The 52643-nt window shown below is 41.1% G+C and overlaps 1 protein-coding gene and 1 long non-coding RNA gene across 3 annotated transcripts; one reads left to right on the top strand and one right to left on the bottom strand.

The window, feature by feature from the left end:
• Positions 1-21375: 21375 nt before the first annotated feature.
• On the top strand, positions 21376-45839 carry LOC126986732 (RAB6A-GEF complex partner protein 2-like). 2 transcript variants are annotated; one of them, XM_050843105.1, is made up of 10 exons: positions 21376-21540; positions 27757-27965; positions 28496-28644; positions 29057-29164; positions 30669-30818; positions 31993-32105; positions 37016-37168; positions 39167-39344; positions 40354-40605; positions 45784-45839. In XM_050843105.1, exons 2-9 carry the CDS (start codon positions 27847-27849, stop codon positions 40575-40577), a joined length of 1194 nt encoding a protein of 397 aa, XP_050699062.1. In that variant the 5' UTR covers positions 21376-21540; positions 27757-27846; the 3' UTR covers positions 40578-40605; positions 45784-45839. The 2 variants fall into 2 exon arrangements, with proteins under 2 accessions (XP_050699062.1, XP_050699063.1); XM_050843106.1 differs by lacking the exon at positions 45784-45839 and having other exon boundaries at positions 21377-21540; positions 28496-28623.
• Positions 40661-51539, bottom strand: LOC126986735 (uncharacterized). The gene is made up of 4 exons (XR_007739921.1): positions 51441-51539; positions 46154-46211; positions 45758-45905; positions 40661-40767 (listed from the first exon to the last, which is right to left on the bottom strand). It is a non-coding gene; the product is annotated as an uncharacterized LOC126986735 (long non-coding RNA).
• Between the last annotated feature and the right edge of the window lie 1104 nt (positions 51540-52643).

The raw sequence follows: 52643 nt of genomic DNA, 5'->3' as shown, positions 1-52643 counted from the left end.
AGCGTAAATGATAAGTAGAGTGGCTAGTGGCTGGCTGTTGCAAATTCTGAGATCTTTTTGGGCCCTTATCAACAACATGTGCCCTTCACCTTCCTCAAGGCGGAGGATGTAAATGTCATATCTATATGCATGCCATTCAGAGATACATATTATTTACCTAAATTTGTGCATTGCAAATATATCATGGAAGTGAATATATTCCAGAATTATTTGCATGCAAATTCCTTACATGAGATGCTGGGAATTATCTAATAGGTCCCAACCTACATTTTGTAACTTTAATAGATGGCTTTGTAACCTTCTTATATTTTTCCCCCAGAACCGGTTGTCAGTGTGGAAAAAAAAGTGGGTGAAGGCTGGCCAAGGGTCCGGATGGTGCACGTCCTGTCTGGCTCTGTGTGTGTAGGATCCGTAAGAGCCAATGTGTAGTATTTTTCTCCCCTCATGGACATAGGTTGCTCAAGTGAATTCTGTTGAAATTGATCTCAATGCAAAACTTTGTTTTGTTAGATGAATGTCTCACCTGTAAAACATGAAACAAAATATTTCACCAAGATAAACAAAATACTTTGTCTTTCCTCTCAGCTACTGCAAAGAACTTAAAAGCGATCTATCCCCTCCATACCACAGTGGCCAGGCTGACATAGCAGCTGGCCAATCTGCACGCAAAAAAAGAGATGTAGCCAGTCAAAAAGATCCATACAGCAGAGCCACATGGCATGTGAGGTGATTGGTCACCCATGCTGCATAGGGATCCCACAGGGAGTGTCGGATCACCACACGGGGGAGTGTTAACAACTTTGTGCGTGGCTAACTTCCATGAAGAGGCCACGCTCTGCTCTCAGGTGGGTGATGACTGCTCTCAACCTTTTCTGCTACTGGCAAAAGAAAAAGAGTGGCTATCCAGAAGATAAGACACTAAGCATCATCAATCCCATACTTCATGAGAGAAGGAAAAATGTTGACACAACTTGATAATATCATGGAGACCCCCCACTCTGCTCATAGCAATTTTGCACCCACTCAAGGGACCACTGACAGCTGGCAGGGTTGGAGTTTATCATTAATTTTCCATCTTCATTATTATGAGCTACCCAGTTTACCACACTCCAGATCATGCACCAGTTGGTGTAAAAAAACATATTTGCTGGCCGGATAGGACATTTTTTTCTTTTGTAAAGTTTAAGAACACTACTCTGCTTCACTTATGATGACCTTGTATATAGATCAGAGACTGGAGTGCTTAAGACGCATGAAATTACTTAACTAGAGTGGTCAAGCAGTAGTGGCAGACAACAACACAAATTGTTACTGGCAGTGCTCAGTAAATAAGATCAATGTGTAATTATTGTTGCTGAGCTATTCAACAAATGTCATCATTATGTGTAGTTGTTTTTGTTGTTTTTCTGCATATTACACTGGTAGGGTTTCTTGGTGGGGCTTGATGGCCAGCCCAGCCTGTTATGGCTCATGCTGTCCCCCGGAGCTCATCTTTGATCCTCGTTTTAGAGAGAATCTACAGTTCGGGTTGATAGGTGGTCTTCAGGACAGTATGTGGATAGTCTTGGGCCACTCAGCAGTGACTGAAAATCCCAGCAGTGGCGGCGTGGCAGGACTCGAACCCACATTCTCTTGGCTGCACTGGGCCGCACTAACCACTCAGCCGTTTTCCCAGGCAGTGGCTAAGTTTCTGTGCAAATCAGCTCTAAAATAGTAATCTATCACCAATCAATTAGAAACTATTTTTAAATTACCATAATCCCACCTAAACCCAATGGATAGTAACCTACCACCATGAAATAATGATGGCAAAACTAAGACCAAGACTGCACCGTGCCAGTAAATAAGCCACTCAGTAGTAACAAACCACCCAGCTCATCTGGTCAACGGTAGAGTAAAGTTACATTTGCATATTTGTTAACATTTTTTACTGCATTGTCCACTGAGCTCAGACCCATGACAGAAAATAACAAAGGCACTGGTAGAACCTTGAATTTTAGCCTCAGGTCATAGATTATGGCAAAGAACATGGTAATAGGGTAGCTGCATGATGTTTTAGTCAGCCACCAACCAAGAAAGTGGTAAGGACAGGAAGGGCATGAGTTTTTTTCTATAAAATATTTTGTAAAATAAAGTGCATCGTATTTGGAGGTGCATCCTGTGTGCCAGCAAATATGGTAATTATTTTCACTATTATTATCAACTACCTGGTAAACTCTGGAACAGCCTTCCTCTGTTTGTACTTGCTGCTTCCTACAATTTGATCACTTTCAAAAAGAGAATGTCAAGACATGAATTTGACACTTTTTAACCTCTCCTACTCAATTTGCAGGGGCAGTGCTCTAGCAGGCTCCTTTATATAAGTTTTTGTTTTGCCCTTAAACTGCATCCTTTGATGTAATAAATTACTGCAATAACTCACACCTCCTTTGACCTACAGGTGTCCTGCTTGAATAACGTGTGTGGGATGATACCCTTTCACAACCCAGATGTTCCAGACCAGTTTATAGATTGTGGACATCACTATTTATTCATGCAGGTAAGTGTTTCCTATTGCATTCAAGTGAGAGTGCTGTTTCACTACTTTGATGTTCCAAGCCATTTTATAGATTATGGCATGATCCTGACTTATTCATGCTGGTAAGTGATCCTTATATAAGCAAAGAAAGTATTAGGAAGTAGTCTCATCTCACAGTCAACTTTGACAAGCCATCCCTTTTCTTTTGTTTGCTGTCAGCCCCCCATGCAGGTATTATAGGTGGAGGTGCCCCACGTGTGTTTGACTGTTAATCCCATTGAAGCCATTTGGCTGCATGGATGTCATACACTTGACTGACAAAATCAGGCTGCAAACATTTACAGCAATACAAACCCTTCAGTCAATTTTACAGTGTTTATTCATGTAATGCAGGCAACCCCCTTTATTTGACCATTTGTTGTTTGACATTTCAAAATTCCTATCCTTTTTCATTGTTTCAATAAGCAATCCCTTTGGTTTCAATGTTTTTTTTCTAAATTATATGTCAGTTATTAAGAAAAGGATCTACCTTGCAAAGAAAAATCAAGATTGGACCTTTGATAAGTGGTGTAGATGCTATTATTCTGATGAAAGCATTTTTTATGTGAGTGTATAACATCTAACAAAGTGTACAGGCCTCCAGGGTCTGATCCCAGTGACCCCCACTACTTTCAGAAAACACAAAACACCCTCAGAATTTGGTGGCTTGAGAATAATCTACTTTCCATGGCCTTGGTAATGTTTTCCCAAAAAACACCCCTGTCACAAAAGACATGTATTTGGAGCTGTTAATGGATCACCTCAAATCATCATTTAAAAAGACTCAAGCGAATATATTCTAGCACGATGAGCACCAACTCATAAGGCTTTAGTAGGTAAAGAATGGCTAGGTAACTGTGAAGTTGACACCATTAAAGACTGGCCTGATAATTCACCAGATATTTTTCCAATAGAGAACTTAGAAGCAGTAATGAAGGCCAAGTTGTAGTGCCATGACACCCCCATACTCTCCAAGCTGGAAGCAGAGTCATGCTATTGTTAGGCAGGATTCTAGTCTTAAAGAGCTGAAAAACAAAGGACTGCAATTAAGTACCAAATTCAGCATGGACTCGGAATTTCTAGTTTTAGTGATTTGACGTGAGGCTATCTCTCAGAAAATTGTGGGTGGATTAATTTTCATGCAAATTGTATATATATAATGTTTTTTTGTTGTTGTTTTTTGTTTTGTTTTTCCCAACACAACCCTGTCAAATAGTTGGGGTTGCCTGCGCTCCATGTCAAATGGGCGGCTCCCAGGGATGAGTCTTACCAAGAGAGAACACACGCAGCCTAACACCTTTAATGACTTTCCTAAAGTGTTTTCCTAAGATACCCTTCTTGTATCCATCCACTAGTATAATACGGGTAAAGTACAAGGAGGGAAAGCAAATTTTTTTTGTTCACTTATTATTGTTTGCTTAAATTAAAGTTGTAGTGGAGTCATAATTTTCCAGCAACCTAATATGCATTATTGCAGTGCACACAAATTGAAAATACTGTGTGATAAATGGGAATATGGTAAGAATTTAAAAACACCTCAGGTAGATTGAGGGAGGGGGATGACATGGTTTATGTTATAGAGGAGCTGCCTTGTGTAATCTGAGCGGCCTCTAGCAGGTGTCTTATGTCCATGTCCTTACTTGCTTATTTAAGATGTAGTTACTTCACAGTCCAAGGATAAAACCATACTGAATACATTTGACTAATGTCACTTGACCCTTATCTATGTTTAAAATAGCTAAACCATTGAGACTACCAAATCTTTACATATTATTAGGAACTGTAGTTACTAAAGGTTGACAAAGTGACTTTCATAATATCTTAAACCTTGTAAACATTTACTAACATTAGCTTCCTTTCAGATTCATCCATTTGAATATCACAATAGTGCTCCAATACCTGTTGATGCGGGACATGGAGAAGCTTGCCGGGCCTGTGCGCATCGGTATCATCTACATCGTATCAGGCATCGCTGGCAACCTGGCCTCTGCCATTTTTGTCCCTTATCGAGCTGAAGTTGGTCCATCTGGCTCTCAGTTTGGACTACTAGCGTGCGTATTTGTGGAATTCATCAACTCATGGCAGATGATAAAGAACCCATGGAAGGTGCTGGCCAAGCTGGTGGCCTGGACATTGACTTTCTTCCTGGTGGGGCTCTTACCGTGGGTGGACAACTATGCCCACATATTTGGCTTCATCTTCGGTTCCTGCTCTCTTATGCACTGCTGCCGCGTAGTCGCTGGTCCATACGACAGACGGAGGAAGGTGTTGCTCATCTGGGTGTGTCTGGTGGCGTGGTGGTGATGCTCACAGCACTTATAATACTCTTCTATGTCACGCCCATATATGAGTGCAAGATCTCGAATACCTTAACTGCATCCCTCTAACTCGGGACTTCTGTGCAGAACAGAACATCAATTTCAACAAGAAGTTGGATATTATGTGAGAGGCTGATACCCCTCATTCAGGCGGCTCTGTTGTCAGTCAACGGTCACCGACGTGCCAACATTTCTAGTAATTTAACCAGTGTAATTATTACTGTGTGTTATACAAGTGATCACCGCTGTTATGGTCATTTTCTAGTTTCATACTCGGGGAACATGGGATACACCACCGCCTATTTTGGCCGCATATGTTACGAGTCTGACCAAAATGGTCAGACAAACAGGTTGGTATTGACAAGTTTTGAACAAGATCCTCATACATGCCTTGAACCACTGTATATATATAAATGCATACATCTACCTTCCAGTATGCCCTGTAGTTGCCTTTTAAATCCATTAAGAACATTGCTATTTTGGCTCTAAAAAAAGTATCTGGAAATCTTTTACTGCATCCCACAATGTCTATTTCATAATAAATTTATGTAGATGGATGGATTAACCAAATCAGCACATGGTAATGTTCCTAGATATATAAGTACTTCTGAGGAGATAAAATATATACAATACTCAGTTATAGTATTTCCTCTCTGATTCAGGAATTAACTTGAAAGTGAAAATTGTATTGATATTCAAATATGTTTACTAGCACTGACAATATATCTTGTTCACAATTAGTGTTGATACCAGCCTGTTGAGAGCCTATTGTGGTATTGTGACATTATTGGTCACCAGAACACAGAGGACTGAAGACACAGACAGTTTTACCAAGAGTCCAGGACCACATTCTGAACTCCACCAGATACCCAGCAACAAGACCTGGTGGGCCTCTCGAGGCACCAACATGTTAGTCTGCAGAAATTTCCAAACCCCTCAAAGACAAACTCAGTGGACTTCCATAATTGTGGTCTGTCTAACAAAATGGAGAGTGAAAGATGCAAAAAATCCTCTTTCTTATACCTGATATTATTATCATTATTATGATTATGATTGTATGTGAAAAGTTAAGTGTAGGTTAGATTACCCACTGATTTTCCCAATAATTGAACCCCATATGCATAGTGTTAAGATAATTGGACACCACTTCCTTATTTCCCTCCTTTTTATAGGTGACCCAGGCAGGGGTAACTCTGAGCCACCGTGTTCTCTCACTCTCCACTCTGGCAAGTGTGACTCAAGGGAGGGTCTCCAGGGGCACAGTCAGTCACTTTCACTTCCATTTATCTCGTCCTGCTCTTGTGTCATCATCACCAGCTTGTGCCGGGTTCTGAGAGGTGTGGGAGGGAGGGAAGTGGGATCTGTCAGCAGGTGTGAAAATATCATAAGGTGATTGTGCCACCAAGTTGCTGGTTGTGTGTTAAAAGGGGTGAAAATTTTGTTATTGTAGAGCAGCAGTGCAGATGGTGATGGCTGAATGCCTTGTTCTGTTTTGGTTACTATTGTAATGGCATGGATGCATGTGCTGCCTGTGGTGCTTAGACTTTCCAGGCATTACTAAATTGAAGTAAAATGTATAAGAGATTACAAGGAAAAACTTTGGTGTGATGAATCTTCTGTTGCTGAAAGGTGTGCATTGTTATTGAAAGTAGCTTTCTTTTGGGGGGATGCATCTGCATAATTCACTTTGTTGTTAATCATAAGCTTACAGCCAAAGTAAGACAATTGAAGTGATTCTTTGTGACAAAATTACACATTCTTAGAATAAGACAAACAAGATTTTTCTTTGTTATTAAATAATAGAGATGGCACAGTACACAGGAAAAATTTGGGTATAAAAATGGTGAAGGGTTTGGTCAGCCACACTGAGATGGTCTCATGTAGTGTGTGGAGCATACAACATAGGCAGAAGAGGTCATTTAGTCATGTAGTGCAGATAGAGTCATGCAGTGCTTGGCAGGGGACTCATGCACATGGTAAAGTGAAAATCACACAGCATATCGGGAGAGAAATATCACTTTCATCATGCTGTATATGTGGAGAGGTCAGTCACACGATCCATGGAGAAATAGTTTGTGGTTTACACTTTACCAGGGGGAATGGTGTGTCAGCCATCAGGTCACATTCCTTGGAGTCAGTAACTAGGTCACACAGTGCAGGGTTGGGAAAGTTGATTTGAGTCACAGCTAACACTTTGAGACATTGGGGGATCACAGGACATGGGAAATATTTCAATAGGCACGTGGTCATACAGGTCATTTATCACCATAAATACACTTACCATCATTTTTTTTACCATATTATGAAATGCACAGTTTATTAATAAGATGGGTGAAGGACACTGGAATGAGCATAGCTTTGTCTGTGTTAATAAAAACATTAAGTTAAAGGTGTTGGTAGCAAGAGACTCCTCCATCAAGGTAACTGACAGCCCCTGGGGAAAGCTGTAGTTGAATGAGAAACCCTCAAGCTGAACCCACAGTGTTGTCAAAGTAAACAACCCACAACTATGTATAATGTTCAGATTAAATAAAAAAAATGGTAAGTGGAATGTGACTGTGTGTACAGTTATATCATGTAGGCAAACAAACTGAATTGCTTAAGAATCTTTTGAGGACAATGAAGAAGAAATAGGCATGTGGATAAGCTGGTCTGCTTTAACCAGGAGCAGCTGGCCTGTAATGTCAGAAGCATCTCATATTGAGGAAATTTGCAGGCTTCTTATTGTCTTCAAAATGTTCTTGGTCACTGAGTCCATACTGCACTTTCTACTTATCACATGGTCATTGTTTTCACCTAAGCATGTTGCCAGTGGCATATAACTGGTATATTGTTGGTAACAATTCATGTAATGCCCCTCTCAAGTATCATGGAGCTACATTGTCACAGATATAAGTAGTTTCATGTGGTCATAACTTCATCATGTAATTTTTTCATCTCGCTTAGATTAATAATTTGTATGAAAAATGTGTTGTTAGGATGATCTCATACAATAATTTACAACTCATTCCATAATGTCTGTTCTGGATATTTGTGTGGGGGAGAGTGCATGAAGTGCGGGCAAAAGGTCACACACGTGGATGAGGTTAACAAATTGGTCAGCTGAGTATGTTAATGGTTGACTAAGGCAGCAGTAAATGACTTTGTGAAGATGATAGAGAAGTTTTCTTTATCAATTTTCTGGTGAGATTCTAAAACGACCTTTATTTAATTACTTTTGCAAGATATGTAGAGGGTCATAAAAACTGCCAACTACTCGTTAGTAAAAATTTGACTTATTCCCCCAAAATTTGGATTATCTAAACTCGTAGCTCAGAGAGATATGACAAAAGCACAGCGGAATAATTAAATGGGAAATAGGTATATATTCCATTTTACAAAATGACAGTGTGTGTGTGTCTGTGTGTTTATATATATATATATATATATATATATATATATATATATATATATATATATATATATATATATACATATATATATATATATATATATATATATATATATATATATATATATATCACATATATATCATCATCATCATAATTTCATCGACGCCTGCTCCTAGGAGCTCCCACCAGGGGATGGCCACGGCAGAAGAGTTTCCAACTTTCTCTATCCAGACACTCCCTCCTTGCCTGCTCAAAGTTTCTCAAAGATTTTTCCCCCCTCTCCCTAATGTACTCTTGCACCCTATCCCTCCATTTCACTGGAGGTCGTCTTTTAGCATTCCCTCCCTCTATCTCACTCACATACACCCTTCTGGTCATCTTACTCTCCTCCATTCGCTCCATGTGGCCAAACCACTTTAAAGTCTGTCGCTTCACTTCTTCCACCACTCCACACTTCTTCCCTTCACCCCTGTGACACATTCCAAAATGCTCATTCAAACTTTCATTACTCATTCCATCCATTCTACTCACACCACAAACACTCCTCAAATAACTCATTTCCACTGCCTGCACTCTAGACCTCTGACTTTCATTCCAGGCCCACATTTCACTTGCATATGTAAGGGTTGGTACTATTTTAGTGAGGAGATTTTCTATTCTCTTTTTCTATTACTCTCTCGGTCCCACACGTCCTCTGCGTGTATCGAAACACACAAGAAATTAATCACAACAAGGAGAGGGTATTCCCCGGCTGCCTGAGATTGAACCCACGACCAGCGTGGACGGAGAGCCACCTCACCGAGTCGGCCAAAGAGTTACCCCACTGGCTAAGTGGGTTATGGGAGGCTCGTTCATCAGGCATAGTTGCCGCACTACACGGCTTTCCCCCCTATGCAGATTAATTTCTGTGTGTTGAGACCTTTAGACAGTGACCCATATTGGTGCACTTTTTCACAGTGTCCCCATAGAGACATACCTTCCCCATTGCTTCCCATTTTCTGTCAACCTCAGAGAGCATGGACCATCACTTCCTGTTATACCCCTTCAGGAAAACTCAATAGAATCACAGGATAGGATGTCCACCGAATGCCACCAGTTTAATGAAGAGATTTTCTATTCTCTTTTTCTATTACTCTCTCGGTCCCACACGTCCTCTGCGTGTATCGAAACGCGAGAAATTAATCACAACAAGGAGAGGGTGTTCCCCGGCTGCCTGGGATTGAACCCACGACCAGCGTGACGGGATAGCCACTCCTTACCGAGTCGGCCAAAGAGGTACCCCCCTGGCCAAGTGGGTTATGGGAGGCTTGTTCATCAGGCATAGTCGCCGCACTACACTATTAATGTATTTCTCAAATCCCTCTTTACCTCCATGCTCACACTTCTGCCATTCATGATTCATCTCAAAGACCCTACCACCCTTTTTCCTTGCAATGCCCTTTCTCTTATCTCCCTCTATACCACCATGCTTACACACAACTGATCCAAGGTACTTAAACTCATTGACCTCCTCCATTTCTTCAACATTCAAAATTATTTTGCATTCTTTTTCACATTCAATTCCCACTATATATGGGCATACAAAATCTACAACCTCCCTTCTACTTCGCTCACAAACCATCACTTTACTTTTGTTGACATTTACTTTTAGCTTTCTCCTTTTACAGACACTATCAAAAACACTGACCAAATTTTGTAAGTCACTATATATATATATATATATATATATATATATATATATATATATATATATATATATATATATATATATATATATATATATATATATATATATATATATATATATATATATATATATATATGTGTGTGTGTGTGTGTGTGTGTGTGTGTGTGTGTGTGTCAATCACCACAGCCACATCAAGTGTTGGACTCTTAATCTCAAGCAGTAACTCTCACGACAAGAGAAAGAGCTCTTTATCGTTGATCTTTCAGTATCACCACACACCCCATCCCCTTGCTCAGAGGGGGGACAGTAACCACTCCTAGTCAACGGAAAGAACTGCCTGAGCGGTGTGTGTGTGTGTGTGTGTATGAATATATTAGTGATGTATCGGATACCTGTTCATCTGGAGCCTCCGCATGTGAAAATGATATCCAGACATTACAATCTGCATCTGTGTTTTCAGACAACAGAAGCTCTGCATCATTATCTGCCTCTATGCTTTCAGATAATAAAGCTCAAGATAATTATCCGCTTCCGCGTCAAAGAACTACCAAGGTTGTGGAGCTCTGCCCAGCCAATATTTCTCCTCTTTTTTTTTCATCATCCCTTTTTTCTTTATTTCTTTTCATCCACATCTCTCCTCTCTGCTCCTCTCAACTACCATTTCTGTTCTCTCTCTCTCTCTCTCTCTCTCTCTCTCTCTCTCTCTCTCTCTCTCTCTCTCTCTCTCTCCCTCTCTCACCCTCTCTCTCTCTCTCTCTCTCTCTCTCTCTCTCTCTCTCTCTCTCTCTCTCTCTCTCTCTCTCTCTCTCTCTCTCTCTCTCTCTCTCTCTCATATGCAAACAGCATATATGTACTTTGTACTATAATTGTGTTAAAAAATAATCCACTTCCGCATCCACAACCACTGACATGGAGGTAAAAATAATCTGCAGTAGTGTCCATCCAAAATTATTAATATCTTAACAGACATGAAAAACAGATATCTGCCTCTGTAGAGCTCTAAATTTGGTATCCGATACATGACTAGTGTGTGTGTGTTATATATATATATATATATATATATATATATATATATATATATATATATATATATATATATATATATATATATATATATATATATATATATATATATATATATATATATATACATATATATATATATATATATATATATATATATATATATATATATATATATATATATATGCTAACATCAGACCTTACTATCATTTCCGATTGGGGCAAGAAGAACTTGGTGTCCTTCAACACCTCAAAATTAAATTTCTCCACCCATCCTCTTTACACAACCTCCCAAACACCTATCCCTTATTCTTCGATAACACTTAGCTGTCACCTTCTTCTACACTAAACATCCTCGGTCTATCCTTAACTCAAAATCTCAACTGGAAACTTCACATCTCGTCTTATAAATCAGCTTCCTCGAGGTTGGACATTCTGTATCGTCTCCGCCAGTTCTTCTCCTCCTCCCAGATGCTATCCATATACAGGGGGCTTGTCCCCCCTCATATGGAGTATGCATCTCTTTGTGTGGGGGGGCTCCTCTCACACAGCTCTCCTAGACAGACTAGAGTCAAAGGTTCTTCACCTCATCAACTCCCCTCCTCATACTGACAGCCTTCTACCTCTTAGATTCCACTGCCATATTGCATCTCTCTATCTTTTATCGATATTTTCATGCTGACTGCTATTCTGAACTTGCTAACTGCATGCCTCCCCCCCCCTCCCGCAGCCCCGCTGCCCACGACTTTCTACTCTAGCTCATCCGTATTCTGTCAAAACCCCTTATGCAGGAGTTAACCATCATCTTCACTCTTTCATCCCTTACACTGGTAAACTCTGGAACAGCCTTCCTTCATCTGTATTTCCTCCTGCCTATAACTTGACCTCTTTCAAGAAGTGTGTGTCAAAACACCTCTCCATCCAAAATTGACGTCACTTGGCCACTCTTTACTTTTGTCTTTGTAGAAGCAGCAATTAGCGTGCTTTTTCTTCCCACACTTTTTGTTGCCCTTGAGCTGCTTCCTTCGTTGTCAATATATATATATATATATATATATATATATATATATATATATATATATATATATATATATATATATATATATATATATATATATATATATATATATATATATATATATATATATATATATATATATATATATATATATATATATATATATATATATATATATATATATATATATATATATATATGTGACTGGGAGCTTTCAGATATATGAATCATGGTCTGAGTGTGGCTAAAGTGCAGTTGTCATGACTTGAAGGGACATGATCTGAGCTACATTCATTGAATCAAGTCTCAGCTACTCAGTGAGAAATTCCAAAATGCACAAATGGCGAATGTTGTTCATTAACATTGCAATAATGCAGTACCAGTCAGTGGATGTAAACTGTTATGTAAGGAATAAACACATGGGGGAGTGAAGTCTGCTGATCATGAAATTTGTTGCATCATTGTGGAAGGTTAAGGTTTTTACTAATTGAGTAAACTCTATTTTGTCTTTTTACAACATAATTCACAGCATCATAACATGGATTAAAACCAAGCAGGGTTTTTATTTTTTTTTTTTGTTTTTTTTTTTTGCTGGTAATTTTTTTTTTAAATACTATATTAATTGTAACAAAAAAAAAAACTCCCTCAATATGTGCAATGCAGTAAACAGTCATACCATTCTCCCATATGGCATGCTGACCAGATTTGTGACTCCTCCAGGTGAGGCCGGAGCTGTTGTAGCATGTAAGAAAGTTGTGTGCGTTTGGCAGAAGACCTGTGACCAGCCCTTGCTCAGTAGTTGACTGAATGCTATATTGTTAACAGTCAACTTGTGGCAAACATAGGGAACTTTCTCTTCTGCTGAGCCTTTTTGATATATACTTGAGTATGTGTTTGTCCCCTTTTATGTTTAGCCAGTGCAGTGAAGAAACTTCCAAATTAACTGTGATTTGTATAGACAAATTTGTTATAGGTCACAGCAACTTTCCTGAGTTCAGTCAATCCACTTTTTTTTTTTTTTTTTTTTTTTTTTTTTTTTTTTTTTGCATGTATGCCTTGATGTTACCATATATTCATCTTTTTTTTATATCTGTTGGGTATTTCAAGACTCCTTCAATTGAATCCATTCTATTTTATAAGAAATGGCAGTTATTATACAAACCATGTACATTATGATCAGTTTGCCCTGTGTACAGGCACCCTGTAGCCCTGGCCCCTTCCTCATTCCTATGTCCATGTTTGCCTTGCCCTCATACCTCATCTTTTGTTGCTGTTCCCTGATCACTCAAGTGTTTTGATTTATACTTGGTGTGCTTTCCCTTATATCTTGTGGGATAACCCATTACTTCTCCAGCTGGAAAGTGAAAATTTATGCCCCATGCTTAGCAGAGGCACCACTATTAATGCTGTGAAGAAAACCTTTCCTGGTGAGGGCAGGAGGTAATTTTTGTTTGCTACAAAGGATATAATTTTCCACTTCCCATCAGTGATAGCTAATGTTAGCCACGGTGAACAACAAGACCATCCTTCACCTGCTATCTGAGGTCTAAATTAGGGCTGGTAAGAGCCTTGAAAATGTTGTATCCTGTACCAAGGGAGAGACTTTCCCTCAGTCTCTGTCATTTGCTGAATGAAAGTTAAAGAATTAGTACATCATTTGTTATCAGATTGGCTTCTTATCATTGCCAATTCTTAAATGATGCTGAATGTCATAATTGTACTTTTGGCACACAATCCAGAATAACAAACTTTCAACAATTAAGTAAACCATTTCCCAGTGAAACAACTCATAACTCCATATCAGAAAGGGTACTACCAGAGTCCACCTAAGAACTGGCCAAGTAAGACAATGATTTTTATCTGGTACCTCATACCCCCCCTCCCCTTTCCCTTCAATTCTGATCAGTACTAATCATCCATCATGTCTTCCTGGTTTATCCTCCAGTTCATAATTACATACCCCTAGCATTGCAGGCACTACCAAGTCAACGAACTTCTCACCTAACAATATCATATCCCCTCTTCAAACCAGATACATCTACTCTGTCCACTTCACTATTTCTTCAATCACCAATTAAAACATGAATTAGTTACATGTGGAATTTATTGCCAGATGCTAGAAAGCTGATCACTCATTTCAGTCCTCACTCTCACTACACAAACCCATGCTCACTCCTGTGCCTGTCCCTCATATTTTCATGAAACATTTGAAAATTAATTACTAAATTATAAAGTGCAAGTGTTTAAATTTTGTCGTCTCCCTTGGTATTAAGTTTCTTCATCCAAAGTTCACAGCCACTAACCAAAACCCTAAGATCAGTATGGCCAGAGGAAAGAGATTATGTCCCTTTCTTGCAAGGTGAAAAGTGACATACTTTCTAAGTAACAAAACATCATTATCAGCTAACTAGTTTTTGGTTCATATTAAACATCCTTATTATTAAGAATCAAATAACTTGTGAATGACTACAAATGTTTAGATAAAGGCTTTTGTTATTCAGGTTACTGAAATTTTTCCTAAACTTTCTACATTTTGAGTATTTTACCAGCAAGTATTTTCTAAAGACTGACAAGTAGTATGGCACATAGAAGGCAGAGCTGGTGAATCACAGTATATATATACATATATGAAAGAACTTTTTATTCAAATGTAATGAGTTGCTGGTTAGGAGAGAAAATTTCATGAAGCCTCGAGACTGTTTACTCCTTGCTGTGACAATCACAGTGGAGTATACAAAGTAGCATGTACTTACATATTTGTAAGGAGTATTGTAATAACTTGTGCTGCTGTGCTACAGGTCACAAGCACTTCCCTGGTCAGCCATTGACCCATGTCCAAGATGGCTTCAAGGAGAGAGAAAATGGGAACCAGGTTGCTCCATGGTAGAATGCTCTGTTTGTTTGTAGAGACATGAGTGTGGACCCTGCTTAAGGCAGGCCCCTAGTGGGAGAGGTAACATGCATAACCCCAACCAAGCTATGGGGTCTGACTTGCCTAGCTTGAGGGTTAATCTCAATTGTTTTACTTAACACAAAAAATGATGATCCAAAAAGTAGTCAGGCAAAGTTGAATGTTCATGTACAAAGTTCTTCTATTATTTTTTTTCTATGATTCTTCCCAAACATGTGTATCTGAAAAGCCTAGTTGCTGGATGAAAATGAGTAAATGTAAAAGATGAGTTTGTGATTGGCAGGTTTGTAATGGTAATGAGATGTAAGATGGCTATTGAGGCTGTTGTTTTGGATGTAGAATAGAGAGAGTACTGTGGTGCAAGGGTCCTGTATCAGAGGGGTTCCAGTTCACTAATGAAAATTGCTCACTTCCTCCACCCTAGAAAAGAGCCAAACTTTATTGTTATCTGCTGTCATGAAAGCCTAACATTCATAAGGAAATGCATAATACAAGAGGGCCATTTTGGATATATGAGAGGTTCCCATCAAAAAAGGGCATTAAATCCAATCATCCAATCCAAAATGGCAGAAGAGGAATGTAGCATTAATTTGAAGGCCAGCACGGTAAGCAGGCAGTGAATCATGCTTGTCAAAAAAAATATTTGAAGGAGAGTGTATATGTGTGTGTACTCATGGGTCGCATGTATGCGTGTGTGTTTTTGTTTGTATGGTTGTTTGCATGCATAGGTGTATGTGTTTGTACATGGATGAGAGAAAAAAAAGTTGTACTGTGATCCACACATAAGCTACCTGCCATGTAGTGATTCTAGGTTTATTACAAGCAATATCATCTTCCATGAAAAGAGTCAATCAATTTAAATGAAGTGTAAAAGTAACATTTCAAGTTTTACAAATAAAGACAACTAATTCCTTCCCCAATGAAGATTAGGCAGTGTATGTCCCAGCCAATCAGTGCTTACCTCACCACCTTGGCTGTAATGTCAGCAGACTGTTCACCATTTTCTTACTGACAGAGTAAAGCATTTTCTTAAGCACATTACTTTTACCAAAAAGTGAATATAACAGGTTTACAATTCCAATTGGGTGATCAAATTACAATCAGGACACAGGCAAACTTATTTTGAACATATAAAGTAATATTAGGCTTAATGGTACTTAACAGAAGGACATAACTGATATAATGTGTCAGCACAAATCATGTTAACAAAGTGACAGCTTGCTCTCACTATCACCCTCAGTTACCTTCTTGCTGTACTCATCATAAGTAAATCCCACAAGAACACAGCTTCTTTTTGAGAATGTTTTATTGTTATGGGAGAGCAGCCACCTAAACACACAAGAGGAAACAGGGGGCAGCTAGCACACTACCAACCTCTGTTACTCCATCAGACCTTCATCCTACCCCACCAGCAGCTCCAGCTAAACACAGCTGCTTACACTACAACTTGACTTTTTAGTGCCAGTGTCAATATGGAACTCCTCCTGAACATTACAAAACTTTTAATTAATTATTTTTGAAAATTTCAGTTTTGAGGCTTCTTTGGGTAAATTATTTGCTTCACAGGGGTTGGTTATGTGCTTCAAAGTGCTGCTGTCAGGGGCTGCTCATTCTGTCTGCTTGTCCCATTATTTCCCTGTAGCAACACCCTAATTAAGATGACAACCATGAATCTTTGTGTACTTTACCAAAGATCATCTCTAGTAATGTAAAACCTTACAATTAAGACTTTTCTTATTATCAAGTAGTGTATTTGTGATGGATTAACATGTAAAAAGTTACTCATTCGTGACTTATAGGCTAAAAATCTCAAGTCTGCGCTAGTTCAGAGTGTACAAGGAGTGTTTTGCTTCTGGTGGTGGAGAGCAGGGGGTAGAGTGTGAACAGTGACACTCCCCCAGGAGATAACGCTCCTGTGTCTCTGAGTTGCCAGTGGGCATGAGGCTGCTGGCCTATCCATTTGTCTGATTGTACAGTTTCTGTGTGTATGGTATGATTGTGAGGCAATTTTTTATGTTTTTGTATAAAATACAATACCATACGTTTTGAGCACACTCACATGCTTTTTGTATTGAACCAATTACCAAAGAAAATAAAACTAAAAATGTATAGATGAAATACTGTAAAACTCCCCAACATAGATTTTTATGAAAATGGGGTGAAAAAACATTTGTGTACTAATAAAATGCTAAAACGAGTAGTTTTTTGTGATATTCCCAAAACCAATTGGTTGACCTGTGCCCAACTCAGTGATCAAATGTATTGTGTTCACTCAGCTATACACAGGTTTTCTTACATGCCAAAAGTGGTTATACATGTAACATCAAATCCTTCCCATCATTTCAAGGGTCAGACTAATCTGTATGGCACAAAGGTGGTGGTCACACTCAACACCAATGTTGTGCAGGTAGTAGTCACATGCCAAGAGCTATGCAGTTCTCTTCCCAACACAATGTCACACAGGTGGGTTTTGGGTTCTCCCTCATGTCCTCCTCCAGTGGGTTGTGTACGTGGGTTTGCACACCGGAGACAGCACCAACCAGCAAGTGGTAGTGGTTATTGAAAGCTGAGAGATAAGCAGTAGTCTTCTTTATTCCTGCATTAGTAGCCTACAGCACAGTCACAACCTTTTTTTTTTTTTTTTTTTTTTTTTTTTAGATGCTGCCTATCATGCCAGTAGGCTCTCTCGCTTGGCTCATGCTGCCCCCTGATGCTCCTCTTGATCGAAGTCGCCTAAGATAGTGTTGACTGAGTGACAAGATTACACACATGCTGCCCAGCAGTTGAGCAGCATGTGGGTAATTTTCTGTCACTCAGAGACGGTTGAACATTGTCAACATGCATCGGTGGGACTCGAACCTAGGTTCTTGGGCTCACTATGCCCGCATGCTGACCACTCGGCTACCACCTCCCCAGCACCCAGCCACTGCAGGCCTCCCTGTGCGTCTCACCTCACAGTCTATCTGCTTTGTGACTAGTTGATTTACCTCGACTCGTTGCTGCGTGTCTTACTCATACTAGGCTGGATTGCAAATCTCTGACTGACCTACTGCCCCTATCTGTGTTAGGCCTTATAAACCCACTTCTTCTAAAAGATTCCCAATGCCCCTACCCACTAGGAGAGTAAACCAGTCTCCAGCGGCAAGTAATAAAACACAGAGGTGGGCAAGTGCGGTACTTAGTGCGGTAGTACCGCATCACAAAAAAATTAAGTACCGCACTACCGCAAAATTTCTGAAAATGCCGCACTACCGCGGACCGCACTAAAAAATCCTGCAGTATTTTTTTTGCAGTCCTTTGAAAACTATCAAAGACGACATGTGCAGCGCGGCATGCGCTGCTCAAAGAATTTTTTTTTTTTTACAGTGAATCAGACTCAATCAGTCAATCGGTATCAGTCATCAGAATCAGTGATTCAATCATTCTGACTTTTCAGTTATTGTTCAAAATTAAATACTAAATAGACAGACTAAACTACAACTGCAAGTCTTCCTTAACCCGCGCGGTGCCGGCCATTTCAACCCCGAACCCGCCCGTTGTGCCGACCTATTTTTTTAATTTTTTTATGAGCTTAAAAAATCAATCAAGCAATTTTAAGATAATGGAAAAACATGCAAAAAAGTGGTTTAGCAAAGTGAATTTTTCTTTAAACCCACCTTATATATGATGGTGTTGCCTCTCGTTGGTGCATATTAAATGACGGTATTCATCTCACTCGGTTTTACATAGTTTTTATTAGTTACTGAATCATCATCAGACATGTCTGATAAGTTGATAACATATCCTCAATACCAAACGCGAATAACTGAGAGTAAATCTGTTCGTCACTCAACCCAAGGCAGCGCGCCATGATTGCCTCTGACGATGACTGAACTTAGCACTAATTAACATGATCGCCGCTCATGTCCCGTACAAAGTTTTCTTTGATGCATAACATACAATATCTGTTTTTTTAACTTCATTGTAACTTCTCTATTTTATCATTCTCTCTCTCTCTCACTCACCCGACTAGAACACGAGGCCGTCCTGGTTCAGGCCTCTGCCTCTGCCTCGTGGTACAGCACGGCCACCCACAACAAGCCTGTCATACAGCTCCCCCACACCACACCCAACACCATCCTCGCCTCCATCCGCCGCCTCAGACTCGGGTTTGCCTGCTACGAGGAGGTGGCAAACAAGGATACCCCACCCTGCCCCCACTGCTGGCAAGCCACCCGGAAACCTCTGCTGCACAACATCCTGGAGTGCCCCCTCACCACCCCGCTGCACCCACCCGACCCACAGCTCCACCCTGACGACGACACGGCTCCCCAGACAGCAGCAGAGCGAGTGAGCCTCACCCAAGACTCCACCCTGGCAGAGGTGGTGGCAAAATTCCCACCTCCTCGATAAGCTGAAAACTGAAGACATCCTCTGACGGGCCCGCCGACAAATCAACAACAATAACATCTCTCTCTCTCTTCAATGTAGCCAAGATCAATATTGTTTGATTATAATAATAATAATAATAATAATAATAATGATAAATTATCATTATTATTATTATTATCATTATTATTATTATTATTATTATTATTATTATTATTATTATTATTATTATTATTATTATTATTATTATTATTATTATTATTATTATTATTATAATTATCTCCTTGTTGAAATTTCCACGTGGTTTCTTTGCTGTGTTTACAGCTTTCCCACGGTCGAGGTCTTGCTATTACCAGTACGTTGCAGTTGATGTGTTTTGTCTTAATATGTTGGACAGTTTGAATAATGTTTCACTGTTCCTGTCATGATTTTCCTATATTAGTAATCTTTCGTTTTCGCTCAAACGCTGGATAATTCCTCCTCATCCTCCCCTCCTCCCCTTCCCCTTCACTCCCTCATATCCTCCCTAACATTCCTCCCTGGCTAGTGCTACTGCAGCTGTTGCACCACCCTTCCTTCCTTCCTTCCTTCCTTTCTTCCCACCCCCCACTTCCTCCTCTCTCACATGACGCTGATCTCCTCCTCCCCCTTCCCTGTCCCCTCCCTCCTCCCTCGGAAAGCTGCATTCCCATCCCTCGATCCCCCTCCTCCCCTTCCCGTCCTCTACTCCCCTGTCCCCCCCTTTCTCCTTCCTTACCTCCCACTCTCCCTCCCCCAGTCCATCATTATTTTTTTTTTTTGTATCTCACAAGTTGTTAGTTAGTCAATGGATAGCCAGGATTGGCACTAAAGTATTTTTTTTATACTGACTATAGTGACTACCGCTACCGCAGTACCGCACACCGCGTACCGCACTGGGAAAGAAAAAAGTGGGACCGCACTACCGCAACCGCACTACTCCAGAAAAAGTACCGCACTACCGCAATCGCACTAATAATGTTTCAGTACCGCGCTCACCTCTGGTTACTGAGTGCCTATACTGAGACAATGGCTGATCGTAAGGCTAATAATAATCTCCTGTCATCTTACGGCACATCACAATGGCTGGTGAACAAATTATGGTAAAGTATAAGGGCGTAATGGTGGGTTGACGGCACCTGTTGATGTAGACAAACTGTCTCTTATATACTTTCCCACAGCTCGCTGGCTGCTGGCTCCCTGCTGGCTGTTAAGGAAAGGTGTGCAGGTCTGACACAAGCGTTCTCAGTTTCAGTGAACGACCCGTATGGCTGTGAAAAGAAATACAAAGAGAGCGTGTGCTAGTGTTTGAAAAGGCAAGAAACAGGGTCCAAATCTTGGGTTGTCGGGACTCTCTATAAAGGGACTCTACATCAAGGGATCGAAGTTTTCATATAAAGATAGATAGATATAGATAGATAAATAGATGGATAGGTAGATAGATAGATAGAGATAAATGTATATATATATATATATATATATATATATATATATATATATATATATATATATATATATATATATATGTAGATATAGATAGATAGGCAAATATATAGATGGATAGATAGATAGATAGACATTGCAGATATGGAGATAGATTGATCTAGATGTCGATATAGACAGATAGATAGATGGATAGATAGATAGAGATAAAGGGGCTCCCGTGGTCCCGTGGTATATAGGTCTCCGCCTTGCGCTTCGGCGGGGTGCTAGAGCGGAGGTTCCAGACCTGTCCGGTACCATGGGAAAAGTGGCTCTTTCCGACACCCTCAGCCCCGTTGATGAGCCGCCTTGAAAAAGAATTGGGCATCTCTACCAGCCGTCTGGGGGGTTGCGCGGCATGCACCGCCTTCCTCCCTTGGGGTATATCCCCAGCGAAATACCCCCCCCAAAAAAGATAGAGATAAATATATAGATAGAGAGATAAACAGGTGGAGATAGACAGATAGGTAGGTAGATACCGATACATTGATAGATAGATCTAGATAGATAAGATACATAGATAGAGAGAGAGAGAGAGAGAGATAGTTCTTTGACAGGGGGCCGTTACAAAAGCTAGTAATCTCAAACTCATGACCACTGTGCCCAAGACCAAGAGCAAAACAAGGCAGCAGCTGTCAGAGTGTCAGACAGTCTGCTCCTGCTGGACGGTGGGTGGCTGGGCTCCCGGGGACGGAAAAACGCTTGAGGGGCAGCAGTATACAGCACCGTGGCGGCCCATCTCTGCGTTGGGACACCCTTCATCCTGGTAAGAATGGCCCCAGGGATTTACGAGTAACTACCGTTTACCGTTGATGAGGTTTCCGCTCCATTGTTAGTGCAGCGCTGTGCGAGGGCCGTCAACACTTATGATGTTAGCCTCGATAATAATCCTTGATACACTTACTCAAAACGTCGTAGTGAGTGAGTGAGTCTTGATTGCTATCATGAATAGCCTACTGATGGCCTTTTAATAAACTTGGCATCATCATCATGGTCACTTGGCCGTGTTTGGGTTCGTACTAAACACAGTGGTAAATCTTAGGAATAGCAGCTCCTAGCGGGTGCGCGTTTAGGGCACGGTGTGGTGGTAATTACATTTCTAGCACGTACAACGGGGTTTTGACAAGCGGACAGGTGTGTTTATGTCACAAGGGGTGTATTTTTCCGCGCGGGCTCTTCCCTTTCTTCACCCCGGAGCTCACAATCTCATCGCCCATCGACTTGGAAGAAATCGTGAGGCCAGCGTGGAAAAATACACCCTTGTGACATAAACACGCCTGTCCGCTTGTCAAAACCCCGTCGTACATGCTAGAAATGTTGTAATTACCACCACACTGTGCCCTAAACGCACACCCGCTAGGAGCTGCTATTCCTAAGATTTACCAACACAATATCTTTCCTTGGTATTATTCTAGTGTTTGCCCATACTCACCCCTCGCAACCAGGGGGGGCAGAGACCCCCCTGGTTAGCAGGGGGGTCGAGGGGGGCGAAGCCCCCTCGTTAGAGGTTAGGTTATGTAAAGTTTGGTTAGAGTAGTTTAAATGGTAAATTTTCAGATTAGGAACCAACTCATACTGGTGGCTGAGATTATTTTTTTCTGGTAGTTTTCAGTGTGCTGTGAAATACTCTGCTAACTGTTTCTGTCGCAAATCATTAAATCACTAAAAAAAAGGAAAAAAAATTTCAAAGTGTGTTGAACACCCACAGCCACAGCCGCAAAATAACTCGCAGAGAGGTTCAGTTTGGACACCCGTGGGAAATTGAGGGTTTTGGGTGAGGGAGCGTATTTAAACTACTACAACCGAACTTTACGTAACCTTCTAACAAGGGGGGTCTGTGCCCCCCCTGAACCCCCTCCATGCGACTTATTTCTGTGAGGAGGTATTTCTAGCAACACCAGCTGGGTCGCCGCTGCGGCCGCCGCCAGAGGAGGCTACGCTTTCGTAAATATTATCCTCATTATTATTTGATATATTATTATATATTATCATGATGTGATGAGAGGATTTCTCTTATTGAAGCATCTGGCAACCCTACAGTCCCTCCTACCACCACCACCATGGCGGGCCCGACTACTCAACTGACGTAAATATTTACGACAAATTTTTTTGCATCACAACAACAAGTGATTTGCGACGACAAAGCAGTACGGTAATGTTTTGTATGGACACTAAACCCTTCATAGAGCACCAAGGCATTCTTGGCTGTGAGTTGGGTCTTAATCTGAAGTAAAACCATTTAGATATGGTCCCCCACCCAAGGGAACCGATTTCAGGCTTATCATACATGTAGGGGGGTCCAGGGGGGGTGCAGTCCCCCTCTGGCCAGTTTCTTAACTATTCGTTGCCTTTGCTTCTCTCCAGTACCTTTTGGTATTTTGTGTGGTTCAACTTGTATCTGCACCCTGAAGGGAGGCTTTGGTAGCTTATCATAATAATAATAATTCTCTCTCTCTCTCTCTCTCTCTCTCTCTCTCTCTCTCTCTCTCTCTCTTTTTTACAGGAGTTATCTTCTATTATTTATTCCACTCTTGTAAGTTTTTTTTTTTCATCTCTGGTGATCAAGCCATCTCCACCACTCCAAAACCATTTCTCTCCCTTAACATGTAACCAACCCCTCTCAGTAATTGGTGCCTGACCTGTATGTTGCATTTTCTCCATTTACTGGTTAATATACCTCTAACAATGACATGCATGATTGTGTAACACGGTTGGTTGACGTCGAGTCAAATATAGACTATTATTTGCGTATGGGTAAGTTTTTCTCCTTCCTGCACTAATACTTCCTTCTGTTTACTCGTAGTAAGTTTTCATCAAATCTGAGACGTTCTACATAAAAGGCTGTAGTGTACATGCTTCTACATTAAAAGTAAGACCATGGTCAAAATATAATGAACATTATGAAGAGGAAGTGTGAGGGATCAAGGTGAGTTCAAAGTCTTGCCACAATAGGATCTCACCAATAACTATTTTCGGCAAAACTTAAGAATAACCACTCCAAACCAATATTCATAGTAATTTAGCACGTGAAAGAATTATTATTATAATGCATTTTCGTATACGTTTTACCTTGGGGAGGGGCCAGGGGGGCAAGCCTCATTGATTATAGAGTTGGGTGGCTTGGATTTTCTAAGTCCATTGTTATTGTTTCACAACCGCCTCTATACACAGACTGAGCCTCGTACCTGCCTTGCAGTGGACCCTACAAACTAGTTCCTAAGACAGTAATATCCAAAACGCGCATGGATTATAACAATTTCGGACAAAAAACGGTCTTTTAAGAGTTTTACGTTATTTTTTTCTCTATATTAAAGCAACTAATGCCGCAGCTATTTGTATTTTCTAATACATTCGTAAAATGTTACTACGCGAGGGTTTCAGCGGCAGCACCTAATGGCGGGTTCCTGAAATCGGTTGTTTTCAAGCCGCCATAATGGATGGAAGGCCCGACACTCCCTCCCTCAAAATATCAGTCTACTTTACCTTTCGGTAAGTGTTAACTGAGTATTTAACCTCTTTATTGCTGTGCATGTAGGTTGACAAAAGGACCGATTACTATCCCAGTACCGAGTCCAACAAAGACACGGGCGTGTCATGTGTCACATGGTGTGGCAAGCACGTGTCAGAAAACAAACGGATATTGTTCAATGCGCGATACTTATAGTGGAGTTTGAGTAAAATGGAGGCCAGGGTCATACGTAGCAGTCGGTAGGTCACTCCCGCGTCAGTTAACAGCAGGAGCGTCAGTTCGATCTGGATGACAGCTGTCACAAATCTGTTTTATTTTGTACCTTAAACTACTCGGTAAAAATGATCTAGCATCAACTTACAAGAAGTGGATGGGTTAACCGTCAGTATTGTACCATATGTTATTATGAAACATGACATTTCCCAAGAGTTGCTCGACTACGATTGGGGTGGTGGGGTGGGGGTTCAACTACGCTGACCATCCAATTACACGCCCTACTCTCGTCAACAGACCTGTTGCGGCGGCTGCTACGTTATATAGGAATAGATTACAAGAGTATACGTTAGGGAATTTCCTTTCTTTAAAGACTAGGGATTTTTCCCGATTTTGGGGATTTTTGTAGGGACATTTTGAAAGCCCATTTTTCAGTGATTTGGCCGTCCACCACCAAAACCACTGTGCCTTACAGGGATTAATCGAGCTAACGACCACCAAAACCACAGCTCCCTAAAGGGATTAATCGAGCTAACGCCGCCGCCGCAAAATAGCTCGCATTCATTACCTACCGTATGAAGCATCACTAGGTCTTCATATATTTTTTTTCTACAAACGTTTGGTTAGCGACGGTACGCTTGGTTAGCAACGGTACGCTTGGTTAGCGATGGTACGCTTGGTTAGCAATGGTACGCTTGGTTAGCAACGGTACGCTTGGTTAGCGATGGTACGCTTGGTTAGCAATGGTACGCTTGGTTAGCGATGGTACGCTTGGTTAGCGATGGTACGCTTGGTTAGCGATGGTACGCTTGGTTAGCAATGGTACGCTTGGTTAGCGATGGTACGCTTGGTTAGCGATGGTATGCTTCGTTAGCGACTAGCCCACGCATGTGAGACCAGGTCCACCATGCGTGGTTATTTTTTTTTTTTAAGAACACGCAGCCCAACGGCTGCCATACTGAGGGCCGGGTATAGCCCGGGCCTGTTCAGCCCGAGTCCCGGATGACCTTGAGTCATGGCTCAGGGCTGTTTTGGGGTGGTTAGCGATGGTATGCTTGGTTAGCGATTAGCCCACGCATGTGAGTATACGGTAGGGATTTTCCTTACTTTCGAGACTAGGGAATTTTTCTGATTTAGGGATTTTCTAGGGAAATTTTGGAAGGCCATTTTCAGTGATAGGCTCTCCCAATACCCCGGTTCCCCACAGTTCCCCAGGCTTGTCTTGGGGGATAGGGGGTGGTGGAGGGGGTGGAGTGGTGATTCTTAAGATTTTCCGGTATTTCAAAATGCTAGACTATCTGTAAATTATATTGTGTGTAGTACTGTGCAGCAGTGTCCAGCTAGTACATAACTCGTTCACTAGTTGATGCACCAAGCCTAGCATGCCGGCACATCTCCCAAGCCCTCCCCACACTCCCACCGTCTGTTTCTAAGTGGTACACAGCATGCTTCTCTCACTTAGTTACACTGGTGATATGATGAAGGAATTCATATTTATTTCATCTATACCTTCATATGTAGAGGAAATTTTCTCCACATCTATTATATATTTTAGCCTTTTTATTTTCTTATTTCCATTGTCACAACAGAGAATCTTGATTGTGCACTTGAGAACCAAGCCAGCCACAGAATCAGCCTGCCTCCCCACCTACCAAGGGACTCAACAGCTCTGCTGCTGTGTTTACAGCTCAAGAGTTTGGGCATCATTGCTGAGTTCAGTATGATACGCTGTCCTCTCAGCACATGCACACTATGCCATCTCCAATTATTCTACTACACCACCACCCCAGGACTTTCTTTGATTTTTCCGATTTGAACCTTTCCCTGAATACTTTTTTTAGATGAAATAATATGAATTGACATGAGTAATATAAAATTCACCTTTAAGGAGTTGATGATGTCTTTTGTGTTATGATTGATCCAAGGTTCGTGCTTGGAGACCACTGTGACAATTCATCATACTGAAGGCAGCATCCCCACTCTGGTCAGCCACACCTGGCTCACACACTTCTGTCAACACATCATCAAAACTTTCATAGCCAACCCTTACAACTATTGGTTTAGAGGCAAAAATGTTGCAAAACTGCACACACACCACTTTAAACCACAGAGCACAAGAATATTGAGCTGTGTGTGTTGGCCACGACCAAAGATAAAAGACAACAAGGATAGTTCCCTGAGCCTTACTTTACCCACAATGAATCATGTGTCATCTGTGGCTTCTGATCCGAATGTAGGCATGGTGTTGAGCAGTTTCCTGATAGTTCACTACACTAACCTGCATAATGTGACCCTTCCACAGTTTACACATCGTGCTCTGTACTTTTTTGGTACCACCAAACGCTGAGCTTATATATGGGTTGGGAGTCACAGATGAAAGTTGATGCATTTGTAGTGCAGCGACGGCCTGATGAACAAGCCTCCTATAACCCACTTAGCCAGTGGGGTACCTCTTTGGCCGACTCGGTAAGGAGTGGCTCTCCCGTCACGCTGGTCACGGGTTCAATCCCAGGCAGCCGGGGAATACCCTTTCCTTGTTGTGATTAATTTCTCGTGTGTTTCGATACACGCAGAGGACGTGTGGGACCAAGAGAGTAATAGAAAACGAGAATAGAAAATCTCTTCATTAAACATTGTGTTATTGTTTATCTTCAGTTGTGTTCAGGTCACTCACTAGTATAAAACTTTTTAAGCTGTGTTGTTAAATGTGTTGTGTGGGCTGCTGTGTGATAGATTCACCTCTAATCAGTAATTTAAGAGTTGTCTGGAGGTGGGTGAGTCAGGCGAGAAGGGCCAGTGAGGGGATGGGCAAGTGGTACTTTGCAGTAGCTGCCATGCCCAAGCCTTGGAACAGCCATCATACCAAACCATTTGAAATTTTATTATTTCAACTAAAAACAGGTATTAACCCCTCCACTGCAATTGGCATGGATTTTGTCTTCACTGGTAGCCTGGTAATATATACTCCCAGGTCTTCCTCCGTGGTGCATAGTGGAGTGTTTCCCATGTGATATTGGTATGCTGGATTTCCCCTCCCAAGGTGTGTGACTTTACATTTTTCTTCATTAAACTGTAGCAGCCACTTGTTGCTCGACTCCTGTAGCTTGGTGATGTCTTCTTGTAGGAAGTCCACATCCAAGGGTTAATAGGAGGGTTACAAAAGGGAAAAATGGGTGAAAGTCCTGGGATGGTTGTACCAATTAACGCTTTATGCATTCATTTCAGTGCCAAGCAAATAGTGGTTTTGTGACTTTTTATAATTGCTGTGAAACTGATGACAATAACCATTTGTCTCGGCAGTAAGGTGGCAGCAGTGAGGGGGAGCCTGACATCCCTCGGTTAGTGAGGGAGCAAGCAGCTTCACTTCCCACCTACTGCCAGCAAGTGGAGATGGTGGAAGTGTGTGCACAGGTGCTGGGAGGACCAGTGCATCTTGCTGGGGACACCGTGCAGGTCTGCGTCACTGTCACGGCTCCCTCACTCAACCCAGCCCTCCGTGCCCAGTCCAGGTGATTTTCCCTCCTTTTCCCATCTCTCTTTAGGCTGTCATTGCTCTGAGACTACAGTGGGCTGGGCCCAGAGCTGCTGCTAAAGTGGTGTTGCAGTAGTCTCACATCATGCCGGGGGTACATTGGCACTGGTACCATGTGTAGCTCTGAGCATGTGCCTGGTGCTTGCTGAGGCCGGTACTTTTCTGAAAGTCATTGTCTCTGCACTGTTATCTAAATCTGCAATCTGGGATAAATTTAATAAAATGCAAGCTATTGTAAACTACAATCCTGATTAGAAATTAATGGAAAGCTGTCAGAATGCCACATTTCTCAGAAGTATTAGGCTCTGCTGCACATATCACTCTTACTTATCAATTGAGTGGATCATTCCACAAAACACTCATTGATTGAATGGACTATTCCACTAAATCTCAATTTAGTTTAGAGTAAAAATAAAAAAAAAGCTGTCTGCTAATTTCTCCAAACTGAATTCCATCAATCAAGAGTTTGTACTAATGATGTTGTAATCTGTGCATCAAATGTTTCAGTGATGTGTGTGAGGTGGTGGCATGGGGAAGTGCTCAGATCCACTGTCAGTGCTCAGTCAATGAGGCACGTGTGAGGCTACCAGCATCCAGTCCCCGCCAGGCTGAGGAGCGAGCAATGGCCAACGCAGGTCAGATAAATAACGGACATGGTAATCGGGACATCCAGTTTACCACTCCTTATCTTCCCAAGAGGGGTACCCATTTTTTGACATGTCCCAGTGGGAAGAGTAACAGCTTGGTGAGCTGTGCACTAACTGCCTAGTCTGGGATCAAACCCAGGGCTGTGGGTTTGTAATTAAGAGTGCTTTAAGAGTGCTAGGATAGCCCCAAACATTTTGTTATGGCTTGTTATACTATTTATTATGAAGCACACTGAATAATGATTAAAAAACATATATATTAATTATAGATAGCCTTGAAACTATAAATGGGAATATATTCCACAAATTGACATCTTATACATCAAAGGATAAAGTAATTTTTTTAAGATGTTTTTCTCTGGACCCATGACATTTCTGACTATACATATTCCTGAATCTTAAATTTCCCTTCACCCACCAGACACATCTTTTGCTCCGTGCCGGGGTGAGCGAGGCCGCGTTGTGTTATCCACCAAGCCCAAGATTCTATTCTGCGACCTTCAGCTTCTCCCAGGCGAGAGCAGATCATGTAAGTTGACACACTTTACAAGGATAATTAGGTCATAAAGTCAAGAAAATATTTTTTTAGAGAAGGTAGATTGTTTGTTGTGTCTTGGCTTGATGCCTTGGCCCCTTGTGCAAGTGTATTTCCCAAGGAAGACACCCCCTCTAGGGCAGGTTTGAGTTCAGCCTCCAGAATCCACTGTAATACCTCTTGAAGGCGCCGTAAGTGAATGGCCCAGGTCAGCGTATAGATGATCACATTGTCTAAGTAAACATGTCTGGTATGTCAGGCCCTTCAGGACAGCATCCATCAGGTGGAAAAAGGGCACTGGTCTGTTGCACACTCTGACGGGAAGAATCTCGAATTCCCATAGCCGGCCTTCTCCTGTACAGAAGGCAGTCTTCTCCATGTCCTTGTCACACATAGGGACCTGCCAGTATATGCTTTGCAGGTCTAGCATAAAAAAACACCGGAAGCAGCGAAGGGCTTCCAGAGTCTCATCAATGCGTGGAAATGGCTGGGCACATACTACTTGACTGTGAGGGTGTTCAGGCGTCAGTTATCTCAGTTGTGTGGCAGCCTAGGAGTCATGCTGACCTATAAAACCCCACACAAACTTCAAAATTATGGCAGAAAAAGGCAGACTGAAAAAAAATCTGTCTAAATTTGTACCTTTGGCATATACTGCGCAGGGGTAACTTTTTGACATTTTTTAAGTGAAAAAGATGTGCGTTATACGCCACAAAATACGGTAGTTGTGTAGCACTGTTTGGTGATTAATTACTCCTGGACAATAATTAACAGTCACTACCAAAATTAGGGTTCTGAAAAATGGATGAATTGCTCTATTTATCAATCTGGGCACTCAAGAGTTCATGCTGTAAAGGACAATCAAACATTATACATATCAGACAATTTTTACATAGGAAAAATTAAGGCAATTATATTCTTTAAGTAAAAACTGTCAATGGGTTTTGAGTGAAGTGTTCATATTAGGAAAGAGGGAAATTCTGCTGTCAGAGCAGGAGAGAGGTAGAAAATATAGTGAAAATGTAAAAATTTTAGCAGGTCTGATAACCAAATGATGGATGGCCCATCTGTTTTTGTTACTTTTACTGTCCATCACAATTGGAGAAAAGCCCAGCATAAAGACCTTAATAATTTAACATGTTGGTCTAAAATCAGATTAACCCAGTAGCAGCGACGGGCCAAATTTGTGGCTTTACCGTGTAGCAGCGACGGGCCAAATTTGTGCCATGATAGAAAACCCCCAAAATAGATGATACATAATCTGATCACAAATGATTTGATATATATTATGAAATGCTTTGTGTGAGGGGTGATTTTTTCTCATTTTTCTCGCTTGGAGGGACCATTAAGAAACATGATCCCCGCTGCTACCGGGTTAAAAAGAAACCAGCATGAAAAATGTTAAATGAGTCCAACTTCTTATAGTATACATTTGTTAGTTCCTTTGCTGGTTGTCCATTGTAATGTGATGAATCTGTGGTGTGCATCTCCTCTACAGTTGTGTACAAGGAGACACTGCCATGTGATGCCCCACCCACCTACCGGGGACAGCTACTCAAGTATGCTTACAAGATCACTATCGGCACTCAGCGTCTCGGCAGCCCCACCAAGCTGCTGCGGATCCCCATCATGGTCATTGTGCTGCAAGGTAATTTCAAGGCTTAGGCCATTGTAAAATTGTCTCTAATTTCCATTTTGAAAACTGCACTTCCTGTCACCGCACTCAATCCTTTGCCTACCACTCTCTCTCTTCAACACTTGTCCTCTGTGAAATGTATACTCCATACGAGGGTGGACAAGGCCCTTATATATGGAAAGCATCTGTGTGGGGGAGAAGAACTAGCAGAGACAATACAGGACGCCCAACCTTGAGGAAGCTGATTTAGTAAGAGAGATGTGAAGTTATCAGTTGAGATTTTGAGCTAAGGATAGACCGAGGATATTTAGTGTTGAAGAAGGTGACAGCTGAGTTTTGTCAAAGAATAGGGGATAGGTGTTTGGAAGATTGTGTCGAGTTGATAGGTGGAGAAATTGGGTTTTTGAGGCATTGAAGGACACAAGGTTCCTTTTACCCCAATTGGAAATGATAGCAAGGTCTGAGGTTAAGTGTTCTGCAGCCTCCAGTCTGGAGTCTTGTAATTCCTGTTGAGAGGGTCTTCTGTTGAAAGAAGTTGAATAATGCAGAGTGGAGTCGTCAGCATATGAGTGGATAGGACAGTTTGTTATGGAAAGATCATTGATGAATAACAGGAAGAGAGTGGGTGATAGGACAGAGCCCTGTGGAACACCACTGTTAATAGGTTTAGGGGAAGAACAGTGACGGTCTGCCACAGCAGAGATAGAACGGCCGGAAAGGAAACTGGAGATAAAGGAACAGAGAGAAGGATAGAATCCAAAAGAGGGCAGTTTAGAAAGCAAAGACTTGTGCCAGACTCTATCGAAGGCTTTCGATATGTCTAGCACAACTGAGAAAGTTTCACCGAAATGGCTAAGAGAGGATGGCCAAGAGTCAGTTAAGAGAGCAAGAAGATCACCAGTAGAACGCCCCTTGCGGAACCCATACTGGCGATCAGATAGAAGGCCAGAAGTGGAAAGGTGCTTTTGAATCTTCCGGTTAAGGATTGATTCAAAAGCTTTAGATAGACAGGAAAGGAAAGCTATAGGGCGGTAGTTTGAGGGATTGGAACGGTCACCCTTCTTAGGAACAGGCTGTATGAAGGCGTACTTCCAGCAGGAAGGAAAGGTAGATGTTGACAGGAAATATTCACGCATGAAGAGTATGTCTTTTACAGTCAGCAATATAATACCCTTAATCTTCCCAGGGCTTAGTGAAGCATGTGTGTACAGTGAAAGTGGAGAACTGGCACCCTCCAACCCCTTCCTACACACTCCACAGCGTGACACCCCAAGACACACTGCACTGCAGATCATACAGGTTTGTGAGCATCCTTGTGTTTCCCTTAGGCTGTTGAAGTGTACTACTATAGTCTGTGTCATTCCATCTGTCCACCAACAAAGTGGGAGTTTTGATGGATGTGGCACCTGCGCATTTCTAGTTCGTAAATTCATGAAACTCAACTGTTGTGACAGACATTCAAGCTTATTTTTCAATAATATATATTTGAATGTTTATGTATACAAAAAACAACTCAGTCGTTTGCATCGATAATAATGTAACATACAAGCACACGAAAAGATAAGCTTGTATCAGATAACATAGTCACTTCATGCTTGAACGATGTTTTTTTTACAAATTCATTGATTGATAGCTCATTTCAGGTGTATAAAAAGACACCACTGGCTCTGCAAGTGCATATAAAGGATATCTTAATAACTTAATGCATGTAAATAATGATTAATAATCGAAATAACATGAAATAGTAAATGATAACTTTTGGATGCAATGATAGGCTTTTTTTTTTTTTTTTTTTTTCCAACAAAGGAGACAGCTCACGGGCACATTTATTTAGAATATTAGGCTACCCGTGCTATTTACATGCAACACATCAAAATTCCTTATGTATAGACGCTTGCAGAGTCGGGTGTCACTTTAAGTAGCTACCTGAATGAGATGAAATATGGGTATCTGAAAGGCCATGATTCATTTGAGTATGATCAGACTATACTATTTGATATAAAAGTTGTTCTTTCGTGTGCTTATGTGGTAGATTATCAATGCAAATCGGCATGTTTGCGATCCATATAAGAGGGCTTGAGGGTTTTTTGTATACACAAACATTCAAATATATCAATGAAAATGGTGCTCTTTGTGACTGTAGTTGCTGAAGTAAGGGTCGATTGAAGATCTGTAGAGCATATAGGTAATCTTCTGCCACTCAGTGTTGATGATTAAAAATTGTCAGTGTCTTTCATAGGGATTCAAACCTGGGTCCTCAGGATCACCACGTCCGCACGCGGACCACTTGGCCACCGCCAACCCCCTCCCCTCCCTTATTGATAAAGAAGGAAAAGTTATTAGGGTAGAGGATCATAAACAGTCCATCCAAAACAGTTCTATCTACTCCTATGTCAATGACCCTACTCTGCATTATTCAAATTTTTTTATGTGGAAGCATACGCATACGCGGTGCGCGTCTAGGAGGATGCAGGTTCATGTCCCGCATGCCGCCATAAGTTGTGATTTTTTAGGCACTGCTGAGTGGCCTAAGACAGTCCACATGCTGTCCTGAAGACCACTTATCAACCTGGACTCTAGATTCTGTCTCTAAAGAAATGATCAAAGATGAGCTCTGGGGGGCAGCATGAGCCAAGCATGATGGCACTACTATACACACCTGCCTGTGCCATAACAGGCCGGGGCCAGTCATTAGGCCCCACCAAGAAAGCCTACCAGCACCGTAGGCAGAAACCTTAAAAAGAAAAAAAGGGGGATGGACTTCCCAACAGGAAGGGTAATTACACTCAAGGCAGAATGCTACAAAACACTTAACCTCTGACCTTACCATAATTTCTGAAAGGAGCAGAAAGAACTTGTCATTCAGTGTGTCAAAACCTCAGTTTCTTCACCTGTCAACTCGACACAATCTTCCAAATACCTAGCCCCTATTTACGATAACACTCAACTGTCCCCTTCTTCCACAATAAACATTCTTGGCCTATCCATTACTCTAAAAATTAACTGAAAACATTATGTTTTATCTCTTGCTAAAGCAGCTTCCTTTAGGTTAGGTATTTTGCATCATCTCCACCATTTTTTTTCCTCCTTCCAGATGCTATCCATATACAAGGGCCTTATCTGCCCTCAAATGAAATATGCATCTCATGTTTCAGGGAGCTCCACACACACAGCCCTTTTGGACAGAGTAGTCAAAAGCTCTTTGTCTCATTAACCCCCCTCCTTTTACTGGCAGTCTTTTACCTCTCAAGTTCTGCTGCAGTGTTAGCTCTCTTTCTATCTTCTAGCAATTTTTTCATACTGATTGCTCTTCTGAAATTGCTAACTGCATGCCTCCACCCTTCCTGTGGCCCCACTGCACAGTTTTTAACCCTAGCTCATCCCTGTACTATCCAAATTTCTTATGCAAGAGTTAACTCTGGAACACTCTCCTGCCTATGACTTGAACTCTTTCAACAAGGGAGTATCAAGACACCTCTCTTTTAGCTACTCCAGCTATCTTTTCTTTTAACCCTTTAGATGCGTCTTAAGATTTTGGGCAGGTTTATGAAAATTGTCAATTTTCTACTAAAAAAATACCGACCCACAACATTTCACATCTTTTCATCATGCCATTATCTTTTAATTTGCCCATATGACTTTCATATTTTCATAAATATGTACCTTGTATAGATCTTGCACAATTTATATGGTAAAATGCTGAATTCATTACTTGTAAAAAATTAAGCATAGAGACGTTTCATTCATATTTTTATTGTTTAGCTTGACACTTATGCTCATTATGCATCACTGAACTTGTAGTGTTGTTTGTACTTGGGCAGGATGTGATATTTTTCATAATATCACCCAAGGTGTCCTGTCTACACATTGGTATTGCAGCGCTTGCCTCCACTTACACTTACCTCTGCCTTCCTTTGAACATTTAACATATGCCAAGTTTAATACAAGAAAATGGCCTCATAAGACTGAAACAAATAATCATTGGAAACAAACAAGGATTAATGCAAAAAAAAAAAAAATTAAGCCAAATAAATCCATTTAACCTGTCCGCTGCGATTGGCACAGATTTTGCCTTCACTGGTAGCCTGGTACCTCATACTCCCAGGTCTTCCTCTGCCTCTGTGGTGGATAGTGGAGTGTTTCCCATATAGTATTGGTGTGCTGGATATCCCTTCCCAAGGTGCAGGACTTTACATTTTTTTCATTTAATTGTAGCAGCCATTTTTTGTTCCATTCCTGTAGCTTGGTGAGGTCTGCTTATAGGAAATCCGCAGTCAAGGGGTTAAATAAAAATCTGATTTGAATCAAATTAAAAAAAAAAAATTATAGAAAAAAATCATGATTTTGTTCCAACCCTGCTTTCTAGAATGCCAAGTCAATAACCTAATTAGCACTTGTTCTCTGAATTCCTTTCACCCAGTGTCTGTGGGGTTTTGTGTATTGTAACAAAAACAACCATTCACTAATGCTACTTCAATACAAAAATCCCAGTCTTGGCTGGGACCTCAGATCTGATCTGGTTTATTACTGTACAACACAACAGTAGTTAGCAATGTCTCTCTTCTGAGGCTTACTTGTAAATTCCTGACCTGTAAATGGCCAGAGTATAACGTTTAAAAACAGTTGCAAAATCACCACACATGTACAGAACAAGTGCATCACGGACCTTTCTTGGTAAAATTCCACATAAGCTTAATGGCAGCTTATTACTTCTTTTCCTGCCTGTACATATTACCTTGTGACATAATATTGAAGATGTAAGAATGGCACAAGATGCAATGATGATTAAAGAAAAGACAAAATATTTAACAAAATTGGGACAACTCCCTTGTTCTTGCTTGCTGTAGTTTGCCTTGCTTTCCATCATTGGTAGTGAGCACTCAGTGGTGCAGACTCCAAGATCAAACAAGTATACCTGAATTATGCAGCTAAGGGAAATTTGTTTTAATGGCTGTCAAATATACCTGCATGTCACACCAGAGGACAATGTTTTTCAGTGCAGGCATACCCACATGTTGCAGCTAAAGGGTTAATGAGTGCAGCACTTAGCAGGGTTTTTTTGTATTTTTCCCCTTAAGCTACTTGTGTGGAAATTACTCCAATTATTATAAATTTGTGCATATTTATTGATGTAAGTCTGGTGATGGGTAAATTAGTTATTGGAGTTAATGGTAAATACTTATCATATAAATTCATGAGCTCAGTCTCTTGCCTGTGGCGTGGCAGTCTTCTGAGCCACCGATAGGAGGAGCTGCCACATTTTTGTTTAGACCATCAGCAGACAGCATGGAGACCAGACCACTTCAGTCAGTCTCCTCCAACTTGAATTTTACTTCAGTTTCTCATTTGTGAGAATTATATCTTAAATTAAGGCAGAATCACAGTCACCCAGCTGTTCACACTACCTATTATCCTCTTTTAAAAAAGATTACCTCAACAAATACTCCTTCAGATCTGTAAGTTACAGCTAAGTACCCATAATTTTGACCAGATTTTAGGCTTAGTGGTGATGTAGGATCTAGGGAGATCAGAATGTAAATTCATGCCTATGATTTATTTAATTTGAATTATGTGGTTCAGGTATGCGTCCTTTTATTTATTTCCCCACTTTTTAAGATCCAAACACACAACTTTAACAACATCCTTTACTGCACAGAAAACAAGATGTTCCCAAGTCAAACCATATGAATGATGACTTGAAAAGTTGCCTAAATATTTTTTTTTATTTATCAATGTCTGCAAAACTGTGAAATGGAAGAATACATTCTGCTTTTTTTAGATTAAACTGGCTCAACCTAACTTGTTCTTGAGTTATTAAATATAAATACATCTCATGAGAGGTGCTCAAGTCTTACAATTCCTGAAAATCATGCATCTCTTATCTGTTTGAAACTAAGCCAAACATGTTCTGCCTAACCAAATTCTTACAGTAGGAAGTATCAAACTTTTAAAATTAATTATTACCATGATTTCTGCCACAAGGCCAAATATTTCTCCAGAACTTCATTTTTGTTGATCTAGTATGAAAAAGAAAGCAGTTGATGTCAATTAAAAGAATCCAATACACAGCATATTTTACTCATGTTGGTTGATAAAACCACTGAGAATGCATTCCAGTAAGTGATAACTGCTCCTTTTGCTCAGCTATTAACTTGTAGGCAGATATCTGTGTTGCTTTATTCTTTCATGCAATTTGTTACTGCCCTCAGAATGCATCAACTCGTAAAAGCCTCAGCCAGTACAACATTACCAACACAAGGGGAAAAGTGGTGAGGTTCTGCATTTACAAATCAAGCTTCAGACTAGGCGAGGACATTGTAGCCACCTTTGACTTCAGTGAAGCAGAGATTCCTTGTGTCCAGGTATGTTGAGGCACCAGCAATAGTCCACATTAAAGTTTACATATTATTATTATTATTATTATTTTTTTTTTTCAGCACAGCAACTCGAGGGCAACAATAATAAAAAAAAAAAAAAAAAAAAAAAAAAAAAAAGCCCACTATAGTCTGGCTCGGCTAAACGTGCGGTTGTGGGTGGGTTCAGCGTAGGGGGTCCCCTTGTACAGCCTTATCGCGTGTCTCCCAGCCTGCGATGTAGAAATGTTCTAATATAAGTAAAACCCTGGCAAATATGATCAACAAATATGCATATACATTTAATCTTAGTATTATAACGTATGAAAGAACAGTTAACCTATTATGGACAAGATATTTATAAGCATATAAAGAAACAAGAAACGTGACATACATATTTGTAAGTGTTGCTAAAAAAATGCTATACTTATTATTGAGTTTCCCTTTCGTTATGGGATGTGTAAGTAGTTTCACAATTATATTTAGATTGTATCGTGAAGGAATGTACGTTAAAATAAGCTGACATAAGTAAGAAAAAAATACATTCAAATCCTCGTGGCTGTAGCGCCACAGAGAGAGAGAGAGAGAGAGAGAGAGAGAGAGAGAGAGAATGTGGGGTTAAAAATGTGGGAATGCTGTACTCCCGCTTGTTCCTCACAGGCCACAGACACAACCGCACATTTAGGTGAGCCAGACTATAACTGTTGCTCCCATATAGCGAAAAGTATAGAGTGGCCAAAAGAGAAGTCAATTTCGGATGGAGAGGTGTCTTGATACACTCTTCATAGGCAGGAGGAAATATAGACGAAGGAAGGCTGTTCCGGAGCTTACCAGTGAAGGGATGAAAGAATGGAGATGATGGTTAACTCTTGCATAAAGGTTTTTGACAGTATAGGGATGAGCTTGAGTAGAAAGTCGTGTGCAGCGGGGCAGCGGGAGGGGGGGAGGCATGCAGTTAGCAAGTTCAAAAGAGCAGTCAGCATGAAAATATCGATAGAAGATAGAAAGAGATGCAACATGGCAGTGGAATGTAAGAGGTAGAAGGCTGTCAGTAAGAGGAGGGGAGCTGATGAGATAAAAAGCCTTAGACTCCACTCTGTCCAAGAGAGCTGTGAGAGTGGAGCCCCCCCACCCATGAGATGCATACTCCATACAAGGGCGTACAAGGCCCTTTTATATGGAAAGCATCTGTGCAGGGGAGAAGAACTGGCGGAGACGATACAGAACGTCCAACCTCGAGGAAGCTGATTTAGTGAGAAAGGAGATGTGAAGTTTCCAGTTAAGATTTCGAGCTAAGGATAGACCAAGGTTATTTAGTGTTGAAGAAGGTGACAGCTGAGTGTTGTCGAAGAATAGGGCAGTGGTGGGCACCGCTAATCGAAAAGTTAGCTTCGCTAAGTGGTAATCCACTAACTAAAAAGTTAGCTTTGCTTACACTAAACCGATAAAGAAATTAGTGGAAGCTAATGCTAACTGCTAACTTTTTTATATGGATTTAGCTTATTTTTAGTATTTTGGCTCTAAAACATTAAAAACAGACCTAGTGACCTGAAATTTCAATATGTTGTAGCTTAGGCATAGAGCTTTCCAGAAAAGTATAGCATGCCAAAATCAGATGATGATAAAGGTGAACACAAAAAAAATAAATTAAAAACGTCATCACTCGGGTCACCTTCCATGACGTCAATAGTGATAAACAAGGCGACAATAATGAACGCGACTACATGGTGACAATGTCACAGCTGAACTGAACAAAGAGCACAACAAGAAACAAGAAGAGAAAGAAGCCTCCAATTTATCCTAAATCCATATATTTTCCCCAAAATTTCCCACAAATTTACGCCTTTGATTGAAGTGTCTACCTTAAAAACCAATGAAGTTATGATAATTTAAACATTGCAAAACTTTAAACGCGATTTCCCGCTTTTTAAAAAATGGTGCTTTGTATGTTTTTGCTCGCAGGGCCTCAATTCCAGAGTGTGCCTATATGTCCCTTTATCTTTCCAGTATTCAGTTACCCTGCAGAGTGAAGAGGTCATTGCAGAGTCTTGTCGACAGCGTACATCACAGAAGCCTATGTTGGTGCCTTACAGCAAGGCCCATGAAGTGTGCCTAAATCTTTCCCACACACACCTCCTCCTTCCTATCCCTTTGCACATCACTCCAACCTTTACAACTGATATGGGTGAGTTATAAATTGTAGAAGGTTGAGTTGATATTAAAATTCCATTTCACATAATTTTCAAATGTGAAAAGTTTATACAACACTTAAGATTGGACCCTGTATCTTCTTAGAAGTTATGATTATATACAGAGTGACAGGGGGTGATAAGTATGTGCTGTATTGCATAGGGTAATTCCTCTAAGTAACATTTTACTGAAAGATATTAAATTTAAACTAACCATGCTATGGCAGATAATTACCAAGTGGTTATTCCATGCATTAAGTTTAAGTCCAATAGACAGCTGATTGTTTTTGATTTGTCTAATGGATTAGGATCATCAGCCTACTGTCCCTTCTGTCATTTCATTCCTTTAGTTCTGATTATGTAGTAAGGTAAAATTGTAGGCATACCCTAAGTTGCACTTGGCCTCCATTTCCATCTCATTGGCCCTTGAACTTGTGGAGAGTTAGAACCCCCAACGACAGGGCAAGCATGACAGCTGGGTTACTGCTGTTTACCTTCTCCAGGTTTCCCCAGATATCCATTTATGGACCACCCAAAAAGGGAGGTTGAGCAGCTGGACATTGACTGCCTGGGCTGGGATCGAACCTAGGGCCGTGGATTCGTAGTTAGGCTTCATAACCACTAGCCCATGAAATAATATAAACCTAAAAAAAGTGTGCCACTATTAATCTCCCTGTACTAACTTTGATTCAGGTACCATTTTATAAGGAGCACATTTAAGATATCAGTAGATTAAGGCCTATAGGGCCCTCATTTTCTTGAAGGGTGCTGGTGGCCAGCTTAGGCAGATTTTTATAGTGACACATTTTTCCAGCTCATGCTCCATTTATCTTAGTTGTAAAGTTAGGGTAACAGTTTTCTGCGTGGTAAATTTCATAAGTATTGTTAAAATAATAGATGGGTAATTTGATTCAGATTTAATGTTCAGAAAAAGTGACACCTAAACTCCATTTGTCACATCAAGGAAAATGTGAAATACAACTGAGATCACTCCTTAACCCACAGTGAGTCTTCAGTGGCATCTGCACTTTGAGTTTGTGACCAGTGTGACAGAAGTTCACGGACCTTCACCTTGTGCTAGCAAGGAGGATCAGGTGGAATGGCGTGCACCAAGCACTTTAGATATTGAGACCATGGTGTGGGACTTGCCTATCACCATCCTGCCTACCACACCAAGCCAGGTGGCTCAGGCCATCTGTATGCCAGACCAGCACACCCTGCCACTGTGAACCCATGGGGCCATAAGCCAAGGATATGGTGAGTAGCCAGGGTTCAGGTTGGAAGTAGAAAGTTGGAAGAGAAATACAAGATGATAGGCATTCATTTTATTGATCATTTTACTTAACATTAAATCATTAACAATAAGTTTTATGTACATCATCCTGGGTAGAGACAACACCTTTAGGCTGGACCTCCTCTCTGAAATTCAAAGACATTTTATTTAATGGACGACACGTGGCAAATGAAATACCTATAAAGGTATTTTATTAACCCCTTCAACACGAGGACGTGTATACAGCGTCCTTGCGCGCTCCGTAGCATATACAGGGATGCGTATACAGCGTCCTGGCTCACTTTAACCAGCACGAGTTATTTCACCCAAGATATTGTACAATTATTTTTAGGATATAGATCGGATATGATACGGTGTCTTATTTGGCTTTCAATGTAATTATTGTGTAATAACGTAAGTGTGTCTTGCGCGCATTTGTACTCGACAGTAACAATCAATTCTAACTGAAAATAACAAATAATGAGAAAGAAATGATACATTTGTATGTGTGTGGAGTTCCTCTTCCCTCGAGTTGCCAAGTGCTTGGCTATATAGTGCATTGTCTCACCGCCCCCTCAGCTCAAGGACGTGGGAGCTCCGGTCTCCCCCTCCATGCCTCCACCTCATATTCATTTCGCTATCTCTGTTCCCATTTTTTCTTCCTTATACCTTTTCCCTTCAAAGTGTGTGTGAGAGAGCGAGCGAGCTCTGGGACTCTGCGTGAGGCTCAGGCGGACGGACATCCACGCCGCTGTCTGTTCTTTCTTCCTTCCTTATACCTCCTCCCTGTGTGTGAGAGAGAGGGGGAGGCGCCTCTTTAAGTTTCAGCTTGCTGTTCCTCGACCCTTCCCTCCATTTCTCACCATCTAATCTGTGTGTGTGTGATCTGTACTGACTTTCCTCACTTCCTCTCCTGCTTCTTACCACTGAAGATGGTGGTAGCGTCCACCCAAACTGTTTGGTAAATATGCATTTTTTGTCTGCAAATGTGGGTTTTATTCACATCAAGAAGAGCACTAGCAAGTGGGAAATTGCCATAGCTGGGCACGATAACAGAAAACCTTATTCCCGATAACCGATAACTGATAATGGAAAACCTTATCGGTGATAACCGATATTCGTTAACTGGAGACACAAATATAGGCGATAACTGATACTCGATATAAATCCACAATTCTGATACTAGCTAGCGATAAGTCCAATAGGCGAAAGCGATACTATATTGATATTTCAAATAAAAAAGATTCAAACTTTCATTATCTGTATTTTAGAAAACCTACAAAACCTGAAAACCACACGTTGACACATACATATGGATGGTAATATTAGAAACACCTGAACTGGTGTTGTGTTATTAGGCGTCCCCACCGTCAAATGTTTACATACACTGGTTTCTCATGAACTGCGCATGTTCAGACCAGTAAGCGTAGCCCTGTACAGTCTCACAAAGCTTTTTAACACATTAAGAGTTGCTGGAAGGCTGAATCAGACATACAGTACCACCATCCTCGCTGTTTCTGGAACGACTCTGTACATATAAATACCACTCGTGCAGTGTGGATTTCTAGAAACAGAGAACAAATATTAGTGGTACTGCATGTCTGATTCAGCCTTCATAACTGCAGTTAAAAAGCTTTGTGAGACTGCAAATCGCTGCTGAATCTGAACATCTTGAAAGACCAGTGTTTGTAAACAAAAGCCAGCTTCTAACAGTGGGGACGCCAAATAACACAACACGATTCAGGCATTTTAGTATTATCATCCATAGGTGCGTCAATGTGTGATTTTCAGTTTATAAGATTTCTAAAATACAGATAATAGTTTAATTCAACTATGTTTTTTTTTTTTAGTATACAATATAGTACGCTTTTTTTATTTTTATATCTGAATGTTATAGATCATATTTGAAAAAGGAAGATGATTGCCTTCCTCTCTCTCTCACACACACACACACACGCACACACAGCCACTGCATACTCTAACCTTGGTCTAATCGATGTTATTATTTTCTTCATCGTGTCCCCATCTAAGTAGTGAAATGTCACACTAATATTTTGCAGCAAACTGTATGTTTCTCCAAATATCTTATTTATGTGCTTCTCAGTCGTCAGTATACTGTATTTCCCACCATATAAGATGCACCTATAATTTGGCAAGATATATTTAGAAAAAAATATAAAAACTCCACATTTTCACCGAACTTGATGTGTATGTAGTATTACATTCAGCCACCTTATTTACAATATTATGAATATGATACTGTATGTTGCTCTGTGTTCAAAGTGTTCCACTGTTGGTTGAAGAATTACAGTGCTCTTGCCCCGAGAAACTGTGACTTTGAAATGGCAAACAAAAGGGTTGGTGGGTAGATTCACTCACTGCGCAGTATGCAGGCGGTAACTTTCACCGAGCTACTGAGGGAACTAATCACACGGGGATGCTACATTCGATGGGCAAGCAATTGGTCTTAATCTTGACTCTCAGGGACCGTATACCTACTTTCAAGCAGAAATAGATGTTGATTAATTTTTTCAATCATATGTTTTAATATAGTTATTTTTACAATGAGAAACAAATGCATTTACAATACACACTTTAGTCATCCACGGATAAACGTTCTTTCAAACATGTATCACAGAAAACGTCACCTGACCGGGCCGCTGCACAGCAGAAATACCTCCAGACTAATCTGCCCAAGTCCACCCAACGATTGCCGAACAGTCATGTCAAGCAGCACCCTGCTCCATCGATTTTGTTCCCGTGTAATAGCCGTTTTAACCATCACCACCAAGGTACCCTGGTGACTGGTGCGCCGCGGGGGTGTTGTGTTTCATGTTGACGCCGCGCCTCGGCTCCCGTGTGTGGCACCTCTTCTTCTTGTGACCTGAATGGTCATGTTGTCCTCCTCTCTTCTGACTATTCACACTTTCCTTTTCTATTGCATCACACTATTCATTATTTAAACCAATCAAAATTTGTACCTTCGGCGTATACCGTGCAGGGGTAACTTTTTGGCATTTTGAGTGAAAAAAAGTGCGCGTTACACACCGCAAAATACAGTATATTTCATTCTGGGGACATCTGGGATCTACCAGTAACAATAACCTCTAGGCCTACCAAAACCTAACTATCGGCATATAAGACGCAGGGTGATTTTTAGATTTTTTTTTTTATGTGCGTCTTATATGGCGGGAAATACAGTATCTTGTATTATAATTCCTAAGTCTTTTTCTTCATTCACTGTGTTATATATATTTATAGTGTGTATAGTAATAAGTACGTTTGTAGTACCTCCGTGGAGCAATGGTCAACATGCCTAGCTATGACTCCTCGGGCCCAGGTTCGAATCCAGGCCCAGGCAGCCAGCATGCAGCTCACCCAGCTGTCCATCCTCCCTTTCAGACTGATAAATAAATGGGTACCTGGGGAAGGTGAACTGTGGCAATCACAGATTTCACACTGGCCTGTGTCCTGAGGTAATTGGTTCATACCTACCACAGGCTCAAGGACCAAAGGTATGGAAATGAGCACAGCAGCCAAACAAAGTTATAGTGTATGCACCCACCTTTACCTTGCCTTTATAGTATGTATAATTGATCAATGATGCTAATTATGATATTTCATGTTGCTTTCTGGTAATGGAAATTTTTTATTAGGAATAGTTTGTGTAAAATCGCTCTCTGTTTTTTGGCACGTCTAAGGCTTTTTGGGGAAGTGCACCAAACATTCGCAGAGATTCACTATTCGTCGGGATCCATAACCCCTAACCACCCCAAAATAACAGAGGACAGAGCATGTTCGTTCTATAGTCCGTTTTAATCGAGGCAAAAATACACTTGCCTGCAGAGGTACTCTTCCACAGAAAATTTCCTGGTACTATACTATACTGGAAAAAGGGCATCTCTTCTGGCGAGTGCATTTTCACCTCAATAAAAAAATATAATAAAAAAAAAAAAAAAAAAAGGGATTATAGCACAAACATACATCTGTTCCCCATTATTCGCGGGAGCTAGGGGCCACAGCACCCGTTAACATTGAATTTCCATGAATGATTGGCGTTCTCTCCACAAGCCTGGGGAAAAAAAAAGTCCGTTTTCTTAGAGGCCTAGAGGCTTTTTTGGGGGGCATGCCAAACATTCATGGAAATTTTCTATTTGCAGGGGTCTGTGTCCCTTAACCCTGCAAATAAAATACGGGGAACAGATGCATATTTGTTCTATTGTCCACTTTTTTTATCGAAGTGGTAATGCACTTTCCAGAGGAAGTGCCCTTTTTCCAGGATCTATACTATAGTAGCAGGAAACTTTCCATGGAGAAATGGTACCTCTGCAGGTGTGAATTTTTGCTTTGACTAAAAAATGAACGTACATCTGTACCCAGTTATTTGGGAGGAGGGTAGGGGACATAGGTCCCTGCGAATAGTGAATTTCCACAAATGTTTTTAGTCCACTCCCCAAAAAAAGCCTCTAGACACGCCAAAAAACACCAAGAGCGATTTTATACAAACTATTCCTAATAAAAAAATTCCATTACCTGAAAGCAGCATAAAATATCATAATCTGAGAACAATTTTACAAAAACTATACCTAATAAAAACATTTGCCTGTCCCATTATGGGCTGGGGTTGACCAGCATCAATAAGTAGTGCAACATTTGGTGTTCAAGACGTTTGCTAAAATTTTTAGTCTTATATTGATGGAAAAAGTGGACCAGTTAATTTCACATTTTGTATGTTATATCAAGGCTCGTGTGCATTTAATAGAACAGTACAATAGGTGTTTATTAATTGAAGCTCCATTGATTCAAAGATCTCTCATCTGAAATCTTTAAGGCAAGGAAGTAAAAAAAAAAAAAATTAAAATTAAATAATCAAAATTCTTGAAGGGAATACCCTTCAAGAATTCAGACATGTGTTTTTCACATTATAATTTCCTTCTCTCAAGAATTAAACAATTGAAAATACCAATCCAGTAGACATTGAATTAACAAAGTTTTACTTGAGCACAGAAAGTTTGGGACACTTCTGCCATGGCCATCTCCTTGATGGAAGTTACCATGAGGGAACAGGGCATCAGCGATTAGACAGACAGAATCTTATAGTAGACTTTTACAAGAAATAAGAGTTGTAGACCTTACATTTATATATTCAATTTCCTCCTCAGTGATTGTAGCCCTGCGGTACTTCAGAGGGACCTCCCACTCTTCCAGGACTCGGGGGCTTGGGTGGCTGCTGCTCCTGATGGTGAGGGTCCAGCCATACCACCTGGTGCACCGCCACCTCGGACTGGAACAAATATACACCTTACACAAGAGCCTCAGTATTACCCAAGTAGACAAGAAGTTTTATTGTCACATTCTTCAAGATATTTCTCAAGTTCAATTAAGTGAAATTTCAGCAATGATGTCCATTGTAGAATTTGAAAAAGAGTACTTCAGCAGTAAGATGGAATGCTTGGATACTTAAACTTGCCAGTTATGTGCAGAAATAAAAAAAATTCATGACTTTACAGAGAAAAAAGTAATCAATCTCACCCAGCTCCATGGGGCTGCCTTTCCGAAATTTAATCATTGGGATGTGTGGCTTCACCATCTGTTGGAAGCAATAATTAATTACTGTTGTGCTTGTTTGGAATAGCTGATCAGTAATCACAGCAAAATAGTCCTGTAAAATAAGATGAAAAGGCAGCAAACCGCAGAATTTTTTTTATATAATTTTGCAGAGAGGGTAACAAAAAATGTAAATAGGTCCCTTCCATCCAACCTGAGGAACTCCCCTTTTGGGGGTAAAATAATTCCTTCACAGGGACTCTTTTTTTTTTACTATATTTTCCATTTGTTCTTTAAAAAGGTGCATGAAACAAGAAAGATATAAAAAGGTGAAAACATAAGAAATAAAATTTTACACAAAATTGATAAGCTTTATTGCCCTAAATATTATGAGTCAAACATTAAAGACAAATTTGACCATAACTCAAAAATTTCCATCTTATGAAATAACAAATACCAGATTTTCTGGCATATAAGACATTCCCCCATGAAAAAAAAAAAAAATCAGAACATCACTGCAAAGTAAGGGTCAAGGGTTGCTTGGAAATGGTTACAAAGACCAAACACTCAGAAGCAGAGGAGTAATGCTGGGATCACACATCTGCGATTTTGCCTCCGCGACTAACTGCGATACTGAAAATGTTATAGTCTCAGCTCGGTCGCCACCTGAGAAGCGCGATTTGTTGCGACAAGAAAGATCTCATGATCTATTACGTGTGCTCAGTCTCCATTCGGTTAGTCATAGACCTCTGCAATCATTGCAGGCGAAGTGACGAAAGATCGGGTGCATATCGCAGCTTACTGCAATTATCGCAAACTCATGCAGGGATTCGTCGTGAGCACATCGTGAGCACTTGCAACGTATGCACGATTATTGCAATGGATAAAGAATGCTGTTCGACTGGCTCTCGTTTCTAATTCGACTTTGCAACGATGTACTGCAATTAATCGTGACCACCTGCTGGGTGTCCCCACAGGGATATGAATGAGGGGTGGGCCCACCTGCTTGTACACTAACCAATCTACCCCTGCAGTAGCAACGCCAACACCATGAACCTCACTGACTTTATCGACAGTGACATTGTGAAGAATCCTCAGCTAATGGCAGCTATAGTAGTGGTCTTTGAGATTGCACATAATAACCCTCCAATATGTTGTACAACTGATACAGAAAAGGAAGAAAAGGAAGGCCCGAAGTACTTGGGTGACGAGCCACCAAAGGCCACTATCAAAACCTGATGCGTGAGCTGGCTGACGAGGACCCTCTGCTCTACCATAACTTCATCCACATCACTGAGACCATGTTTAACGAGATAGTGGAGCGTGTTCGACCCTACATCGAAAAGACGACGATGTTCTGGAGGAAGCCCTTGGACCCTGGCTTACGTGTTGCTATAACCCTCAGATTCCTTGCAACAGGGAATTCCTGCAAGAGCCTTGGTTATGCATTTCGTGTGGCACCCAACACCATCTTCCTTGTTGTTCCTGAGATGTGCAGAGCCTTAGTTGCTGCATTTGGAGATGAATTCCAGCAAATACCAGACTCGGTGGAGGGTTGGATAGAGATTGCCAATGGGTCCCAAGAATGCTGGAATTTCCCCCACACCCTGGGTGCAATAACGGGAAACACATATGCATCAGGAATCCAGAGTTTAGTGGTTCACACTACTATAATTACAAGAAGTTCTTTTCGGTGGTCCTGCTGGCTGTTGAGGATGCAGATTATAAATTTATGTTCGTGGATGTGGGAGCTGTTGCCTCGGAGTCGGAGTCTTTGTTCAATCCCAGCAGCCATTCCTAGTTCCCTCTCAACCTCTGCCGGCAGGGACAGCGGCCTCTTCCTCTTTCCACATGTCGCCTGGCCCTCTGACTTCTTCGTCGGCATCCTCCTCCTCACTTTCTGCTCAGACAGGCCACTCTGGATCGGACTCATTTTGTTTCTGTAAAACTGGTGCTGGTGGGGGTGGAGGAGCTGGCAGCGCCTGTATAACTTCCTGTGGATTCCCGATTACTTCCACAGAATGGTAGGTGGCCAATATCTCCACAGCAGGTTGGTCGTCTGGTGTTGAGGGTGTGTTGGACGATGTTGACGATGATGGTGGTGGTTTGGGGCTTGGTGGATTGGTAAATGTGAGGGCTGGTGGAGAGACTTTGGTCTTTTGGGGGGTTTGCTGTCTTTCCTTTCCTTCGGCATGATGTAGAAGGGGTCCTGAAGGGGACAAGACATTGTGTGCCACACTGTGGGCAGGAGCGGTGGTTGGCAGAGCAAGAGGCAGTCGCCACCAGAGCACGGCAGTGTGGAAACTAGCGAGGGAGCGTCGCTTGCCCAGCTTATTTATAGGAGACGCCGCTGCAATACCTCGTTGTCACATCTCACGATGAGAAAGTTGATAGATTCGCCAACAATTTATTGCAGGCCACTGCAATCACTGCAATGATATCGTTGCCGAGTCGCAGTGTGCTGTGCTTTCAATGTGTTCACACTTCGATCACACTGCGATGAGTCGAGCGATATGGGACTCACAGAGGCAACTTGCGATCTGTTTTGAATATTCCCCCAAAAATCGCAGTGGTGGCTGCATCGCGTGATTACCCGCGATACGTGGCAACACCGCTACGCTTCGGAAAGACTCTATGCGATTCCTGTTATGAGTGTTACAGTGAGAGCATAGTAGATTGCGATTTCACCATTTTTTTCACATTTTCAGTATCGCAGTAAGTTGCAGAGGCAAAACCGTAGATGTGTGATCCCAGCATAAAGAATAGGAAATGGAGTTCAATGAAGTGTCACACAATGAAAATGAGCAAGAGTAAAAACAGACCATGTGGAGTGCATAAGATCTGGGCCTCCTCTTTCCAATGGTGTTTTTAGTTTTAGGCTGTGATGAATAGTTTTTGAGATACAGAGGTTAAAAGAGACCCCCCATTGGGCTGCCCGACTGCGCCTGGGCTAATAGTCACGTCTCGCACCACGCGCAAAGAAAGGGTTAAAGGTGGTGGAGCTAAACTATACATTTACCACATTACTGGTAGACAAAATATATATAACACTGCAGCAAAACTAGAGAAGTAAGGCAATATATGAGACCTTAGTATGGAACAGATTGGAATATGGAGACTAACAAAGTCTCCTCTGCTGCCATTGACAACAACAGTGCAATGCAAAACATATCACACATATTAACTGTAAACAATTGAACTTAAAAAATATAACAGCTAATATGGAAATACACAGCCATCTTGGACGAGATTAATACAGATACTGTATCTTATTTCAATTCTCTGAATGCAGTGCAATAATTACTAGCTTCTGGAAAACTAAAGAAACTTCAAAGTATTGATGTATAAAGTTTATGAACACAATCTAGCAAATCATATGGAGAATAAGATGAAGGTAGCCTTCTCTGCAACCACTGAGAACAATGGCACAGCATGAAGCATATCACACATATTCATCATGAACAATTAAAATTAAGGTAAAGATTCGTTTTAGTACCGTGCCAGCATCTCATCATCTACTTGATGAAACATCAGTATCTCTTCATATATCTTTTCTTCAAACCTTCAACAGTCATGGAAACGCTTTGAAAATCCAATTCAAGGACTTTTTTTTTACTCTTGAAAATCGGGAATAATGTTTACGAAAGTGCGTCGCCTCCTCTGGCGGCGGCCACGCTGACACTGCAGCCGCCACAGCTGCAAAATAGCTAGCAGAGGGTTTAGGGTCGGGGAGCATATTCAAACAGTAATTGTGGAGATTCACTACGCACCTCCAAAATACGATATTACGCCTCCATATTATACCTGAGGGACGAAATACATGTCCCTTAACCATAACATGAAGGCGGAAAAATTAGAAGTAAAGAAAAAGTGGTAAAGGTAGTGAAAAGGCATATTATACATACGCACACTGTTTTGGTGTCGGCGGCGGTGGCAGTGTTGCCAACGATCCGGTTAGCGATGGTACGCTAGGTTGGCGATAGTATGTTTAGTTAGCCATTAGCCCATGCATGTGAGACCAGGTCCACCACACGAGGTTATCTATTTTTTTTAGAACACGCACCTTTACCCAATACTATAACTGGCCCAAACCTTAACAAAACCCTTTGGGTAAAGGTGCGTGTTCTAAAAAAAATAATAAATAAATAACCACACGTGGTGGACCTGGTCTCACATGCATGGGCTAATCACTAACTAAACGTACCATCGCTAACCTAGCGTACCATCGCTAACCAAGCGTACCATCACTAACCGGATCGTTGGCAACACTGCCACCGCCGCCGACACCAGCAAAAACATCGTACGTATGTATATATAATATGCCTTTTCACTACCTCTACCACTTTATCTTTACTTCTAAGTTTTTCCGCCTTCATATTATGGTTAAGGGACATGTATTTCGTCCCTTAAGTATAATATGATGGCGTGATATCGTATTTTGGAGGCGCGGAGTGAATCTCCACAATTACCTTTCAAACTACTCCAACCGAACTTTACGACCTACTAACGGGGGGGGGGCTATGCCCCCCCTGGTACCCCCCCCAAATGTATATGTGATTTATTTCTCGCAATACCGGCTGCACCGTTGCCACGGCCGCCGCCAGAGGAGGCAACGCACTTTCGTAAACATTATTCCCTATTTTCAAGAGTAAAAAAAAAGTCCTTGAATTGGATTTTCAAAGCGTTTCCATGACTGTTGAAGGTTTGTAGAAAAGATATATGAAGGGCTACTGATGTTTCATAAGGTAGGTAATGAGATGCTGGCACGGTACTAAAACGAATCTTAACCAAAATTAACAAATCTAACATAACTAAATCTAACCTATTATAATGTCTTAGTCTAACCTACCCCAACCTGACCTGACCTCCCCACTGCCAAAATACAATGTGCTAGGCTATGCTCACAAACTGTATACATAATTATTTTGATGTTTCTTTTAAGTTTTCCAGCAGCTATTACTGATCTGCACTCAGAAAAGTAACATATAATACAACAACAGTATTACCCTATTGCAAGGTGGCTACCCTTACTTCCATATTAACCTTCCCGTGGTCTATGCACATGACATTAAAACAGCTACATGAACACTGTGTTGGTGAGGGAGGCAAGGCTATAGCTGCCCTGCTGGTGATGACAGTGGGGTCAACGCAACTCTCAACATGAAGGAGCAGAAAACAGTCACCTCTTTAAAAACAGACCAATCAGGTTTGCCAAATAACACCCCAAGACTACCTATGTAATACTTATGTGAGTGTTGTTATTCCCACTCACCCGCAACGCAGCCCTCGCCGCCTCCATCCTTGCTTCCTCGCCGACCAGCTGATCAGCGTTGCCAGATTATCGTATTCACCACATTATATTTATCATTTTTAAGCCTCAAACTCTCGTACCAACACAAATAACGAAAGAATATTAGAGTTAGCGTTAAAACTGTTATTTATTGATGTTTGTTTGTTTGTTTTTGCTATGGATATCAGTCAGAAACTACGAAAATGCAATACGGTGTGTACGACAATTTGGAAACGCTGCAGCTGATTGAGCCTGATTCCCAGACCCAGGGACCCCACACAAGAGCAAGAGCAACGTTGCCAGACTGTCGTACTCAGCTTCTTATATTTACCGATTTCCGACCCCAAAACTCTCTCCTGGGCCCCAATAACAAGATCTATTCATAGTTGTCGTTAAAATAGTTAATTCCTGATGTTTCCTGGCAATAGTTATGCGTCAGAAACCGGTAAATAATATGCTCTGGGTACGATAATCTGGCAATGGTAAGCAAGAGCAGGACAGTCAACGTTGCCAGATTGTCGTACTCAGCCTCCAATGTTTGCCGATTTCCGACCCAAAAACTGCCTCCTCGACCCCAATAACTGTCTTCATATATAGGTATCGTTGAAATGGTTAATTATTGGTGTTTTGGGGCAATAGCTATCGCTCAGAAACCGGTAAATACCAGCTCTGAGTACGATAATCTGGCAACGGTGCCCCACGTCCAACACCGAGGCACATAAATGGCAAACCCAGATGACAAAAAAATGTGATGATAATGAGGTGAAAAATTTAATGGGGTTTCACAGAACGAATTATGAATTAGTTGGATACGTAATGATATGATTAAGCACTCCCTATCACCAACGACCACGTACTATATTCTATGGTAGGCCTAACATTCCCCCTATATATAGTCAGTCTCCTCTCTCATCTTTTTCCTCTTCTTCTTCCTTCTCTTGATCCTCTGATTTTTCTCCCCATTTCGCCCTTTTGTTTGATCTCCTTTTTACTCTTGTTGTTTTTGCTGTTCCTCTTGTTGTTTTACTTGCAACAATAAACTATCAATCATCAATCTCTTTGTAGTCTCGTTATTTTCTTTTTCTTTTTTTTTTCACTTCACTTTTTCGTCTTTTCATTCACGTATTATTTTTCTTCACCTTTTTTTATCAACACTTTCACTGGAATTTGCCCACAGACTTGTAT

This window comes from Eriocheir sinensis, chromosome 62, assembly GCF_024679095.1.
Source record: "Eriocheir sinensis breed Jianghai 21 chromosome 62, ASM2467909v1, whole genome shotgun sequence".
Lineage (NCBI taxonomy): Eukaryota > Metazoa > Arthropoda > Malacostraca > Decapoda > Varunidae > Eriocheir > Eriocheir sinensis.
Note: the sequence above shows the minus strand (reverse complement) of the source record. Positions and strands in the feature narration are given on the sequence as shown.

Excerpts from the sequence above, each read along its gene's own strand:
- LOC126986732 (XM_050843105.1), top strand. The coding sequence starts at position 27,847 with ATGGTGGAAGTGTGTGCACAGGTGCTGGGAGGACCAGTGCATCTTGCT. Across the intron at positions 28,645-29,056 it reads TCAGATAAATAACGGACATG|ACACATCTTTTGCTCCGTGC; the intron begins GTAATCGGGACA and ends TTCACCCACCAG. Across the intron at positions 30,819-31,992 it reads CATGGTCATTGTGCTGCAAG|GGCTTAGTGAAGCATGTGTG; the intron begins GTAATTTCAAGG and ends TAATCTTCCCAG.